General features: G+C 38.5%; 1 protein-coding gene across 1 annotated transcript; it reads left to right on the top strand.

Moving 5' to 3' along the window:
• The first annotated feature begins 38,629 nt into the window (after positions 1-38,629).
• Positions 38,630-40,013, top strand: LOC141650691 (protein FAR-RED IMPAIRED RESPONSE 1-like). Its single transcript, XM_074458685.1, has 4 exons — positions 38,630-38,747; positions 38,966-39,151; positions 39,274-39,453; positions 39,787-40,013. Exons 1-4 carry the CDS (start codon positions 38,630-38,632, stop codon positions 40,011-40,013), a joined length of 711 nt encoding a protein of 236 aa, XP_074314786.1.
• The last annotated feature ends 32,076 nt before the right edge of the window (positions 40,014-72,089 follow it).

Genomic DNA, 72,089 nt, shown 5'->3' with positions numbered 1-72,089 from the left:
CGAGACAATAGGCACTAATTTTGATATAAGGGCGCCTACTCATCCAAAACCAATCTCCTATTGTACTCATGTCGGGTTCATTTTATTAGACACGCCTATGTTTATTTTGGTTCATTGGTTTAGGTTCCAAAATCGTCACTCTGATACCACTTTGTAACACCCACTTCTTACCTGACCAAGGTAATTGGGAGATCTTACCACCTCGGTTTCCCGAGGCAGTGAAATCGGAATTACAATTAAGAAACTTCATTAAATAAATAACAAGTTTAGTGATTACATAAGTGTAAACAAATGAATAAGGTGAACATCTAAAAATAAATTTACAAAAAGAATTAAATTGTGTGAGCCGAAAACTCAACATTGATATTTCACGAATTGCAAAATCTTATGGGCACCCTAATATTCTTGATGAATTTATAGCTGGCCAATTAAAGAATAGGGTATCATTTAGAAAAGCCATGAAAAAGGCTATCTGATAATCCTCTTGCCTCCTTGCCTGAAGGTAGAACCCCACGCGGGGAGTAGCTTGCTTGAGAACCCTATTTAAGAAAGGTTTGAAAGGCCTTCGGGCTTGACTGCTAAGAAGGCGAGGGTGCGGGCTTCCAGACTGGTTCACCATCCGGCATAGGATATGTGCAGGATTTCTTAAAACCAAAATAGCACTTGAATACTCCTATTTCATCGTGATACGTCCTTTGGTGAGGAGATACCCAGCCGGAGTTCCTGGATCCCTTCCATCTATGTCATTTATGCTATGCTACTCGACTCCGGGTCCAACGCGCGGCCCAAATCCCGATCACATCAACAAGCAAAACCTATACTCAACCTGCTCCCCATATGAACGGAAATATCATAAGGATCGACACAAGCCACCCCGGAAAAAGGTGATAATTACACATACACACAAACGTCAGTTTCAATAAATGAATACAGTCTGACTCAACTCAAAGTGTGTGAATATGCAACATGACTAAAACATGAATGAGACGCTATCAAACAATAACCACTTTGGTACCAAGACAAACCCAGACGTACCCACAACCACCACGGTACCGGGACACGCCCATAAATACCGACAACCACACTGGTACCGGGACACGCCCAGACATACTAACAACCAGAAATATGTACCGGAACAAGCCCGGACGTACCGGGTCCGGAAGCCAACTGGATCCCCTACCAGACGTCGTGTCTTAACCACATGAGTCCCTCTGTAACTCAAACCATTAATGTGCACATCCCTCTTGGAGTGGAAAGCTCCAAGAGACGACACAAGCGTAAGACGGTCTCCCAACCGTTTTACGTCTCCTCAATAACCAAGTAACACCATCAATGATCTCCAACACAACCCAACAATGACCATACATGGAAAATGCAACACACCACCAATTATATGACTCATCATGAACTGAATTCCAACATATCATGCATACAACTTCCTCAAATACCAACATTTTATCCCAATCGACTCATACATAAAAATGATGATGCAGAACACATAAATATGCACACAAAAGTATTGAAAACGAGTAGGATAAACCTACCTTTTGGCATTCTTTACAAGCAACTCGAACCTTACATGATTCCGTCTCGCAAGACCGTCTTAATCCTATACAAATCATGTAATACTATCATAAATACATCCTACACTATTATAAACTACAAAACCCCTTATTACTACCCACTAATTACTCATATTACATATACTAATTACTAATTAATTACCCAACACAAAACCCCCAAAAGTTAGGGTTTAAACTAATTAAAGAAGGGTAGATCTTAACTTAAAAATGTTGAGGGACGAAGAAAAACGATGAACGATTCATGAAAGTAAGCTTGAATTCTATGTAAGAGTGTTTGTGAGGGTTTTAGAAAGAAGGGAGAGCATTGAGTGAGAAGGAAGAAGATAGAATGAATGGGGATAAGGGGATAAGATTTCCTTATCACATGTTCTGATTTAGCGCCACTCGATCAAGTGGCGAGTCCACTCGGTCGAGTGTCACTCGCTCGATCGAGTGCCGAGTCCACTCGGTCGAGTGACCTTCACTCGGTCGAGTGCTACGCTTTTCTCTGCAATGGCCAATTTTCGTAAAACAGTCGTATCTCACTCGATTCTTGGTCATTTTTGGCGTGTGACCTACCATTAGAATCGCAAGAGAACAAGTTATTACCTCCAATTAAAATCATATTAATACCATATCTAGATCTCAATTTATGACACTTTTAAGACAACCCTTCTATAGGCGGACATTATAACAACTCCACTAAGTCTAGTATAGGTTATACTTGGTCCACTCTATAGTTATACTTCACTCCCGAGTAGACTCATCAAACCCGAGGGTCCTCTCACGCATCCCAAGGTTCCTTTGCGGGTCCCAAAATATCTAGGTATTACAATCTTCCCTCCTTAAAATGAACTTCGTCCCCGAACTTTGCCTCACTCTCTCTTTTCACAATTATTCCTCAATCTTCTCTCAAGTCTCATTACCGGTTCTCATGTACTTTCTCGCCATTTTACTCTATCATAAAGTCCATGGCACATGCCGCCAACATATAGTAATGAGGATTCAGCCACTGATCACCTAATAAAACAACTACAGAAGACAAAGGCTGATCTTTCAGTCTGGCAGCTAGCGGCTAGTTTATTTCCACATCGCCACGCTTTACTGCAAGCATTGGCCAAACTCAACGTGGCACACAACTTTAGTCCTGATTATTTAGTCAATCAAGTCCTCCAGGACTCAATCAAGCTAAGTAACCCAGTTACTTTCTCAGATGAGGACTTGCCACCTTTTGGCGTCACTCACAATCTAGCCTTGTGCATCACTGTCATATGTCTTAAGAAGAATGTACCCATGACACTAGTAGATGATGGCTCCGCAGTCAATGTCATACCACTAAAAATGGCATAAAAGCTAGGCATGAAAGAGTTGGATTGGACCCCGACTAATCAGGGTGTTCGCGCATACGGTGGGACACGGCATAAAGTAGTAGGCCTTATCAATCTTACTGTAGCCACGGGGCCAGTTGAAAGAAAGGTAAATTTCCAGATAGTAGACATCGAGGCATCCTTTAACATACTTCTAGGAAGGCCATGGATTCACGCTTCTAAAGGTGTGACATCCACGCTTCACCAGAAGATCAAGATCCCTTTACATGGCCAAGTAGTGACGATCACTTCGTCACCCATTAAGGCAGTAATCGAGAAAATGTCCAATAATCAAGTTGTGTCGGATCCAGTTCACGAGATAGGAGGATTCCAGATCAGCAATCTCATAGAAAGTAAAATGACTCCTCTATACTTCAACCCATATTCTAATCTAGTGGTCAACCACATACTCAAATCCCAGGGATACTTCCTAGGAATACCACTAAACTCTATCAGGAATAGGACTTTCCCGTCGTTCAAGGAGGGTCATTCCCATAAGATACCATTATGATTGGGATACAAACCCACAAAAGTAGAGGCTTTCGAAATGCTAGCTCCAGTTTATAATCGCAAACATCAGGGAGTCCAAATGTGGCCGTATCTCCCTACACTGAATGGGTATTTCGTAAAGGAAGGAGACCATGGATCTTTTCACGGGTTTCCTGAACCTTGGATATTCGAAGGCAACAAGCTAGCCGAAATCGAAGTGTTCAATGATTGGTACTTCATTCCTCAAGAAACGGTTCCTACCGTCAAAACTTGTTCGACACCTAGTCTCGACGAACAGGCTGTTAGCCTTTTGTTTGGAGAGGATCGATTTGTCAAGGCAACCCAAGATGATATTATTACCATGATACTATGGGATGACCATTTAAACCATGCAGCGCTCATCACAGATGCAGATCCAGCTAATCAGCAGAAAGGATGGAGGAAGTCGATCAAATGGACCAAAAATCAAGGCAGTCTCTTCAAGCTCACAATTGGAGAAGGAGAGATGTTCAAAGAAGAACCAGAAGACGACGAGTTCGACTCTGAGTTGGAGTCCGAGTCGGAACCTGAGTCTAAGTCTAAAGAAGTCGCTAATGAGTCTCCTCCTATTGTCACTCCCTCATCCCATCATTTATAGCATAGCGTCGTCTAGTAACAGTAATTTGGGGAATGTCCACTACAAAGAAAAGGTTCCATAGCGACGGCGGAATCCGTCGCAAATATAGTATTGCGACAGACCTGCGACGGAATTAGACCGTCGCAGATAATCGTCGCAAAATAAAATTTTACGACGGAAATTCCGTAGCAAATGAAATCCTGCGACGGACAGAGGCGTCGCAAAAATCCGTCAAAAAAGCTTAACCTGCGACGGAATTTTCTCGCAAGGCACTGTGCATGGGGTCCACAATGCTGTCAGGGTAAAACCTATAGTCAAAATTTGCGACGGGATTTCCGTCGCAATATATTGTTCATACAGGCCACGTGGCTGCCAAAGTCAAAGCTATAGTCAACATTTGCGATGGAATTTCCATCGCAATATACTGTTCATACAGGCCACGTGGCTGCTAAAGTCGAAGCTATAGTCAACAGTTGCGACGGATTTTCCGTCGCAAAAAAAAAGTTCCAGGGGGTTTACAGCCTTCCCAGCTCCCCCAAATTGCTTAGAAATTAATTACATACGGTTTCCTGCAAACACACAGAAAATTCCAGCATTCGACAAATTCACAACTCGTTCAAGACGAGATTTCCAAACAACGTTTTCGCATAACCTTAAAATAAAAGGTTTACGTAAGTTTAGTACACAACAAACTTGAACTAAATACGTGTTCAACAAACTTAAACTAAATACGTGTTCAACAAACAAAGCTAAATAAGTCCATAAACCAACTAATAGCTACTAATCAATGCACGGGAGTGAATGAAGTGAAAGGAGTAGATTTAGGCCTAGCATTGTCGCCACCATCATCATCAAAGTCATTTCGACCTTGAAATACACCTCCGGGGTTACAAGTTTGAGTAGTAAACCTTGTTGGCTCAAGAACTCCTCTATTGCCGCAATCCTTTGAGGTTGTTCGGCCTCTTTCTGCTTAAGTCGGGCATTCTCTTTTGCGACTCTACCAACAAAACTCGGAGTATGAGGAGTAGAAGTGGCGTTACCAGTCGAGTGGCGGTGGTGCTGCCAAATGTGTGGTGCTGCTGGTCCCGTGCCATATACTCTACCTTTCTCATCAAATCCTCCATGTTCTTCAAGATAAATCTCATTATCATCGATGTTCTCGACCCCTTGACTCTGAAGCTGAGCTTTCTTTGAGATGATCTTACCCTACATCATTAAAAAGCGAAAGATTAGATACCGTCTACTAAACAATCATGATTGAAAAAATGAGTTAAATTAAATAATTATAGTAACTTACAAAGAGTTGACTGCCTTTTTTGGTTAACCATCCTTTTGTGCTATGCTTCTTTGTCTTCTCCAACAAGTGCAAAGCGGACGGAATTTCTCCAACCCCATCTTTATCAACCTACAATTTCGATACTTGTTAAATATAATTATTAACTTTAAATAAAGTTAAAAAAAAGGTAATAAATTAAAAAAGCAAGTAAAGAAATTACCATTTTGTCCATATATTGCAATGTGTTTTTTTGACCCATTAGGTGAGTACCCAACGCCTTCCCCTTCTCGTCACATCCCGACTTACGGTTAGCCGAATACTGCTCCGATCTTTCCGTAAAAGTAGGTTCTTCAACTGGTCTTTTCTTCAATTTACGGTGTAAATCAAGACTAATCCAATCCGTCTTTTCATGCTCTTCCTTATGATAAGCTCGATAAATCATTTGCCGTAAACGGGTCATCATGGCATCTTCCCAAGCCTTCTTAACCCTTTCCTTGTCGCGGGGATGGTAACTAACACGCCACTATTCAATAAACGATTTAGAAAATAAACTTCATTGTAAATAAATATAAAATAAATGAATAAAATACCTAATATTAAAATAATGACAATTGCTAATACCTCAAACCAATTCCACCAATGCTTCTTTATAGTAGATGTCGCCATTTTCCAATTAGGAGCATGTTCTGTGTAGTTGCATCCAATATTGTCCGATATCAAGTTCACAACGGATGCATCACTGAACCTGAAAAAAAAAATGACAATATAATAAATATATATATATATATATATATATATATATATATATATATATATATATATATATATATATATATATATATATATAAATCGTTATAAAAATAATTAATTACGAAAAAAATGACATACTCACCAGACGCCATCTTGCTCAAGAGGATCGGGATGAACTTTCTCAATTGGCGCATTTTGTTGTTGCTCTTGATGACCTGTTGGTATTTCTTCATTCTCGTTTTCATTTCCTCGGTTTCCTACATTACTATTACTACCTCTTCTTCGTCCCCTCGTCGCCATACAAACCAACTAAATTCTTCAAACATTATTAGAATCAAATAGTAGCAACAAAATAAAAAATCAAATAATAGCAACAAGTAAGAAATTAAATAGTAACAACTATGTACGAAATCAACAAAATAAGAAATCGAATAATCAAATAAAAGCAACAAAGTAAGAAATTAACAAAGTAAGAAATCAAGTAATCAAATAATAGCAACAAAGTAAGAAATTAAATAGTACTCCCTCCCTCTCGGTCAAGTAATCAAATAATAGCAACAAAGTAACAAATTAAATAGTACTCCCTCCGTCTGAGTCAAATAATCAAATCATAGCAACAAAGTAACAAAATAAGATTGAATGAAAAGTAAGATGGTATAAAAGATTCAAAGACAGTCCCAAAACGGGGACTATTCATGAATTACACCTAATGTGTAATCCCTGAACTGGTATTAGGTCAAAAATATATTAACAATCACAGATACAAAACATTATGATTTCACAGCAACACAACCATAGGATGAATTAATATTTGTAAAAAAAAATACATATGACACAATTTAATTCATAAGTAAATAAACACAACTTATCAAAACAAACTTAATGCTTCCTAATAAACCATATAAAACTAAGCAAAAGTAGAGTAAGCATACTAAAATTGGTTAAAACATCCTAAATTGGTTTTTAGCTAAACTAAACTACCCTAATAATCCTAAACATCCTAAATTGGATTTTAATTAAACTAAATTATTTTAACAATCCTAAACTTAATTAAACTAAGCATGCTAAAATTGGTTAAAACATCCTAAATTGGCTTTTAGCTAAACTAAACTACCCTAATAATCCTAAACATCCTAAATTGGATTTTAATTAAACTAAATTATTTTAACAATCCTTAACAATCCTAAACTTAATTAAACAAAGCATCCTAAAATTCATTTAAACATCCTAAATTGGCTTTTAACTAAACTAAACTACCCTAATAATATTAAACATCCTAAATTAGATTTTAATTAAACTAAATTATTCTAATAATCCTACACTTAATTAAACTAAGCATCCTAAATTATTCTAAGTATCCTAAACTAACCATAATTAATCCAAATAATAACCATAAAACAACCCTGATTAATCAAAATAATAAAATAAAGTAAACAGACCTTGAATTAATTAAGTGAGACAAGAAAGTAAGAGTAGGGTGAAGGGCGGCGGCAGTGGCTGGCGGTGGCGGCGTAGGGCGGCGGCGGTAGAGGGAGAAAAGGGAAAGGGCAAAGGGGAAGGGGAAGGGAAAGGGAAAGGGAAAGGGGAAAGAAGAAAGGAGAGGGGAGAGAGGAAAGAGGTGGTCGGAGTGGGGTGGTGGTCGAAGTGGTGTCGGCAATTTTTGGGGGATTTTGAAAATTATTGGGTAAAAAAAAATTGATGAGAGATAGGGAGAGACGGGTGAAAACCCGTGTATAAAAAAATCTGCGACGGAAATTCCGTCGCAAGGTTAAAAAAATATTTTATTTGATGAGCTGTAAAGTCTGGAATTAAAAAAAGCCTGCGACGGAATTTCCGTCGCAGAAAAAATAATATTTTATTGTAGCGACGGAATTTCCGTCGCAAACTTTAATATTATTTTATTATTGCGACAGAATTTCCGTCGCAGGCCTTCCCGCCATGTCAGAAAAATTGGCGGTCTGGGATATTTGGCTGCTACGAAATTTCCGTCGCAAGTCCGTCGCAGACTTAGTGAACCGTCGCAAGGTCCGTCGCAGAATTTCATTTGCTACGGGTTACGTGTCCGTCGCAATGTCTCCGTCGCATTGAAACCTTTTATTTGTTGTGGTCCCAGCAACTGTCCCTCTGCCGCCACTGACTACTGCGCAGATGGCCTCTTTGTTTCAGCTATTTTCAAACATTAATATGAATAAATCTGATTCTGCTTACTCCTCGTGTTATTTTGATTGCAATTCTGTTTATGATGATACTGAGGATGATCCTGACCCAGACTCAATCGAACTACCTCCCTACATAATTAAAGAAATACTAGAAGAGGGGGAAAGAGCACCGGTTATAGAGAACACTGGACCTATCAATGTAGGGACAGACTTAGAACCCCAAGAACTTAGGATAGGGATGACCCTGGACCTAATTGAAGGGGCACCGGTTCAAAGACGTTTTTGCTTGGTCTTACAAGGATATGCCAGGGATAGACAGGGATATTGTAGAATATCGAATCCCAATCAAACCAGGTTTCAAGCCTGTAAAGCAGAAGCTTCGCCGAATGAGAACAGAATGGGCTCTCAAAATTAAGGAAGAGATAGACAAGCAATTCAAAGCCGGATTCATCAAAGTTTCCGAGTACTCACACTGGGTGGCTAACATAGTCCTCGTACCCAAAAAGGATGGGCAAATCTGGGTTTGTGTTGATTTCAGAGATCTGAACAAGGCCAGTCCTAAAGACGACTTCCCACTACCACACATCGACATACTAACAGATAATACAACAGATCACGCGCTCCTTTCTTTCATGGATGGGTATGCGGGATACAATCAGATCAAAATAGCTGAAGAGGATATGCATAAAACGGCGTTCATCACTCAATGGGGTACCTATTGCTACACCATTATGCCATTCTGGTTAATCAATGCTGGAGCAACATATCAACCCACCGCAACTACCCTGTTGCATGACATGATGCACAAAGAGGTAGAGGTATATGTAAATGACATGATCGTTAAATTCAAGGATAGGCAAGGTCATACCGCCAACCTTCGCAAGTTCTTTCTCGGATTGGGCAAGAACAACATGAGACTTAATCCTCAGAAGCGCGCATTCAGGGTAACGTCCGGCAAGCTGTTGGGATATGTAGTTAGTCAAAGAGAGATAGAGATTGATCCATCCAAGATCAAGGTTCTAATCGAGATGCCACAGCCGCAGACAAAAAAGGAAGTTCGAGGTTTCCTAAGCAAGGTACAATATATAAGTCGCTTTATTTCAAAGCTCACTATGGTCTGCGAACCCATATTCAAGAAGCTCAAGAATACGGACCACACTATGTGGGACGATGATTGTCAAAAGGCATTTGACAGAATCAAGGAGATCTTGGCTAAGCCACCTGTTTTGATGCCACCGCAGAAAGACCAGCCTTTATCTTTATACCTCACAGTTACAGAAATAGCCATGGGGGTTATGTTCGCGCAGACTGTCACGAAAGAAGAAAGAGCTATCTACTACCTTAGAAACAAGTTCTTAGAATATGAGACTAAATATACACCTCTTGAAAAGACATGCCTCACTCTTTTGTGGGCAACCAAGAAGCTATGTCATTATATGCTTAGGTATTCCGTCAGGGTGTACTCGAAGATGGACCCTATCAAGTATATTTTCGAAAAACTCATCCCAAATGGGCGTTTAGCAAGATGGACTTTAATGCTCTCGGCGTTCGGTCTCAAATATGTACCTTTGAAGGTCATTAAAGGACGAGCGGTAGCCGAATTCTTCAAAGATAAACCAATCCATGATACCCAAGTAATAGATACATGGTCGTTTCCAGATGAAGACATTCCACATGCCAATGTGGAATCATGGGATCTCTATCTCGATGGGGCTTCCAATCTCAGAGGGTACGGTATAGGAGTGTTGCTCATTTCTCCTGAAGGCAAGCATACACCGATTTCTGTCAAACTCGACTTCGAGGTGACTAATAACGCGGCAGAATATGAGGTCTGCCTCATTGGTTTACAAACAGCGGTCTGTTTAGGAATCAAGGGACTCCGAGTTCTTGGCAACTCGTCCATAATCATTAATCAAGTTACCGGATCTTGGAAAATCCGGAGTGAAAGCCTTACACCATATCAAGCCAGGATAGATCAAGTCGCTCAATTCTTCGACCAAGTTGTCTATTTGCATCTACCTCGAGAAAAAAATCAGTTTGCAGACGCTCTTGCGAAACTTTCATCCTTGATCAACATACCTGACAGCATGATAGAAATACCAATGTGCATCGAGCGACGGTCCGAGCTGGCTTATGTCCACTTTATTACCAATGAAAATGAAAATCAAGAGGAGCCTTGGTACCAAGCCATTTTCAATTACAAGCTCAACGGCGAATACCCGCCAGATATGGACAAGAGGGGACAGCGAACAATACGTTTACTGGCATTTCAATATCTACTGAATCAAGGGGAGTTATACAAGAGAATGCCACAAGGCGTCATTTTGCTTTGCCTTGATCATTCAAAAGCAAAGAAAGTTATGGAAGAAGTCCATGATAGAGAATGCGGTCCTCGTATGAGTGGACCAATGATGGCAAAGAAAATCATGCGTCTAGGCTACTACTAGACGACGATGGAAACGGATTGCATCAAATACGTAAGACATTGCCACAACTGCTAGATCTTCGAGAATGTGCAACATGTCCCACCATCTCTATTATACACGCTGACATCTCCTTGGCAATTTTCTGCTTGGGGAATCGACATCACCAAGAAAATCACTCCAGCTGGAACGGAAGGTCATTATTTCATTTTGGTGGCCATCGATTACTTCACAAAATGGGTAGAAGCAGTGTCCTATACTGCTCTATCATCCAAGCATGTGGCTAAGTTCATACAAGCCAATATCATCTGTCGATATAGGTGCCCACATGAGATAATCACTGACAACGGGTCCCATTTCCAAGCTAAAAATGAATAGTTACTGGCCAAGTATAAAATTAAGCATCATCACTCTTTACCCTATCGACCCCGTGATTTAATAATAATTTATGAGAATAGTTTATGTAATTTAAATAATTAATTAATGAGATTTCTAATAATAGTTGCGAAAAAGACGGTAGTTAAATAATAAAATAAGTAAGCAAGTCGGGAATTGGGTTTAGCTTGTGATAAGGCCTTGGGCTGTATGATATAGATATGGGCTGATTATATTAGGCCTAGTATGAGTAGTAGTCGGGATTTAAAGCGGGATTTAATAATAAAATAATAAATATAATTATAATTTGGTAATTCCTAATAATAATTAGAAATGGGCAATAGTTTCCTAATTGCCCTCATATACTCCCCAAACCTAGACTATAAATACCTGATAAATCTGAAAAACAAATCACAAAGAAAGAAAGAGAGGAGATTTAAGACGGAAGGAGCAATTAGCGATAAAAGGTAAGACCGTCTCACAATTTAATGTATTGATTTTATAACTTATATAACTCGTAATTTAGACCGCCTCTGGACTAGCCAGGACCGTGACCTTGGACGTGGACTAGAGCTGATCATATGGCCCAGGCCCGCTTGCCCGACCCGGCCCAGCCCGATTTTTTCCCGGGCTTGGGCCTCGATTTTAGGCCCGAAAAGCCCACGGCCCGAAGCCCATGGCCCGATTCAATATAATAGGGCCGGGTTTGGGCCACCTTTACGGCCCGAATTTTGGCCCGGCCCGGCCCGGCCCGAACATATGCAAAATTTATAAATATGTATAATTTAAGAATGTTAATAAGCATTAAGTAAAATAATTAACTAATCAATTGTTGTATTGTAAATAAGCCGTAATAACTTGTTTACATGTATTAGTTTGATAAGGCTTAGTATTTTCCTTCACCAGTATTTATATGATAAAAAATGAGCTAATGATTTTGTATCATATTAGTGCCGATAAATTATTTACCATTATCGGCGTGCTAAGTCAATGTTTTTGAGCCTAAAGAAAAACAAATATCAAATCAATTACAAAATTACAACAACATACAGTGAGCACCGCACTAAAATATATTATTACACTACTAAAAATTGTGCATTTAGTTTGTATAAGTCACCTCAAGCAATATCATAAAAGCTACATTAGGTTACTACTTCTTAATTGCAATACTCGAAAAAAATCAGACAATTCTATACGAAATTTTTGATAACAAATACACAAAGTATTATAACTTTAAAAGGGGATTTCTAAACTTATTTTAAGAGAAAAAATATTTAGCCCGAATTGGCCCGAATCGGCCCGAAAGCCCGCTTAAGCCCGCATGGGCCGGGTTTGGGCCGACAAAATAGGCCCGCACTTGTAGCCCGGCCCGGCCCGACCCGCACACTTGGGCTTAATTTAATGCTTGGGCCCGGCCCAAACCCGGCCCGGCCCGGCCCATGATCACCTCTAACGTGGACCACCAGGGATTTAACTGGACCTCCGTATGACCACCGTTGACCGGCAGGGGAGGGGTTGTTGCTGGGTTTTATGTGGTTGTTTGTGTTGTTTGCCTTGTTGATCCTACACGGGTTTTACCCCTTACCTCGCTGTTTTGAGACCAGGCCATGGGTTGGGTGGTTTACTCGTGGTGAGTCGACCATCAAGGGGTGGTCATGGGTGGTAGTGGGGTGGTTACGATGGTGGTTTGGCCGGAGTTCGTGTAGGTTGTCGTGGTGATTGGGTATTTGTGCCGAGTGATTGAACACGGGTTTCGAACTGTTTAATGGTCAAGTCTTGACCTGGGTTAAGGTGGGTTGGTTCCTGGAGGTTGGGTCGACCACGGTGGGAGTGTCGGTAGGGTGGCTGGTGGTGGTTGGTGTCGTTGGTGGCGAAAACAGGGGAAGAACAAGGGACAGGTTCGTGCGTGGTGGCTACCTTAAGACGAATTTCATAGCCGCATTACTGACTGTACCGGGGAAGGGGGACCACCCCTGGAGCCACCGTGGGACAGAGGTGTCAACGGTTGTAGCCAGAGGTGGTACAGGTGGTTGTGGTGGTGTTGGCGAGGTGTTTTATACGCAGTGTACATTGATGTCGGGTTTTCGGTAATTAGTAATGATCGTTGAGTGAGGTTGCTAGGGCGTGGGTTGTGAGTTGTAGGGGACGGTTGGGCTGCTGGGTGGAGGTCGTCGGGAGTCATGGTGGTGCAGGCTAGTGGTGGTAGACGGGGTAGTGCCACTAGGTGGCTGGTAGGACGGGTGTGGTGGCTGCAAAAGTAGGTGTGTGTGTTGTTCACGGTTTGCGTATGGGTATTTGAGTTGTGGTGTGTTGAGTTGTGACGTGGGCTTAATGTGACATGGTTAGTACGAATTTATTGGGTAATTTGTGACGGGTTTTATTTGGGAGTTTGGGTGACTCGGGTTTGTATCGGAATCGGGTTTTAATATCGTAAACCTCAATAATAATAAATAATTAAATTGATTAATGAAGATAATAATTTATAATTAGTAGATAATAATAGAAGTTAATAATTTATAATTAATGGTATTATTTGAATAAAGTAAATAATTAAGTAATTATAAATATATTATTTATCTATAGGTAACGGACTTGTGGAACGGGTTTGTTGAAGAATATTTTTAGTAGATTGCATTATTCGGAATTGCTTGCCGGGTAGGAATTTCCTACACAACTCGGGTTTTATTGCTCAGTGAATGAATGTTTAATTGTGATGATTTATGAGGTTAAGGTTAATATTGTGATTTATTAATAGAAATAGAGTAATTGTGTATGCTAAGATGTTGGTTGTGCAGTAAGACGGGATTATCATTGAGTATTTGATTGTTGGAGAGTTGATTATTCAGTTGAGTATAACACGGAGGGTGTTACTGCCAGTTGTGCATAGCGAGCAATCGTTACTGCCAGATGAGCATAGTAAGTAATTACTACTGCCAAAGATAGTTGTGCATAGTAAGTAATTACTACTGCCAGGTGAGCATGGTACGCAAGTACTACTGCCAGTTGAGCATAGCACGGTGTTAAGGGAGTTGTGCTACTGCCAGTGATGTAAGTAAGTTGTACGGATGAAGTGATGAGAATACGAAGGATGTCTATTTTGGTTGGATTATTATTGTTGTTTAGTTTATTCCTACTAAACCTCGCGGTTGACTGTGTATTCGTGAACACCTGCGGTGAACCGTTTTATGGGGAGCAGATTTGACAGGTACTAAAGATTAGCTGACTTGGGAGCTTATGGGAATGCGTGAGGACTCGGCCAATCTACCTAGAAGTCTAGATCACATAGATTATGGGATCACTTTATATATTTTTCGCTGCGAGTTGTATTTATTTTATATTAAGTTTAGTTGATTAATTTGTAATAAACATGTAATCATTAAGTTTTAATTTAAAGTACTTTGGTGAGTTGGACTTTGTTATTCACTACCTCGGGAAACCGAGATGGTAACAGTTCTATTTATTTGGGAATGTCTAGCTAAAGGCTGCTGAATAAATGGGGGTGTTATAAAGTGGTATTAGAGCAAAACGATCCTCAGGCCTAACCAATGAACAATAATGAACATAGGATGTGTCTAATAAAATGAACCCGAGTAAAAACTGTTAGGAGCCCACTTAAGGCTTGGGATGAGTTAGGGGCCCCCTCACACCAAACTTCTGGCCCTTTCAGTTTTGAACCGGTTCCCTTGAGAGATATTACATAGTGGGGTAATTTAAAATGAATATTGTTTATTTTGTCGTAGGAGTTTTGGTTGCCTTGTTTGAATATTATTTTGATTGATGACTGAGGTTACGGGACGTAACCCTGATTTTAAGGGGAGTGGAATGGATGAAATGAGGAGTTGATGTTGAATTGTTTTGATCATGAGCTTGAAAATAATTACAAATTGATATTGATTATGTGGTTGGACGTTGTGTGATAGTAGAATCATGTCTAGTGATATGCGGTTGTGTGAATCCCAAAGCCATGTTACTTAAAATATATTATGAAATGATTAAACTTATGATATGAATGCTTTAGAGTAGATACTAGTCATGTGTGAAAGTTTATTGACCAAGTTGTGTTGATATAGGAGTAGGTGGGTGTTAATAAGGGCTTGTGAGAGTTGTGACCTAGTAAAAAAGGAACCTAGAGCTGAACATTATTCCGTCAGATTTTACCCCTATTTGATTTAGTTGCCATTTGACCTCCGTTTATCATACAAGGTTGACCTTTTTATGAGTGATAACCCAGTTAGTTAGCTTACCAATGCCGTTGGTCTCATGTTTAAAAGTGATATAGTTTGGGAGAAATAAATATTTTAGTGGACAGTGGTCGGAATATTCTTATGCAGTTAAGTTTTCGACAAGGGATTTTGTAAAATTTCTCATTTAATTTGTACTTAATATTTTTGTTTAATTCCAACTCCACTGGTTAAAATATTCAAATATGTTTTCAAATTGATAAGTCACGTTGCAAGGTGAATTTTTGACAATTGCTAGTGATTTTTACAAGTTGACCCAAGTTTTGACAAATTGCTGATCAGTTTTTGTTTCGACCCACTGAATTGTAAAAATCTTTATAAAATGATTATTCGAGATTTGGGCTTAATTCTTTTTCTCATAATTTTAAAACTCTTTATATTTTCTAGAAAGTATAAAAACTCAATATAGAATGTAACGGTTATTTAATGGTGATTTTTGAAAGTTACAGCTTGACTTTGATTTTCGAAACCGCGAGTTTTACCAAAAGTTTAATATAAATGATTTGTCAATTCTTAATCTGTGATAATTGGGAGGTGGGGATGATGATAGGAGGACCTAAAGGGGGGGTGAGAAAGTATAGAATTGACGACACCTTATTTTGTCGGTATAGAATATTTAAAAATGTTAAGCCTTCTTTCCTCGGGTAGAAAACTTATGTTGTCTTGTTTTACTTTTATAGAACCATGCCTCCAAAGAGATCTACACCTACACCCTCTACCATGTCCCAAGAGGAGATTGACCGTTTGATATCTATGAATGAGGCTTTGACTGCAGCACTGAAGGCTAAGGGGTCAGTTCAGGATCCAGCAAAGATGAGTGCTAGTATCGCAAGGCACAACCCGACGAAATATGACGGATTAGGTGAACCATCTTTACTTGGGGATTGGCATAGGCAGTTTGACAACCTTTTTGAGTTGTTGGGTTGTTCTGCGGAGTTGCAAGTAGATCAAGCTGCTTATTATTTGAGGGGAAAAGCGGGTTTATGGTGGAATCGTAGTAAGGAAGTCATAAGGGAAGCTTGGAGGGAGAGTGATGAACCTTTTATCACTTGGAAGGGTTTCAAGGAGAATATGAGAGCTGTATTTGTACCAGAACATATTAGGAGTAAGATGAGAGCTGAATTTGATTCTTTCAAGATGACTGAGGAGATGACAGTAGAGACTTATTATAACAGGTTTATGGAATTGTCAGAATATGTAGCTGATTTGAATTTTAGTGATGAAATGTTGGCACTCAGATTTGAAAAGGGATTAACAACCACTATTAAGAAGAGGCTTGCAGCTGGTCAGCCAAGTACCATGGATGATGTTTATCAGCGAGCTGGACACGCAGAGAGGATTGCAGATATGTTAAGAGAAGAGAGGAGGGAGAAGGAGGAGAAGAAGGAAAAAAGTGAGAAGAGAAAGGCTGAGGCACCAAGTGAGGGAGTTGGGGGTAGTAAGAAGCAGAACAATACTCATTCTAAACATTTTTCACCCGGAGGGTTTAGTTATAGTGGAAGTGCAACACGAAGTGGAGAAGGAGGCTCAGGCCAGATACCAGTTCGAGGATGGAGGTGTTTTAACTGTAATAAAATGGGACATAGAGCTTTTGAATGTAGAAGTGCACCTAGGGGAGTTAATGAAAATAGGAACCAAGAGGGTTATCGAACTCCAGCACCAAGTATTGGGAGCAATAGGTATCCGGGACAATGGAGTACCCAGAGGAGGTACAACAATAGGCAAGGCAATGGGGGCAATCAGAGTAATGGTGCAAAGACTTTTGGTACAGCTAGTACGGTACAAGGGAGTGGGGAAAAGGGTAACTAGTTTACTGAGTGGATTAGAGTCTTAAAATTTATATAAGTATTTAAGTTGTCAGTAGTTTAATTAAGTAATAGTAGTTCCGAAACTTCGGGACGAATTTTATTTTTAGGGGGATAGAATGTGACACCGCCTGTTTTAAGTTTATTTTATGATACATTTTCATGTTTTAAATTAGTTTTTTTGTGATACGATTTGATAAGTATGATATGGTTTGATTATGATTATGTAAGTTAATTATGTTGCAATGATCATAAGTTGGAATGAGACTCGGTTGTGCGGATGTTTATAAATGTTGTTGTAGTAGTTATGGGCGAACTTCGGGACGAAGTTCATTTTATGGGGGGAAGACTGTAATACCCCGTAATTTAATAATAATTTATGAGAATAGTTTATGTAATTTAAATAATTAATTAATGAGATTTCTAATAATAGTTGCGAAAAAGACGGTAGTTAAATAATAAAATAAGTAAGCAAGTCGGGAATTGGGTTTAGCTTGTGATAAGGCCTTGGGCCGTATGATATAGATATGGGCTGATTATATTAGGCCTAGTATGAGTAGTAGTCGGGATTTAAAGCGGGATTTAATAATAAGATAATAAATATAATTATAATTTGGTAATTCCTAATAATAATTAGAAATGGGCAATAGTTTCCTAATTGGCCTCATATACTCCCCAAACCTAGACTATAAATACCTGATAAATCTGAAAAACAAATCACAAAGAAAGAAAGAGAGGAGATTTAAGACGGAAGGAGCAATTAGCGATAAAAGGTAAGACCGTCTCACAATTTAATGTATTGATTTTATAACTTATATAACTCGTAATTTAGACCGCCTCTAGACTAGCTAGGACCGTGACCTTAGATGTGGACCACCAGGGATTTAACTGGACCTCCGTATGACCACCGTTGACCGGCAGAGGAGGGGTTGTTGCTGGGTTTTACGTGGTTGTTTGTGTTGTTTGCCTTGTTGATCTTACACGGGTTTTACCCCTTACCTCGCTGTTTTGAGACCAGACCATGGGTTGGGTGGTTTACTGGTGGTGAGTCGACCATCAGGGGGTGGTCATGGGTGGTAGTGGGGTGGTTACGATGGTGGTTTGGCCGGAGTTCGTGTAGGTTGTCGTGGTGATTGGGTATTTGTGCCGAGTGATTGAACACGGGTTTCGAACTGTTTAATGGTCTAGTCTTGACCTGGGTTAAAGTGGGTTGGTTCCTGGAGGTTGGGTCGACCACGGTGGGAGTGTCGGTAGGGTGGCTGGTGCTGGTTGGTGTCGTTGGTGGCGAAAACAGGGGAAGAACAGGGGACGGGTTCGTGCGTGGTGGCTACCTTAAGAAGAATTTCGTAGCCGCATTACTGACTGTACCGGGGAAGGGGGACCACCCCTGGAGCCACCATGGGACAGAGGTGTCAACGGTTGTAGCCAGAGGTGGTAAAGGTGGTTGTGGTGGTGTTGGCGAGGTGTTTTATACGCAGTGTACATTGATGTCGGGTTTTCAGTAATTAGTAATGATCGTTGAGTGAGGTTGCTAGGGCGTGGGGTTGTGAATTGTAGGGGACGGTTGGGCTTCTGGGTGGAGGTCGTCGGGAGTCATGGTGGTGCAGGCTAGTGGTGGTAGATGGGGTGGTGCCACTAGGTGGCTGGTAGGACGGGTGTGGTGGCTGCAAAAGGAGGTGTGTGTGTGTGTGTGTTGTTCACGGTTTGCTTATGGGTATTTGAGTTGTGGTGTGTTGAGTTGTGACGTGGGCTTAATGTGACGTGGTTAGTACGAATTTATTGGGTAATTTGTGACGGGTTTTATTTGGGAGTTTGGGTGACTCGGGTTTGTATCGGAATCGGGTTTTAATATCGTAAACCTTAATAATAATAAATAATTAAATTGATTAATGAAGATAATAATTTATAATTAGTAGATAATAATAGAAGTTAATAATTTATAATTAATGGTATTATTTGAATAAAGTAAATAATTAAATAATTATAAATATATTATTTATCTATAGGTAACGGACTTGTGGAACGGGTTTGTTGAAGAATATTTTTAGTAGATTGCATTATTCGGAATTGCTTGCCAGGTAGGACTTTCCTACTCATCTCGGGTTTTATTGCTCAGTGAATGAATGTTTAATTATGACGATTTATGAGGTTAAGGTTAATATTGTGATTTATTAATGGAAATAGAGTAATTGTGTATGCTAAGATCTTGGTTGTGCAGTAAGACGGGATTGTCATTGAGTATTTGATTGTTGGAGTGTTGATTATTCAGTTGAGTATAACACGGAGGGTGTTACTGCCAGTTGTGCATAGCGAGCAATCGTTACTGCCAGATGAGCATAGTAAGTAATTACTACTGGCAAAGATAGTTGTGCATAGTAAGTAATTACTACTGCCAGGTGAGCATGGTACGCAAGTACTACTGCCAGTTGAGCATAGCACGGTGTTAAGGGAGTTGTGCTACTGCCAGTGATGTAAGTAAGTTGTACGGATGAAGTGATGAGAATACGAAGGATGTCTATTTTGGTTGGATTATTATTGTTGTTTAGTTTATTCCTACTCAACCTCGCGGTTGACTGTGTATTCGTGAACACCTGCGGTGAACCGTTTTATGGGGAGCAGATTTGACAGGTACTAAAGATTAGCTGACTTGGGAGCTTATGGGAATGCGTGAGGACTCGGCCAATCTACCTAGAAGTCTAGATCACATAGATTATGGGATCACTTTATATATTTTCCGCTGCGAGTTGTATTTATTTTATATTAAATTTAGTTGGTTAATTTGTAATAAACATGTAATCATTTAGTTTTAATTTAAAGTACTTTGGTGAGTTGGACTTTGTTATTCACTACCTCGGGAAACCGAGATAGTAACAGTTCTATTTATTTGGGAATGTCTAGCTAAAGGCTCCTGAATAAATGAGGGTGTTACATTACGTGCCTTCCATAGTGTCCAGACATATCAACCACGAATTAGAAGAGCCTTCAACAAGAAAGTCAAACCCCAAAACATCAAAGAGGGAGACCTAGTGCTTAAATCTGTCCTAGCTCTTCTGCCAGTCAACCCACAGGGAAAATTCAAGCCTAATTGGGCCGGGCCTTACCTAGTTAAATTTATACTCTCACGGGGTGCGGTTAGAATTACAGACCTAGACGGGAATGACTTTTCAAATCCGACTAATCTAGACCAACTTAAGAGATATTACCCTTAGAATAGGCTTTAATAACGCGCCACGCGTGATCCACGTGCCGCTCCTACGACACGTTATACACTACCCCGGCTGGCCTCAAAATTCGTGTCACCTCGCTCTTGCGTTTTGACATTTTTGCTTTGTCCTCAGTATCATCGAATAACTTAATTTCTTTTTTAGGAGTAAGTAAAGCACCATGCTTATTCTCTACGTTCATTTCAAGCTCTTGCTTCGAACATTTATTCCTTTACATTTTCTATTTCGAACTACGTTCTGAGTTTGATTTCATTTTCAATGAATACGTAAGAAATCCTTCACATAATACAACTTGATTTATTTTTAGTCCACGAAATGTAAATAGAAGGACATTTGCATTGGCACTTGAAATTCGAAAGAATAAATAAAGGGAATCGAATTAAAGTTTCTAACTAAAATAATCAGTTTATTCATTTATTATAATATTACGCTAAATAATACATCAAATAATAAATACTGAAATAAATGCTAGGCTAGAATTCTAAAACCCCGCCGTTTATTACAAACAACGATAATAATAAATACTAATAAAGACTTAGGTTAGTTCTACTCTTCCATTTTCCCTTGCCTTTGTCATTTTTGTCATATTTCTTGTCTCGACCTCGAGGGGGGCGCTCTTGCGTTATCTCTGACCTAATCACCAACGGTCTTTCTCAAGGACTAGTCTTTTCATTCCGATCCACGACCATCCTCTCAACGGGAGTATTCTTTGACTTTTTCTTTGGGCGGACAACTCGGAATCCAGCCTCTTCTTCCTCTTCGGTCAAGTATTTCTGGCTCTCTTTCGCCACCTCGCGGATCTTGTAGTCAATCGGCTCATTCTTACTTAGCTTCTCATGCTCTTCCGAGGTGCCAACCTTCGTCCACTGCAAGTAAGAATCCGACACCCACAACGAACGAACTGGAACGGTTATAAACCACATGTTTCATTGGGCCCAACGAAGCGCCCATTCGCGAAAACACTCGGAGGAATGCACCAGTTCTGTCTGCGGTACGTTGTCAAGCTTCAGAATCTTCTGCTTCAACCCACTTGCCTCATCAACCTCTCCGGAAATATGTTGACCATGAACTCCAAGCCAGGAACGCGAATAGATCGATTAGGGTCGAGGGATGATACTCCTGTCAATGCTCTAAGATGCCACCAAGGGACGATCCATCTAATCAAGGGACCGCCTTCGCTCTTTAGCTTGTTCTCCCAATAGTTGCACACTCGAGTAAAATTCACCATGTATAGCCTCGTCCTCATCATGATTGATCGTGATCGATATCCAAGTACGTCAACTGGGGGCTCGATCAATCGCAGTCTCTCAATCAGCCAAATCTACAAAAGGGACAAGCATTAGTATCCATCCGTCTTATGTGACCCATGGCCAACAACAAAAAACAACAAAAAAACAGAAAATAAAAGGGTGCACGGCCGAACGTAGAAAAAGAGCAAAAAAAAGAAAGAAGCGAGATCGTTTTTACCTGTAAAATGATAGGAATCCCTAGATAGGGGAGCTCACAGTTCGCCTTTCGGTTATCCAACCCTAAGATGGTCTCTCGTAATACCAAGCAAACTGGGCTCTTGCGCAATTACATTTGCTCGATAATACCCAAGAATCACGGGTCACCTCTCATTTCCGTATCAACGTGGCCGTTTAAGACAAAGCAGTGAAGAAGGCAAAATCCAAAGGCTCTATGCCTCGCCGCATAGGAAATAGTAGGGTCTTCCTTATCTATGAAACGGTCTACAAGGTCGAACATTCTTACACCCTTAGAGGTCACAAGTCGATCCACCTCAGCCTTGGTCAGTCCTAAAAGGTCCCTAAATGTATTCTTATATCCTTGGGAGCTAGATGTTAAGGCTGGAAGATTTTCTACATCCCACCCTACAACCACTGCAAATTCCTCGGGAAAAGGACATATTTCGCCTCCAGGAAAGGCAAATACATAAAAATCGGAGTACCAATATTCAAGAAAAGCATCAAGGAACGGGTGATAAGTAATAAATTAGGGCCATTTTACCCATGCTTATATCTAATATTTGACTCGATTTTGTGCGATTTAATTGTCTAATAGCTCATTTTAGTATCTAATTAGGTTAATTAGAATAATTAATAATAATTGTTATATTTCGAGAATTCGGTACTCTTCTTATTTAATTTTGTAGGTGTCAAGTTGAATAAAACGAGTTGAATAAGAAGAATCAAGCAAGCGGTTCAGCACAAGTGAAACCGTAAACAAATGAGCAAAACAAGATAATTAGAAGCCATGTGTCACGGTCCGGTACTTTTGCCGGATCGTGGCGCGCACCCTTGCCCGTCTCAAGGCAAGATGCAAGCGACAAGGATCTTCGAGCTAGTGAAAGATCGCTCACTAGTACGATACTCGGGTCTCGGCAACACTCGACAGGATGCAACGAGAGCGTTAGGCTCTAGTGTTTGTCAGGCACTAGGCACTCGTAATCGGTCTCGGGGGTGTGAGTCGGGATCCTAGTGTCGATCCCACAAACACGGCTTGTTAGTAAAGTGAAGGCTAAGAGTCGTTCACAACAAAGCAACAACAAGCAATACGAAGGCACAAGGTAGGAAGTAGATTTTCATTCACTAGTACTCCCTAAAGAGGGAAATATGATATTTACATCCTGGTAGCAGGAAACATTGAAATTACAAGTTTAGTGTAGAATAGCGATATACCTATTTATGGAAAGAAAGCTATTCTAAAACTATGCTAGACTAAGAAATTACTTACTACAAATGTACAAGGGAAATGAAATTACATAAGCATAAATAAATCTAAGGGTTCGAGTGTGCGGATCGTCACACTCTCCCCCACCTAATCTGTTGCCGCCCTCGGCAACACAAAAATCTTGAATGGTGCTTCAGTGAGACATCCTCGGTGAGCTCTGACTGTCCATGCAGTGTTGGGGATTGGCTTGTACAACTCGGCTTGAATCTGCGCTTCATTCCAAACAATGACTGGCATCTTCGTCCCTTCAAGGATAGGCTGGAGGTCCTTGACATAGAATCTGCCGAACATCATGTTATCCAAGTCCACCACGTGCTCCTTGTGTTTCGGGAAAGTCCACTTTGCCGCTGCTTGAAAAGATCTCTCTCGGGCTTTCTCCAAGTACTGGATCCAGCGGACCTTCACCTTGTCTCTCGTCACTTCAAAGACTCGCATTCAAGGGAATGTGAGATCTCCGGACGCCGAATCGGCATTTCGGCGCGGCCCCCTAATGGTACGAGGCATTTTCTCTTGGGTCAATCGACCCATGAAACCGGACGTCGATTCAAAGACATCGACGCGGCCCTCGATGGTACGAGGCCTACTTCTTTGGGCATCTCGGCCCTCATTGTCTACTCCTCGGTGAGAGGGAAGACTCTTCTTTCGTCCCCCAGGCCACTTAGCATCGTAGTTAGCCTGGGTGTTGTTCGCCCTCGGCTCCACCGAACCTTTAGGCATTCTCCAAGGTCGCATCCCTTGTTTCGGCGTCGGTATCACCCTCATAGCCGAAATTCGATGTTGCCCCTTGTCTTCGTCATTGTCTCTACCGTCTTCACTACGATAGACCCCATTAGTAGCATCGATCCGTCACTCGGTTTCAATACCACCAATGCTTTCTGAAAGAACTGCATCCCGAGTACTAACTTGAAGTCATCCAGCGGAACGGTGGTGAAGTCGAGCTCCCTTGCCCACTCACCCACTTGGACCGCGACCTTCTTAGCCACTCCTTGGACGCGTCTCACTTTCCCATTGACCGGCTTTAGGCAGCTGTTAGCATCCCGCAGAACTAGCCCCAACCGATCAGCTTTCTCTTTCGTAACAAAGTTGTGGGAGGCGCCCGAGTCGATCAAGGCTCGTGCTTGCTTCCCATTCACCATCAAGTCCACGTACATGAGCCCGTCGGATTTCTTGGCGCAGGAATCTTCGTACTTCCCCATCGCGCTAATCCTTTGAAGTGAGCCCATCCGTGGTTGGTCTTCACCATCACTCGAGTCTTCGTTACACTCTTGGTGATAGTCGGCCAACGCCCCATCAAGATGTTCTTGAGCCCCCTTCGGCATCTTCTTGAACATGGCATTGAACTCCGCTTTGTTCGGACAATCAGCCATCTTGTGAGGACCCTTGCACACAAAACACACGAACGGTCTCTTCGTAGTAGAAGCAGTAGAGTTTCCCGCCTTCGAAGACGAGCTTGAGGGCGAGTTTGTAGTGCTCGCCGATTGGGCTTGACTTCCTTGTGAGCGGAACCGACTGTTCCCAACTGAAATGGCGTTGTTTTGTGGCCTTTGTCCATTGTACCCACTTTGTGACATACCAGTATTCCCCGTTGGTGCCACAACTTTTGGTGCCTCTCGTTCCCCATGAAAGTCGAGCAGGCGCTCCGCGGCCGATATGGCCGAAGACAGAGTTTTGGGATTCTGCCTCATGACCTCCTGTTGTGCCCACCTCTTCAACCCGTCAATGAATTCGAATGTCCTATCCGTCTCGGACATTTCGGTAATCTCGAGCATGCATGCAGAGAATTCCCTCACATATTCTCGGATTGATTTGGTGTGCTTGATTTCCTTCAACTTCTTCCGAGCAACAAACTCCGTGTTCTCGGGGTAGAAGTGATCCTTCAAGATCCTCTTGAAGTCGGCCCACGATGTCACCGTAATCGTGCCCGCATCGATTTCCTTGTACCTAGCCCTCCACCACATCTTGGCATCGTCGACTAGATACATGCTTGCCGTGACAACTTCCGCGTCTTCGTCGAGCCCACTTACTCGGAAGTATTGCTCCATATCGAAGATAAAGTTATCGACCGCTTTCGAATCCCTCGCCCCATCGTAGGCACGAGGTGGAGGTGCCTTCACCTTATGGCTCCCCACAGATTTCCCGTCATTGGCCACCGCTTTCACGAGCGTGGCGCACGTGTTCTCTAACATCTCGACCTTTCGATGCAGATGATTGATCTCTTCCTCCCGATCATCGGGGATCGCACCACTGATCGTTTGGATGCGGGTGTTCATCCCGTCCACCTTCGTCTCAAGGTCACAAACCGTCTTTTGCAACTCCTCGAGGCTCGTGGCCATTCGCATAACGATGCCCTCGAGTTTGGGAAGCTTGACGTCGATTGAGTCCTCTAAGGCATCCACTCGGTCCTCGATTGTTTCGCCCATTTTCTCGATCTCGATGAACAAATGCGGCGTGCAGAAACCCGTCCGAACACCGGGCTCTGATACCAAATGTCACGGTCCGGTACTTTTGCCGGATCGTGGCGCGCACCCTTGCCCGTCTCAAGTAGACCTGGCAAACGGGTCAATCGGGTCGGGTTCGGGTCGGGCCAGTTTGGGTCGGGTCATTTCGGGTTTCTCAAATTTTCGGGTTAGTTCGGATCGGGTCAGTTCATTTCGGGTTACGGGTCTATTTCGGGTTTGTTGGTCGGGTGAGTTTCGGGTCAAGCGGGTCGGGTTAATTCGGGTCAGGCCATTTTCGGGTCAAAGATTAAGAGAAGAGAGACATTTCAAGTCTATTAGGGTCAACTAAAGTTATATTTTGTCGGGTCATTTTCGGGTTGAGTGGTTTCGGATTGGTCATTTCGGGTCGGGTCTGTTACGGGTCCATGAAAGCTCGGATCATTTTCGGGTCGGGTCGGGTCACTTCGGGCTTCGGGTGTCATTCGGGTTCAGCAATTCGGGTCGATTTCGGGTCTCGGGTCATCCTTTTCGGGTCGGGTCAATCGGGTCGGGTTGATTTTGCCAGGTCTAGTCTCAAGGCAAGATGCAAGCGACAAGGATCTTCGAGCTAGTGAAAGATCGCTCACTAGCACGATACTCGGGTCTCGGCAACACTCGACAGGATGCAACGAGAGCGTTAGGCTCTAGTGTTTGTCAGGCACTAGGCACTCGTAATCGGTCTCGGGGGTGTGAGTCGGGATCCTAGTGTCGATCCCACAAACACGGCTTGTTAGTAAAGTGAAGGCTAAGAGTCGTTCACAACAAAGCAACAACAAGCAATACGAAGGCACAAGGTAGGAAGTAGATTTTCATTCACTAGTACTCCCTAAAGAGGGAAATATGATATTTACATCCAGGTAGCAGGAAACATTGAAATTACAAGTTTAGTGTAGAATAGCGATATACCTATTTATGGAAAGAAAGTTATTCTAAAACTATGCTAGACTAAGAAATTACTTACTACAAATGTACAAGGGAAATGAAATTACATACGTATAAATAAATCTAAGGGTTCGAGTGTGTGGATCGTCACACCATGGTAAACAACCCATTATACAAGTCTACGCACCCATCTCCTCCATCTCCCTGCCAAATGATTGAAATTTGAAACCCAATCATCAATCACCATATTCTCACTGACCAGATTCAGGCTCGATTCCGACGGAGCCCAATTCACACCACACCTGCTCCTCACGCATCACAAGCAGTAGCATCGGTTCCAAACCCGACAACGAAGAACACCAGATGCGACCACCGGCCAGCTGCTCCTTCAATCACAACGGGTTCCCATCGACAGCTACAGTTCGTGGACCATTTCGATCACCAATCCAGCACCACGATACATTCTTCAACCATCACCATTTCACATCATATTCAATCACCGAACCCAGACGAACAGTAGCAGCTGTATACCACCTCCACGACCGTTCTCTCCTCCACTCATAATCAACCACCACCATATGAACAACAAAAATAAACCCATAAATCTGCCTGACATCGATTTCGACAACCAGCAGCAACCGTGGTAGCCAACACTTACCAGTCGTTCACCGTCATCTCCAGCTTCAATCACCACGATAACCCAATTCGACCACCAACAGAATCTGGGTCATGCTCGAACCCCGTTGCAGCGAACCAAGCCAAACACGGAACCGATTCCGAGTCCAGAGCTTAACATCTCTGCCTCAACCACGCACCACCATTGAATCACCTCGGGTCGACTCTCTACCACTGAGCACCACCTCCATCAACCAGCAACCACCGAACTTCCCAAATTCGTCTCCTCCATAATTCACTTCAGTCCATAATCGATCCGTCACCAACCGAGCCTAACAACAGCGGCGTCGGATCACAACTGGAATCCCCACCGCGAACCACCATCAGCCGCCGCGTTTAGTTGCAGTTTGTATTTAATAGACTCGAATAAATCGAGTCATTTGCCTGAGTCAATGAAGGGGTTGTTTGATTTCTGATATTAGAAAAGAGGACGAAATGATGAGGCTTGCCCTTGTTTTCATTGTTTTTGTTTAGTTTAAGTAAGGGGCAGTTTAGTCTTTTCATACTTGTTATTGAGGGGTTATAAGAGCATCCGCAAAGGTGGAATTTTAGCTCCCCATATACCTTCTCTCAACTTATATGAGGCACCTCATTGTTGTACACACTTTCCCATAATATGGGGTTCCACTACTTTTAGGGGAGGTCCTCAACAAAATATAAGGGAAAATTTGTGTTCTTTTGGGGAGGTTCCCAAAATATTACATGTATATTAGAATTGTTGGGGAAACTCATTGTTGCGGAGATGTAACTATAAAATGAGGAGGGTAAATAGAAAAGTTAGTGGAAAATGAGGTGGACGAATAAGAAAAGGAAAGATAAAATATGGGGCACCTCACCTTTGCGGATGCTCTAAAACCCAACTTTTGCAGGCAGCCTTCATTAGACAATACTTCAGACGGCGGTTTTTGGATAGAAAGACGCAGTATGTAGTAGATAGTTTGAGAACACATACTCTCATTTTTCCTCTCATATTTCCTCATCTATAATTATTTTAGAGTAGAATTTAGTAATTAATTTAGGACAAGATTTCATTTTTTGTAATCATCCTCTTAGATCTATGCAATTTCATTCCTCTTCTTTCTTATGGTATAATTTCTTCCTCCTTTATCTTTTATAACATTTATTTCCCTTTCATGTTTATTCCAATTTTAGTTGGTAATTAGTTTAAAGTTTGTATCTTTATTGTGTTAGTCATGTTTATTTTGTGTTTAATGTTAGTGGGTAGCATTATTAGTTTAGTTTTAATTATGTTTAGTGAGTAAATTATACTAGGGTAAGGGAAAGCTCTTGTGGGATTAATGGTTTGATTTGAATTGTGTTTGAATGCTTAAATGTTTGTTTGTCTCTTATCTTGTGTTTTGAACATGTTTGTGGGATTGCTTGGACGAGAGTTTGGCTCTCCTTGTTTGGTTTGAACGGCGAGAGTCGAGGCTAGTTAAACCGCACTAAATAGGTGGGTTGGGACTAGTTAGGACGAGTGTTCAACTAAACTTGGCCCAAGGACCGTCTCATATCGAGAGATAGAGATACACCTAGACTTCATTCTCCGTTTTATCTTTTATATCAACTTAGACTAGACCCCTCCTACTTGGGTGACCCCGACACCCTAGTCTCTCTTCTCATTGTGCTTACCTTATTTTTTTACTTGCTTGTTCATTTATTTCATGTTCTTAGCTTAGACGTTTAGCATAGAAACCACTTCAATCTTATTGACCGACTAGACTAAAATAAAGACTGAGACTTATAAACCATTTCTAACACACCATCTCTGTGAATCGACCTCCTTACCCTACTACATTCATTAGTTTGGTATTGAGATTATAAATATTGTTTGCATATCGAGGAGTACGACAAATTCGGTATCAACGGTCTTACCATTTTTACTTGCTTAAAACTGATGATCGATCCAAAGCTAAAAGCACTCATGTCATGCTTCTCCACGTTCAAAAACTCGTTCGTCCATTCTTTGAGTCGGGATTTAAAGGCATCCATTTTTTTTACAAATATATTTTTTGAGAGAGATTTTATGTATTTGATGAGCTACGGTCTAATAGAAGAGAGAATTGTGAGAATAGAAGCTAACCCGAGGTCTCTATTTAAACTATTCGGCCTTTCCTAATTCTGCTCAGGAAGAGACAAGCTCAAGAGACGATGCAGCAACTGCTGCGCCCTTTGGAAGTGTCGCAGCTCCTGCTGTGCCTCTTCCCGAGTTCTGTTTTCTGCTAATTTCCGCGAAGGATCTTTCATATTCCCGGTTTAGTTAATATTTCCTATTCCTATAGGAATTTATTTGGTGAATTCGGAAATTTTGTTTCCTTACCAAATTTCTACTCTTGTTTCGCTGCGGGATCCTATTCCAACGCGGGTTCGCTTTTCGAGACGACGTCGTCATTTCACATTTCGTCACACTAACTCATTTCATTTTATTTATTTATTTTTGGAAAATCATTTCGCTCCCTCCTCTCGCCACATTTTTATTTTACTTTTTACACTTACACATTTCATTTATTTTCTTTTTTTAAGGGGAAGCACTCCCGTCGTCCGTCGCGCGTCGAGTCATTTTTGCTCACTATGGAGCACATTTTTTCAGTTTTTTTTTTACTTTTGCATTTTCGACTTGGTCAAGTTGCATTTTATGCCTTTTAGGCAAATTTTAATTTGCTACATGTGTTTTGCTTGCGATTTCTACGTGAATTTCGGCAGCATGACGACGTAAACCGTCGATATGCCAAACCTATTTCCAATCTAACCTGCAGGTACGATAGAGTTTACAGCCAGAAGCAACAAAAGGCTTGCAGGCCATCATATATACACATCAAAATGTAAATATATACACTAAAATGCGAGCTCTTGCCCGAAAGCAAAGTATGAATGTACAAATATACAAGTCTAGCTATGACGACCAGCCAAACGACCCCTCAAGTCTGCCACTATCGGCTCAAAAATGGCAATGTTATCATCCCGAACCTCGAGCTCCCACGACATGCGGGCCGTCTCCTCTCACGAGTGCTCCAGCTCGCGTGCCAGCTCACGCTCCCTCTGAAAAGAAAGAGAGTTGGTAATTGGCAGAATATAGAAAGGCAAGTGCCCCAAAAGTACCTCAAAACGCTCATGTTTATCAAAAAAGGAAGGTTCATATATGCCGTCCCGAGCCACCTGAAAGTGCCTCAGCAGCCGTCGCTCACAGCCGATTGGCCATCCTCCACAGATCCGCTTGCCTTGATGGTGCCACCTGCATTTTCATTTTCAAAAACAAGGTTTGTTATCGTGTTCTTACATGATCATCAAAAGAGGTAAGACGACCTAAACTGGGGGCTTACCCTCCTCACGACATGCTGCCACTCGTCCAGTCCAGCCTCTGGCACCGCTTCGAGGAAGGACGGGATCTCCGTAGACACCATTGTACCATCTGGACCCGCGTACTCCAGCGTCTCAGGGAAAGCTAGGGGCTCGACTCCCGCCACATCGATCTCCTGCCAGTTCAAAGTTGTCATTTCTAAGCTACTTTCAAAGGAAGCTATAATTTCAAGCGGCTAAGTAGAAAGTGTACTCACCAAGATCGGCCAGTACGCCAGTTTCCTCTACACGAACTCCGAGTAATCGAGGTCGGGAAGAAATAGAGCGTCACCCTTCACTCCTGCCAAGTCAACCGCCCTCTCAGCCTCCGAAGTCTACCTAAACATCATCCGTGGAGGATCGATGGGAACCGTGAAGACGTCACGGAGACACTGCTGAGCCAAACGCTCGCCCAAGTACGACACAGGTCCCATGGGCGTCGTAAGAAGCAGCCTACTCGTGCTCCAAGGCCGTAGAACTTCGGCCATGAAGGCTGGAGCACCAGAGTAATCCTCCCAGGGTCTCGGCACCCACTAAGTTGGTTATCAGGGGTCATTTATATGATCGCTATCAATCGAGAAAAAGTAAATAAAAAGTGAATACAAGGCATTGACACCCCTCTTGCAGGTGTCGTAAGAAGACCGCTGGCTCTTCTGCCGGTACACGATCTAGTCCCTCACCACAGAGTACTCTCTCGTCACATCTGCAGCCCTCGTAGAAGCAAAGCCAGGAAGTACGAGTATACCCACGCCTAGAAAATAAGGGGTTATTTCAATCAAAAATGGTCTTTCATTTCATATTTTATTTTCAAATGATCTTTCATATTTTATTTCAAAATGATCTTTCATTTTATTCAATTCATATTTATTTCAAAATTATCCTTCATTTATAAATAATCTGTCATTTTATCCATTTATAATTTTATAACTCTAAACTAAGAAATATAAAGGAAGGTTCATAGCTCCAAAATGAGATCTAGACCGACAGTAGCAGGACAAGTCCCCTTCTCCATCAGCTCGGGATGAACCATGGCCCTCATGTACCGAGTGAGGACCGTAAAGCTAGGAGTAACCCAGTCCAGGTTGCCTAGGCTACTCAAGTCAGCAAGAAAGGGAAGAAGCTTCGTCGACAGCCTCTCCCCCTTGTCTCCGAAGTAAATCGAAGACAGAAACCACCAGAGCCATAAACGGGCCTGCTACTCAGCTGTGCACGGTGGAGGAGGCACCATGCCATCACCCTCGGTCATCTGCACTCTCGCCGGAACCTTACCATCAAAATAATCTTTGATGTAAGAACTCAAAACTAGGCCGGGTACCCTAGCCGCGGTCCTAAAAAGGTTCCAGCCGATCAAATCCCTGGCCTCAGCTGAGTCCACTCTCATGGTCGTCGCAGGCCACACCATCGGCTCCTCTCCGTAAGGCAAGCCGGAGATCATGCCGTAGTCCTCCAAGATGACCCTGATCTCTCCAAAAGGCATATGGAAAGTCGAGGTCATATCCCAGAAGCGATCCAAGAAGGCTCATATTAGGCACATGTTATCCCGAATCTTCTTCCTCTTGATCTCGCGTCAGCCCCTCACTAAAGCTCTGAAGGCCCCAAGCTCAATGATTGTCTTCCCCTCCTCCTCACGTTGGTACCCCTAAGCACCTCTACCTCTTACTCCACCTCCTCTAAAACTCCCGTGTGAACCACGAGAGCCGAGCGAGGTTCGAAGTCCACATCCATAGGGTCTCGCCCCGAAGTAGAAGGTATATCCTCTGCAAAAGGAGCAAACAAAGGCATTTAGAGGCCGTTTTAGGGCGGTTTTTCCAAGCTACTCTTTCACTATTCTCAATTAGCAAGTTAACAAGTATGATAAATCACGTTCCTACGTGTCTAATTTAAGCTTAGTCATGGCTATGAGTCAAAATTTCGGCAGCATTTTGTTACTATAGCTAAATCCCATGCAAAAGTGTCCCGAAGTACCAGTAACAAACTGAAAATCCGACATGATAGCAAGTTTTCCCATCATCCAAGGGTTCCAAAACATTAAGTTTTATTGTAAACCGACTAGTAAAAGGTCACGTTCGAGCCTTTTGAAGCGGTTTAGCAAAGATCGTCTTATTTCCCTCTCAATTCATCAATACTCAACGAAAATTTGAAATGGATACTTGGTTATGCTCCTAGCATGTTCAATTACGCATTTCTAATGTCAATTTCAAGGGGCGAATCCATTTGAGGCAAAATCCCCAATTTTTTTTGAGATTTTAGGCATCAAAAACCCTAATTTTCTACCCCAAATTCAAGCACAAATGCAAATTAAAAGTGGTGTGGATTAAAACTCGTCGTCAAAAGATACCAACCAAAACAATATTTATAACTTTACAAACTACTCTTAGTAAAGAGGCAAGTAAAGGTCGGATCCCAAGGGACGGGTATTGATGTAGGATTTTCAATTGCAAATGGTTGTGTCTTAGGGTGTCACAATTTGGGTTAAGACAGGAGATCAACTAAACTAATCAATGATATAAAAGTAAGGTGATGAAAACAAACAAGATGATTAAAAGGAGATGTGAACAATTGATTAAAAGCACTAGGGTGTCATGGGTTCATATGGGATTCATGGGAGTTGATCATACAAACATGTTCTCTACTAGATTCAAGCACTTATTGTTGTGATGGGTTCGAGTTGGTGTATAAGCTTACAATCCCTATGAAGGTTTGGGTGCCGGAGCCAAATCGATTAGATTGTACAACACCTACAAGTCGACTTAGTCCTTCCTATTCAACTATATGCATGGTCTAATGAGACTCAAGTTGGTGTATAAGCTTACAAGTCTCATTGAAAAGATAGGTGATGGGTAAAAAATGCAAGGATTCATAGGCTTGCATTTCATCAAACATAACATGTGCATAAGTTGAAATCACAATAAGCAAGCAAATTAATTATGAAAACATATTAGATTAAGTATGAATCAATCCCCATGTTGGTTTCCCCTAATTCCCCATTAACCCTAGTTAGGGAAACTACTCACTCATTATCAAATTCAACATGCTAACAAGGTTGTCAATCATACTAGCAAGGCAAAACATGATGAATAAATGAAAGTGATTAACAATAATTAAACAAGGTTAAGAGAGAATTATACCTATGAAGATGATTCCAAATAATAAAGCAAAGGATAATAGAAGTACTTGATGATTGATGGAAGGTTGTCAATCCTCCAAATAAACCCAAATAATCTTCTAATTACCCAAAATAAATGAAGAACAATATAGAAATTAAGGAAAGATTAATATTGTATTATAACTTGATTAAGAGTTGATTACAAGATTACTACTAGATTAAGGGATGATTACCACTTGATTAAGAGAGCATAAAGAGATGATGCTAATCTAGGTAGTACAAAGGGGTATTTATACTAAATATTAGGCACAAGGATTAGGGTTACTAAGGGCTTAAATGACTATTAAGACCCTAAGAAAAGTTGAGGAAATGCTCCTCTCGAAGGAAATGAGCAAATCCTTATTGCTGGTCCCGTGTCAATCTGCTCGTCCCATGCTGAGGCACGGTCGGTACTGCCTTGTGATCCGCTCGGATCACAGATGAGACGCTCGGATCGAGCTGCTGTGGGACGCTCGTCTTGGGCACAAGACGCTCGGATCTTGCTGCTCAGAGACGCCCGGATCGTGCACAATCTGCCGGATCCTGGGACAATATGCTTTTCTTCTTTTCCTCCTTCACAATCCGCAAGGATCATTTAGGGGATGCAAGGATCCTTTCATCATTGCCCATTTCACTTTATTATCTACATAGTCCTTCTAGTAATGTCTTCTCCTTGATGCTTGGTCATTAGATGCGATCAATTTAGCTCCATTCCGCCTCATAGATGCAAGGTTAGCACTCCTTTCCTACCAAAGAGGACAAAACCTCAAAGAATATGCAAAATGGGAAACTAAAGATAGTAAATGACCCAATTATGTGCTATAAAGCATAGGAACAAGGTTAATTCGGGGACTAAATGTGCTCAAATATGAGTCACATCAAACATCCCCAAACCGAACCTTTGCTCGTCCCGAGTAAAGAGGTGACTAAAACTAGGACCTTTATTTAAACTAACCTACTAATGTAGCCAATATGAGACAATTAGCGGGTCTCACTCCGCCCCTTCAACTCACAACAATACAACCATGAGGTAGGATGCCTTCTTGCAAAGCAAGGTGGGGCTTGCCAAAATGGCGATACATCCAAGCATTAAAGCACACAAAACAAGTAATGGATGCATCTACAAAAATTAATAGCCGCTTTCCTCATCTAAGTGGCGGAAATTATCTACAAGGGAAGCAATCTAAGGGTACATACTCCATCATAGATATGGTTTCTTCAAACTACTAAGCCTAGAAGGATACCAATAAACCACCTCCAAGTTGTGTCAAGCTAGGGTACCTTTGTCCTCAATTGTTAAATGCTTTCGTCAAGAGTAGACTCTCTATGGTGTTAGAAACACTGGAGGATCGCGGAATTCCCCTTTTTGCCTAGACAAGAAGAAGGGTCGTCCCCTCTCTACCATGCACAAAAGTGGATTCGATGGAAAAGGGATCAATAGATTTTGAGTTTCATGTGGGAGTTTGCTTTTGTTGTTGTTATTCCCCCCAATTTCTTGTGACATTTGACATTTGAGAACACTTTCTTTTTGTCATTTCTTTTGATGTTTGGCATTTCAATACTTGACAACTTTCAACTTTTTGCATTTTCTTTTGAACATTTTCAAAGCCACCCAATTTGTAGTGAGGGTGCTTATATTTGAAGCATAGGAGTTTTTATTTTTGTTACTCCTCTTTTCTTTTGATGCAATTGCAAACTTTTTTACTTTCATTTCAATTCTTGAACTCAAATTTGAACAATTTTTGTGCCCATTCCCTTTTGTTGACAAAATGTGGTGGAATGTGGAAGATGGTTGCATGGCTTCAAGGGTCACTTTGGAATAAATGGTAGCCAAGGAGTTATCACACCACTTGACTAGACCTTAATCCATGGGTCAAAGGATACTAGTATGACACATCCTAAGGTGTTTTACAAATATTCTAATGAGCAAAGTCTTAAGAAGAAAAAGTATCTACAAGGGCCTTATATACACTTGTCAAGCTTCCCAAATAGATGCTTTCACAAAATTTTTCCTAAAATGCAACTACATGCCATGATGCAACTAACATATATACATCCTAATGCATATGCTTCTACCAACTAGTATGCCATATAATCTAAATGCAATTCCTAAGATCACATTGGTGTATACCGCATCAACCAAAATAAAGCCACATAGTCATTAACATAGAGAGGAAAAAGGAGATTGTAAAGATCATACCATGCGGTCTTCATGATCCTCATATCTCGGATGTGGCGTAGTCAATCAATGTGATAGAAGGACAAACAAACACAATATATACAAGTCTACACTATAAAGGAATGAACATCTTATATATATATATATATATATATATATATATATATATATATATATATATATATATATATATATATATATATATATATATATATATATAGTGATAAGTTCTTCTAAGTCCTTAATATCTTTTGAGTCCCTAAGTCTTTTTTAGGGCCCTTGGATTAGAAGAATGGAGAGTGGAGATTTGCCTACTTTAAGCCCATTATAGGCGTGAAAAAAAAAAGGAAATAGGGTGAGCAGGAGAGAGAAGGACTGTGTCAGTACAATTTGCTATTACCCACTGTGCACACACAAACACATGCATAATCACTCATCAGCCTTCCTCAACACATTTCTTAGACATACTCCACCAAAACACAATTTGAAAAAAAAAAAACTCATCAGACTTTCTTCATTTCCCATCTTCCTTTATCAGCTTCGTTGTTCATCTTCCATTATTATCCTTGAGCATCTTCCATTATTATCCTCGTAGCTGAGAAACTAACAACAAGACCAACGTCCAACGTAAAAAATGACGGATTTGCAGATGGTTCAATTTGGCCATGGTAATTATTGGATTGTTTTTTTTTTATTTTCTTCATGTTAGTTTATGTAACATATTGTTATGAAAACATTAGGTTAGATATTAACAGTTCTTTAAATATGTTGAGGAAGTGTATTTTAGGTTATTTTTGAAGCTTGTTTTTTATTATGTAAAATCTGTAAATCCACTGTTTTATCATGAACTCCATCATTATGGAGTTCAATATCAACTCTGTGAATAATAAGTACAACATCATAGTAGTTCAATATCAACACTGTTTTCTTCATCTTCCATTATTATCCTTGAGCATCTTCCATTTATAATGTGAATTTGATGAAATTGTAATTTTAAGCGCAAAAGGTGTGAATGTAAGCCACCAAAGTATTATTGTAATTATTATGGTAGAATTGAATTTCAAAAGTGTAATATTTGTATCTTAAATTGAAATTGTCAATATCGTAAGTATAACTTTAACAGGTAAAAGTGTTATTGTAAGAGACAAAATATGTCGGTTTTCAAATCGTAATTGTAATAATTACAAGTATAATTGTAACATACAAAAGTGTAATTATAACAACCAAATGGTTTATTGTAACAGAAAAGCAAGTTTTGAAAGCGTAATTGTAATAATAAAAAGCATAATTCTAACAGATTGAACTGTAATTTTAACAGGCAAAAGTGTGATTGCAAAAGACAATTTCTGTAAGTTTTCAAACTGTAATTCTAATAGAAACAAGTATAATTGTAACACAGAAAAGTGTAATTTTAACAACCAAAGGGTTGATTGTAACAGAAAAGCTGCAAGTTTATAAACTATAATTGTAATAGTAGAAAGTATAATTCTAACAGGCAAAAGTGTAATTATAACTACGAAAAGTGTAATTTAAAGAAATATATAATTTGAACAAATATATGGGTTACTTTAAGTTGTTATGAAAACAATTGATAATTCTTATGCTATTGTCAGATAATATTGAGCACAATGGAAAACAAAAGCCGAACGAAGAAGAATTTTGCAAAGATGTTGAAGCTAAGTTCACCCCCTATGTTGGGCAGGAATTCCTGGAAATAGAGGAAGCAGTGACATTTTATAGAATTTATCTTTGTTGCTTGTGGTTTTGATGCGCGTAAGTACACGACTAAGAGATGCGTGGAGGGAGATCAAATCTAAACTGTTGGTTTGCAACCGGGAGGGGTTCAAACAGAAGGGACAATTGGAGTGTAGTGGCGGGCGGGAATCGGGTAGGAGACACAAAGTCGGGCGTGTTGGTTGCAAAGCGAGGATTAGGTCTGTTCTTGATGAAGGGGAATTACGAATTGTGATTCCACAGTGGGCACAACCATAAACTCGTATCGACGAGGAGATAGAGAGTTCCAAAAGTTGGCATGCAACATAATGAGACTATCACAAAATGATAATCCTTTATAATTCAAGGGTGAGTTAATTAAAATTACACTTGTCTTGATTGAAATTACACTTGTTTATGTTATAATTTCACTTTAATTTGTTAGAATTACACTTTTGTCAACTAAAATGACACTTCTTGCGTCTACAATTACATTTTTTCTTGTTAAAAGAACACTTTTGTTTTTTTGAACTTATACATTTGTATCTGTTTTTCTCTATCGGCAAGAGATAGAGAGTTTCAAAAGTTGTCATGCAACATAATGAGACTATCACAAAATGATAATCCTTTATAATTCAAATTTGAGTTGATTGGAATTACACTTTTCTTGATTAAAATTACACTTGTTTATGTTATAATTTCACTTTATTTTGTTAGAATTACACTTTTGTCATCTAAAATGACACTTTTTGAGTCTACAATTACATTTTCTATTGTTAAAACAACACTTTTATTTTTTGAACCGATATATTCGTATCTGTTTTAATAATGTTTTTGATGATTAAAATCTGTACATCTAAAAGATTGTCATTAATCAACAGCTGAAGATAGGAGCTACGAAGACGTACAAAATTCTGAAGGAACATGTTAATGGGTTTGAAAACATCGGTGCTAGTTTGAATTCTTTTAAGAACTTTCACAGGGATGTGAAATGCTACATTCATGAACGGGACGGTCAGATGTTCGTGGACCACTTTAAGGAATTGGTCACATTTACTAGACCAGGGTTCTTCTTTGACTATGATGTTGATTCTGACGGTAGCCTTAGTAAAGCTATTTGGGCCGACGGGATCGCGAGAAGGAACTACTCAGTTTTTGGGGATGCAGTGTCATTCGATCCGACGTATTCTACCAATAAGTATGACATGTCATTCACCCCTTTCACGGGGGTTGATAATCATAAACGGCCAGTCACTTTCTGTGGAGCGCTTGTTGCTCATGAAGATGCAGACTCGTTTAAATGGGTGTTCACCCGTTTCTTGGGTGCGATGGGTGGCAAAGAGCCTAAGTACATTATCACCGATCGGGATCTTTGGTATTCTTAAAGCGGTGCCGTTGGTGTTCAAGAGCGCGCCACCGCTATTGTATGTGGCATATCATGAACAAGGTTCCAAGCAAGTATGGAATGGCGAGAGATGATTATTCAGTGTTTCTAAAGAAATTGAATGCCATAATATGGGATGAAGACATTGAACCGGCAGAGTTCGATGCAAAATGGGAAGAAATTGGCAGGGAACACAATGTTAATAACATTGACTGGTTCCAAGAAATGTACGCTAAAAGGAGGCACTGGGTTATGGCTCATTGTAGGGACCTAGATATGGGAGGTGTTATGAGGACAACCCAAAGATCAGAGAGCGAAAATAGTTTTTTTAAGAGATTTGAGAGTAAGTCAGGCACATTAGTTGAGTTTACAATGCGTTTTGACAGCGCAATGGACCAGCAAAGACACACACGTAAACAGTTGACAATCGTAATGACACGGTTTCCGAAATATCAACGCATCTAGCTATTGAAGTGCACGGGGCGGAAGTGTACAGTCATAAAGTATTCGAGGAATTTAAAGAAGAGGCGAAGTTGTCAATTGGTACTTGTAAAAGTAGAGGATTCACTGAGTGTGGCTCTTTAGAAGTGACCACTGTAAGAGATGCAAGCAGGGAGAGAAATTATGAGGTCATATACTGCCCAGGTATCATTCTGTAGCATTTGTTTACTAAAATTATACTTTTATCCGTTAAAATTAAACTTTTGTTGATTAGATTTACACCTAGGGGGGTTAGAATTATACGTTGGGTTGTTAAAATAATACGTTGGGTTGCTAAAGTTATACTTTAATCCGTTAAAATTACACTTTTATTGATTAGTATTACACTTTGGGTAGTTAAAATTACAAATTGATTAAAGTTATACTTTTATCCGTTACAATCACACTTTTATTGATTAAAATGCTACTTTTGTGTATTACCGTAACACTTTCATCTGACTGATTTAACTAACATATTACTTTATAATGTTGAACTAGATAAACTGAAAGCCACTTGTAGCTGCAGAATGCTTGAGAGGAAAGGCATTATTTGCCGGCACGTCATATGGATTTACTCATCAAACGGAGTGAAGATTATTCCAGAACAATGTATTGTTAAAAGATGGTGTAAAGATGCAAGGTTGTCTAAAATGTTCGATTGTAATGGTGAAGCAACTGAGGACGTTGATATAATAGATGGAAAACAGATTGCGATGTCGATGTAATGTGGTCGGAGATTCATCGCAGTTGGGTTGCTCATGGGCAAATTGAAGAATGATGTCGATAACTTCTCTTGTCTAATTAGACAGTTTAAGGAGAAACTCTCACCATTAGGATCATCATTGAATAAACGACAACAGTTGGAGAAGATTCTTGGATGTTCTCCTAGTGAGGAGATAACCATTTTGCCGCCCAAGAAATCCAAGAACAAAGGGAGCGGAAAGAGAATGTTGTCGAAGAAGGAAAAAGCAGTTGCTTTGGCAAGGAAGCCAAAACGCATGTGTAAAAATTGCAAGCGATTAGCTAACCATGACAAAAGGAACTGCCCTAACCCATTCGCAGAGCACCCGCCAGTCTCGCAATCGTCGGAAACCTCGTCGGAAGAAGAAGAAGATGGAGAAGACGAAGAAGAAGGAGAAGAAGACGAAGAAGAAGAAGAAGAAGAAGGCATCTTACAATAATCAATTTAAGACGTAATAAGTAGTACAATTTTTTGGGATGTCTACACAAAATACGAGGTACAACATGATGTTTCGTATTGTGTTTAGACATCAAACTGCCAGGAAGACAAGTGGTCGCCGTTGGTATTAGAATGTATTTTGATGAAGTATTCTTTATTAGACGACACAGTTATAATGTGCAAATTCAGAACGTTGAAATTTTCACGATTGACTATTATGACAAATTATGTTCTTCAAAGTACACATAGTTATTATTGCAACATCTTTCAGATAGGTAAAACAACATTACTATCTTTTCATAAATCAAACTACTAAAATGACACTGATATGGCCTGTTAGAATTACACTTCTGACGGTTAGAATTACACTTTTGTGTATTACAGTCACACTTTTGTGTATTACAGTCACACTTTCTTCTGATTGATTTAACTAACTACTAAAATGACACTTTTGCCTTTTAAAATTACATTTATATTTTATGTAATGTAAGGAGAATCTGTCACAGATATGGCCTGTTAGAATTACACTTCTGACGGTTAGAATTACACTTTTGTGTATTACAGTCACACTTTCTTCTGATTGATTTAACTAACATATTACTCTATATTGTTGAAGTAGATACATTGAAAGACAGTTGAGGCTGCATCTTGCTTGAGAGGAAAAGGCATTCTTTTATAGAATGTCGTAAGATTATTTACACAAAAACTAACTGTCTACATTAAGTTTGCTAACATCTGCAAATAATGCAAAGTATGAAATAAGTGTTTACATAGCCAAGGGAATATTCCCACAAAAACAGAACTACTAAATTAAGGTTGTTATTTTTTCACATTGGCACGGGGTCGTCTACGCCTCGTTGTAATACCTTCCACGATTTGTCCTTCGTGCTAACAAAAGCTTTGACCTTCTCGAGCACACCTTCGCGCAAAATGTTCATGTCCGCTTAACGAGGGTAGCTACCATTTGGATCACCAAATAGCGCCGTGATTTCTTCTTCTCGAGATCTTCATCTTTGAAAAGGAAGACCCTCGTATAAGAGCATCGCCATCATGGTGAACAGACCCGATTCTGGTTGGTTGAGAGTTGGTGACATCCCGCTGAAAGGTATCTGGCGCAACACATAATTAGGAATTTCCCGTGCCCTAGTGTTCTTCTTTTCCTTATCCCGTGATTCTAAATAATCACTCACCGCGCTAGACCGCAAATGTACGTAATTACCTTAAAAAAACTGATTGAACAAAGAATATCGCATTCGTAAGAAAGCGATCGACAATAACTTACAATTAAACGCTGCTTTGCCAAATCGACTTCTTCAAGTCGAATGCCTTTGTCCGTCCAAAGCAAGTCGATGTATTTGATTTGTGATTGATACATACGCATGCAAAATGGTCGTCAATGCAGAACGGGACAAATAGCAAGTCTGTTTTCAAGTTAACGGTGCGTGCATCGTCGACGATGAAGGTGTCCCGGATCTGGTGCAGTCGTCATAGTTCTTTGTCTCGATTGTGTGCCTGGTTGCTCAAACGTTCCGAGCATACGCAACAGTAAATCCTTGAAAAGGCAATAGTGAACATGATTAATGTGTTTAAATTGTCACCCGAAATTACACTATTGTCCCTTAAAATTACACTTCACACGGTTAGAATGACACTTTTGTGGATTAAAAGAACTAAAGTGACACATTCACATGCAACCACTGTAATTAACAAAAGTGTCATTCTAAGTAACAAAGGTGTAATAGAAGTGGACATAAATATTATGCAATGATGAATGGAATTACCATGTGACGTATACCAAAGAATGACATCCTCATTTGGTCGCCATATTCCTCCTTCTCCAAATGGTTCATCAAAATCGACCAGCACTCGATCACATTTAACGACATAAGGTTTTCAGGCATCAAGGACATAATGTCTTTTCTCAGAAGAGTTGCGTGACGGGTGTACCAAACCAAATTACATTCACCGCACTCCGTAATATTAAAGAAGTCGTTAATTAAAGTAAAATAAATGTCAAAAATAATCTGAGTATCCTTGAATAAAGAAGTAGTTAATTAAGCCACTTGACGGACCGTTCATCGTAAGTGTGGTCATCTTACAAGCAATAGTCGGCAACATGCTTCCTCCTGTTTTTAATATCCTTGATTAACGCTTGATTGCCCCGGAGCGACTTCGACACCACATTTGTATTGAGACCACCTCTACCACGGTCGAGAGAGCAGCCCAACCCGTCCCCCTTTCCACGGGGATGGCTCTTATGAGAGGATAGCGCTTTACGGATGGAATGCGCATGGCAACAAAGCGTCACCTCCATAACGGGCTCTTCAAATTCGATTCGCGAGCACGTTTTGTGGACTCCGCCCTATGTCACCATCTGTTTTCCTCTTAACAAACATTCAACTTTCTTGTCAACGGATGTCCGCAATCGTTTTGAAAAAACCAACCCTCGTCAGGATATCTTCTCCGAGCATCGTTAATGTCACAGAGGACGAGTGTTGCGGCAATCTCAAAGACGATACAAACTCATAGCATCCTCTTTCCGAGGTCGCATTGAAAAGGGCTTCCGCGGTAGAACATCATATGTAGCATCATGAAAACACCACAGTCATTTCTCGAATACCCTTGACCTTGCCAATTTGAACTCAATGTTGACAATCTTGAACCCGCCGACCTTTGCCCCCTTAGATGACCCTTTAGACACCAAATACTTCCCATTATATTTGCCTGGACATGAAAAAATGTCAGTGAGTTAGCGTACAATGACCCACTATAATTCGTTGACTTTTGGATATCGGACACTTACGGAAATACGCGCTATCCCTCCGTAAGGGAGCGTTTCTATTGGGTCATCGTACTTATGGTTGTCGAGGTAGTCAATCTGCTCGGTGAGAAAGTTGATGCACACGCAGTTGTAGTGATCACCGTCGCCGGATAAAACGGGAGAAAGATCATGCAGACCGTGTGTCGCTAAGATCGAACAAGGAAAACTTAAAAACCATGAGACAAGATTACATGTTTTGTTACCTACCATGTCCGTATCAAGCTGGAATGGTGCACGACGGAGTTTCAGCCCAAGCATCCCACCACCATAAATGTCTTCGTCTTTGTTCAACACTTTCCCGAGCTTTTGAGCGTCCCAAATATACCTTGCGGGGGCTTTGTAATTTGAAAAGTGTTAAATGCGTGAACAGATAATTAAAAGAGCTATTTTATAAAAATAAAGTGAACCTTTAACCCAAAAAAGTGTTAGAATAAACTCAGAAGGGAGATGGTAAAAGTATAATTTAAACAATAAAAAGTGTAATTCTAACGGCAAAAAGTATCATTTTAACGGACAAATGTGCAATTTTAACATACAAAACCAACTTTTTAACTTTAAAAAGTATAATTCTAACGGACAAATGTGTAATTTTAACACACAAAGGTAACATTTTAACTTACAGTGTGACTTAGTCCAAAGAAAGAACGGGATATGTCCGAAGGTTTCATGATGTGGTTGAGTAGCAAGCACCAACCATCAATAACACTGGTCATGATTTGCTCCCGAGGGTTCAAAGTTGCAATATCTTCCCGGGTAATGAAATAAAACTCGCTGAATTGGACCAATCGTTCCCTAAAAAAAAATGTAATTAGCCAACAAATATGTATATAATTAGCAATGTTAAGAGCCTCTTGTAAAGAATAATACACTTACAACTCGTTAAACACGTCCGACTGATTGAACGCATAGTCAATCACATATTTCCTGTCACTGAACATTGGCACTAGGAGCTCTTGACTGAATGCTAGGTTTCTCGTCGCAAAGCACAAATCAGGATTAGGTGCCCCACAATCAAGTGAACACCCAAGGTTCTCAATGACGTGATCCATGCATGGTAAGGGCTCACTCGAGTGAAGTAAAAAAGGATGGTAGCTCAGATCACTGTGAGGGACGACGGGACCAGGATAGGAATGTCGGCGTTCTCGCCTCGGTACTACGTACGTCACCGTTACCTCTCTTCTCTCGATAGTCCCTTCCGAAGACTTCAAGGCAACATCCTCAACTGCCGCATCTGTAATAACAATAGTGTTATTTCATCATCAGTAAGTAAGTGTAACTGTGGCGGAGAAGAAATTATAATTTTGTAGACAAAATTATAATTCAAACAAAATAGAGTGTTATTTTGTCACAAATAAGTGTAATTTTAACTAAAAATAGTCTAATTCTAGAGGACAAAAGTGTAATTGTAAGCTACAAAAGTATAATTTTAACTTAAAAAAGTGTAGTTTTAGTAGGTTAAATTGTAATTCTAGTGTGATTTTAACTAACAATTGTCTAATTGCAGCAGAGAAAAGTGTCATTCTAAGCCAAAAAAGTGTTACTGTTAATAACAAAAGTGTAACTTTAAAAGAGTAAAATGTAATTCTAACTAAATAACTTCATCCACGACATTACCTCCGTGATCCTTCAGTGCAGCCCCATCCACCACCTTCTCAACCACTGTCTGAGAACTTATATCCAAATTTGGCTCATCATTATTCGAACCCTCCTCATTTACAGTCGGCACAGATATTGGGTGCTCTGTGAATAGCGCGTTTACGTCCGCAGAAGAATATACAGTACTTGTCCATTCTACGTCCATAAATTCCTTTGCCTGCAACGCATATACATATTCCGGCTGCTCGTTTTCCTTTAACAACCGCTCGTCAGTGGTTGCGCCTCCGCCGTTTCCTGCACCCTCTTGATAATGTTGTTCGGCTGCGCGCTCTTGCATCACAAATCTCAGCAGTGGAGAACAGGGACTGAGTGGCAGGGGGGGACTTCTGTGTTCTGAACTTCCGCCAAAGCATTATCCGCCTTCTCAGTCTCCCCGGCATCAGGCCCACTAAATTCCAAAGATTTAGAGTCCACTTGTACAGCATCGTCTAGTGTTGCAGAAACCACTATTGAACTTGAACATTGGAGACCAGGTTCAACATTACCCTTCCCAATCTTGTCATCATCCTTGTCCGCCTCGGCATTCAGAACTTCACTCACATGCACAACCCCTCCCGTAGCGTCGGAGGCCACATTCACCAATTCTCTTACCTCTCCGATTCCATGGTCTTCTCTGGCCGGCATTTCTGCTCGGCGGTCTGCTTCAATAATCTCCGCAGTCGAAATCAGCAGTTGAGTGACGGGTGGATCAGCGTCGGTGGGCCCGTCGTCCTCATTTTTAGTAAGATCAGCTATCTCACTATCCCCGGCCACATGCACGTCCGGATCCATCGTCCGCTCTTCTTGGCCTCATTCTTATTGTCGGCTATCTCACTATCCCCGCCACATGCACGTCCGATCCATTGTCTGCTCTTCTTCCTTTGCGTACTGCAGATTCGCATAGAACTTCTTCTCGGCCTCATCAAGCTCCTCTTTTGAATATATATCTTCCGAATTTCAGGTCAAATTTTGGTGGTTCTTCTACAACCACCGCTTTCTATCTACCTTCCTCCTTCTCAAATAACGGAAATCTCACGAGTACTACCAACATCCACGTCGGTGTCCTTATCGTACTCGTCTCTCGTGAACAGAGTCCGTAAATTCACCGAGCCGTAAAATTGCACGGCCTCCATTATCTGTTGTGTAGACACCTCCAGTGCTTTCTCACTAGCTGCTTCATCCGAAACAATTGAGGCGGCCACCGTGCCTTCACGGTCTGTACCAATATCTACAGTCACCTCTTTCTCGTTATCGGATCCATCATCCTCCATATCATCACCATCCTCCTCATCGTCGACATTATCTACATCCTCGTCATCTCCCTCGTCCTCATCACCATTGTCCTCCTCTTCATCATCGTCACCAACATTCCGCTTCGCACCGCGTCGTCATCTACCTCATCATTTCGACATCGATCGCCTGGACTTTGTTGCGAACAGGTCTTGATTTCACGGAACGATTTATTCGTTCGGCTATCTCTCGCATTTCCACAAAGATAATCCTTCACCCTTTGGCTTTGAAAGAATGATTGCGTGCATTGTGTAGCGACAGGGTCACTAGGATGGTTCATCCCTCCTGTTAACCTTTTGAGCGTCATGGCTGCATCTGCATACCATGAATAGAAGACAGTAGCATTCCTTTGCATCTTCAAGTAAAGCTCATGCACATCCTACATTAAAATACAGATAATTGGACAATTGTCAGTCAAAAGTGTTCATTCAAAAGTATAATTGTAACCTTAGCAACTGTAATTCTAAGGTCAAAAAGTATAATTCTAAGGGACGAAAGTGTAATTGTAAGCTACAACAGTAAAATATTAACTTTAAAAAGTATTATTTTAACGGACAAAAGTGTAATTGTAACATACAAAAGTATAATTATAACTTTAAAAAGTATAATTTTAACTGACAACCTTGTAATTTAAGCAATTACTGATTAATATCGCAATTATAATTGTAGTGTAATTGTAGTGATTCAAAAAGTAACTTTAAAACATTAAAATAGCACTTACATCTACAGCCCGAGCTTTCAACTCCTCGTCATCATCAACACCAGAAGGGAGTTCAATCTCGATGAACTTCTTCCTGTCTGAAGTTGAAGTCACTTGGAATGCCGCATCACTGACCACATTTCCAATGGCCAACACTTGGCTGTCATTAGGCACCCCACCAATGCTTAACAGTTCTTTTTGAAGGCACCGAGGATACTTGACCACGGACCAAGTTAGCCGACCCAAACGGCTCTTGTCAAGCTCACCATGTAGTCTGTCGAAAGCGTCGCGGTCCCAGTGCTTAATGAGGGGGGGGTGTGGCGACAACTCTCACCACGGAAATCGAAACGTTGAAAGTACGTAATCATTAAGAAGGGGATACACCCCAAAGCGGCGTCTCTGTTTATTTTCACCGATCTCGCGCACCTTCACCAAATTTTCCAAAGACATAAGTACACCAATAAATTTGCGTAATCGAGTCCACATCTTCAACAGCTCTCAAAAGCTTGAAGTCAACCCCATTGTATGACGTTGGAGTTAGGAATGATGACATTGCGAGCGGAACAAACGACTGCAGAATTGCGGACCTCCTTTTTGTATTTTTTTTTAAAATATCTTGGAAGACAATTCCTAAATTAATGCCTTCATTAACCCCTTTTATGTTGTACGCTTTTCGCCATTTATCTTTCAATTGCTTGTTCTCTGGCGCTTGAGAATCCTTTTGGCGGCCCGTAGGTACTAGATCAAGAGTTTTAGGACCAAGTGGTAACATAAAACAGTCATACACGTCATGCTTGGTGACCATGAACTCCTTATCCTTGGCCCGAAAAATATACGATTCATCACCTTGAATGCTTTAGAAAATCTTTAACATAACCCATCGGATATGTTTTGAGCTTAAGCTCCAGAATACCACCGAAACCAATCCTCCGTACCGCATCTCATTGTGCATCATTAAGCTTTTCAACAAGCTCAACCAGCTGCTTGCCAGTAGGCACTTGATGACCACCTTTGCTATTTTCTTCGTGTCTGGTTTTATTTGGTTTGGTTGCTTTTTATTTGGTTTGGCAACAACAAGCTCCTTACTCAACTTAACAGGCACCTTTGCTTTTTTGGACTTGCCTAATTTACCCTCATTTCCACCTGACATATGTTAACATTACTCAAAATTAATTGTTACATACAAAAAAAAATAAGACAAAAAGAAAATTTAAAATTGTAGCAGCATAAAGTGTAATTATAGCAGCCACAAGTGTAATTCTAATAAAATAAATGGTTATTTTAACAGCAAAAGAAAACTATCAAGAAAAGAAAAGTGTGATTGTAGCAAAGACAAAGTGTTATTTTAATAAACAAAAGTGTAATTGTAGCAGAGGAAAGTGTAATTCTAACAAAATAAAGTGTTATTTTAACGGGCAAAGTAACATTTTAACAGAAAAAAGTGTGATTTTAGCTGACAAAAGTCTAATTGTAGCAGCATAAAGTGTTATTTTAGCAACAAAAGTGTGATTCTAACAAAAGGGTCAAAAGTGGGATTTGTACCAGAATAAAGTGTTATTTTAACTTACAAAAGTGTAATTCTACCAAAATACAGTGTTATTTTAACAGGCAACAGTGACTTACAGAAAAGAGTGTGATTTTAGCTGAGAAAAGTGTAATTCTAACAAGATAAAGTGTTATTTTAACAGACTACATTGTAATTTTAGCAAAGAAAAGTGTGATTATAGCAGCCACAAGTGTAATTCTAATAAAATAAGTGGTTATTTTAACAGGCAACAAAAAACTATCAGCAAAAGAAAAGTGTGATTGTAGCAGCACAAAGTGTTATTTTAATAAACAAAAGTGTAATTGTAGCAGAGGAAAGTGTAATTCTAACAAAATACAGTGTTATTTTAACAGCAAATGATGACATTTTTACGAGTAAAAGAGTGTGATTTTAGTGAGAAAAGTGTAATTCTAACAAGATAAAGTGTTATTTTAACAGACTACATTGTAATTTTAGCAAAGAAAAGTGTGATTGCAAAGAAAGATAAAGTGTTATTTTAGCATCAAAAGTGTAATTCTAACAAAAGGGTAATCAAAAGTGGGATTTCTCCAACAAAACATGGATAAACTGTAATTTTAACAAAGAAAGAGTAATTGTAAGCAACAAAAGTAGGATTTTTCCAAAAAATATGACTAATCTTAATGAATATGGACATATATGCTCAAAACGTTAGTTGACAAAATACGATGATAAAAATAACTGTCCTACATGTCCTAAATGTGCTAAAAATAACTGGCTAATCAAAATGAAGAAACCAAAAACAGTGATCAAATAGAACAATACATCAACAATGGTGACAAAGTATCGTGATCAAATACTGATCCAATAGCATAACAATGTCCAATAAATTAAAAAAACGTCTAAATAAATGAAGAGAACAAATAATAAAACTCTAAAAACCCAGGAAAAAATCATAAAACTATAAAAACCCCAAAAAAAATTACCTTCTGAAGTGATTGAAAGGATGACAATGGCGGTTTGCAAGTGAGCAAAGAAAATGGAGAAAAAAACGATAATAAGGTAGCAAAAAAGCGATAAATTTGGGGGATTTTTAGAGCAGTTTCGTCTTGAAATGAATGTGGTTTAATTTGGGGCAAATGTTTTGGGGGAAAATTAATTTTGAATAATTGAGAGATGGAAAGTGGGGGGAAGTTTTTAGGACGTGTGTGTGTGTGATGTTTTGATTGACAACTGCTTTGCATGCATGCTAATACCCACCCTATAAGTGGTAGGAGGAGAGAGGTAATTATTTTAGCCATTAGAATAATATTATTAGTTGCTTTTTACTTTTAATCTAAGCCATTCAATAACATGATCTAAGGGTAGACAATGGAACTCATGGACTCAAGTGTAAGACATGGACTTAGATGATCTTATTACTATATATATATATATATATATATATATATATATATATATATATATATATATATATATATATATATATATAATCTGGGTTGAAACGCTATGGATGCGCCACGTGTCAACCCAGCCTTAAATACACTTATTAATTACAGCTGAATTTAATACAAATATAATAAATGCTGCATAAATCTCAGCAAAATATTAATTATAGTTTAATAAATTTTATTATAAAATTATATTAAATGATTACGGTGATTTGATTCTAAATTTACTAAAAATTTATTTTGATACAAATTCTAAAATGTAAATAATTACGTTCATTGTGAAAAATGCTTTCAATTGAGTATAATTTTCATTATATTTATTGAAATATTTATTTTGATATGTAGATATGATTAAAGTAAGTGTCTCACAATGTTTTTGTAACACCCCCATACTCCAAGTGCCTTACCAGGACCACTCAGGTATAAGGATGCTACCATCTCGGTTACCCGAGGCATGATAATCATAAGACAATGAAGAAACATACTTTATTAAATAAGTTAAGTGAGTACATTACAAAACCAACTGTAAGCAAAATACAACTGTTCTCAAACTATAAACCAACTGAAAGGAACTGTTCTAATAAACACAGCAGAAGACTAAAGACTCTGATATGTGATGACTCCATCCCCAGCTAGATCCCACGCGTATCCAAGATATACCGCAAGCAATCGCTCACCACCCCCGAATGGATCACCACAGTTTTTAAAACATTTAAACGGGGTCAGTACTAATCACACAACTTATATATATATATCAACAGTAAGATACACAGACAGCTTAACCGTCACACATACACACAATTACTCCAATCCCATCAATCTCAATCACCGACTGTCCACTGGACCAGCCCTGCCAGTGGGGGACCGCAGCCGTTCCCACCTAAGCCCCGCTCATCATATCGAGCGATAACCCTGTCCATTAATGTGCACATCCCCTTCCGTGGCGGGTTCCACGAAGGGCGAAACTAGGGCGTGAAGCCACTCCCGCAAGTGACTCCACTCAGCCGAGAACGCATCTCGAGAACCAAAGGCAACCAATCACAATCACAATATCAACAACCGTCTGAATTTATCAACAGTGTACAATCACAATCACAGCCGTCACAATACAATTACTATATCAAACAATCAATCTCAACACATCAACAATCATCCCACTATGGGACTAATACTGAGTAGGAAATCCTACCTGGAAAGCAACACAATCATCAGACGATCTAGCAGCTGTCTCAAAACCTCTCCTTTACAAATCCTTCTCCTATCACATAATCACATAATCACAATCTAGCCTTAACAAATCATAAAAACCCCCAATCCCAAAATTAGGGTTTAAACAAAGTCAACCAAACGCTATAAAATTGGTATGTAGGACTTACCCTTGACGCAAGGAACACTATGATGCCAAGAACAATGAAATCCGACACCTCTAGCTCCGGGATTTGTCAACAATGCGATTAGGATTAAGAACAAACTTGCCTTCTCTCTTAAACAGTAAATTAGGTTTTGCAAAAGTGATTTAGAAACAATGACGGAAGGTTATATATCTTAATCGCATAATTAACAAAACCCGAGAAAAACTCCCCGTAAACCGGCTACTCGATCGAGTACCCAAGGCTACTCGATCGAGTACCCCCTTACTCGATCGAGTACCCTAGTTACTCGATCGAGTACCCAACAGTCGAAACTATTTTATTTCGCAAAACTCCTTACTCGACAGAGTAAGGCCTACTCGATAGAGTACCCCAAGACTCATAAATACGGAGTATTACAGTCTTCCCTCCTTAAAAAGAACTTCGTCCCCGAAGTTCAACCCATACATAAAAACAACCATACTAGCTCGACTAAGACACAACAACATAACTAAGAACTCAAGAACTCGACCAAACATAAAACATGAACTTTTAACACCCACTCCACCAACTATGTTTACTTCCCTAACATGACCCACGATATCGTATCCACCACATATATATCTCTCACGATACCCACTCCATACATAACCAACTACCATCCTCTAACGCTGCTAGCTCCATAATATCATCCACTATCAAATCCAAAATCAAGACACTCATAGACATCAAACGGAATGTTACATTCTACCACCCTTAAAAGGAACTTCGTCCTCGAAGTTTACTCACACTCATAACCTCATCATCCAACTGTCAACACTATCGAAGTATTCTCGCATTCCTAACATCAAACTACTACAAGCACGTCCGTGACCTTTTAACACTATCAACCACAACATATACAAATCCATATCTTATGCTACACCAACACTCTACTTCCAATATACTACCATATGAACAATCATCAAAATCTCTTTTATCGCATCCTACTCCGCTTAAGATAAATGTTACGTCCTCGTAACCTACTAATACTATATCCTTAGTTGTATCTTCTCATTATTCTTATCATCATCACATGTCATAGATAACCACCTATACTCTAAACACTCGTCATGCATGTATCCAAGGCTCTCTTACTTAAACAATTCTCATACTTCAATTCACTCGTCACACCACCTAACCTATACCTCAAATCTTTATCTTAACCCAAAACTTCAACTCTCCACATTACCGCAACATGACATACCTCTCTATATAAACTATATGAAACTCCCATCATCAAAAGCATAACTCACGATCCACACTTGTTACGTACACTCACACTAGATCCTCAAGTTCTTTCATTCATTACCGCAAGACTCATACATAACTTAACACGACACTTATTATTCAACACCCTACACTCACTGTCTCAACAAAGGATTATGAACCACCTGCATATATCAGATCATTACCACACATGTTCTACGAATCACTTGCCATTATCATGTCTACTAAAGCCTTATTTAGAACAAGATCAAAATTACTGTAACAACCTCTCACAACCGTGTCCCATCAATAGAACATCACTATAGCATGACAACAACGAAAACATATACGACTCTATTTCATATCATACTATGCCCTCATTCCCAACTTAACCTGGTAAAGAAAACATCAATAAACAAGACAACTGTCTATCTGCAGAAACTGAAACTTGCAGGGAGCAACATCAAACAAAACAACAAACTATGTATAACTGGTATGTAATTTCGAAACTCGAATCATAATCATCCCGCCTAATCCACCACAACCGGTGACGGCATCACAACACCGCCACCAACAGCCACACCGTAGTGCGAAAATACCCGCATCACAATACTAAATATCGTGCCCGGATCACCACCCGAGGCACCACAACCACATCGATAGACATCACAACTACATACAATTCCATAAATACTGACTCGGAAATAACCTTTCGGACAAGAAAACTTACTCAAATCCACTTTACTCAATCACAACGCAACATATTATATGAATAAACAGATAAGCATCTCATGAACATCATCTCTACCATTTCACGGAATACACATGTGTTATTAATACACATAAAATTATAACTAGCCATGCCAAATTAATCAAATTATTACCTTTTTGGATATCATTCAATTAAATTACCGTGTCCAACATATATATTACAGAACATTCATAAAACAACTTTATAATTATCACACCATACCACTTCTTGTGAGGTCAGAACCTCACACAAACATTTACACATATCATAGACCCGTAATCACAACCAACTAGTCAATCCTGACCACGTAAGTTACCACTCGATAAAGGTTACCTGACGCCCGAGTTTAACTCATATGCCCCTCATAACATATTCCCCCATTCGCACAATCATCACTTCCTGCCAAATATAACCATACCTTTACTATTCAACTATTAGCATCCGCCTCATCTAACCACATCTTATACCCTCTCACAATCATACACAACAATCAGGTCCCTACCAAATCAACCTCTTTAGAATTGCTACCTTTCTAATATACCATCACTCTTAACCACTAGTGACACACCACAATACCACCACTGCTCGTATATCAAACCTCTTACACTCATATCAAAATAACACGGTTTTTCTCCTATCTTTGGTTATCATTCCAAATAACGAACATCAAACCCATCCACAAAATTACCTCAACATTATTCCCAATACTATCTTATTTGTGTTGTCATCCAACTCTCCATCAAATACGTCGTATCGTGCCAATACTCCACCAACTTCTTGCTCCCTTAATTCCTCGAAACTCATTATCAATCATGTTGTCCTGAAACTCCTATATAACCTTTAGCTAACATCCTCGTGACGCTATCACACATTTCTATGATTCCTTACCTTTATATCACATAACTTCGGTGAATATTTTCCTCAGCTTACTTTTATCCTTCTTTTCTCTTTACACTCAATAATACCAATTAATAGTTCAACTCCTTGTTCCTTCTAGCTAACTCTTTAGAAATCCAGTTACCCCTTCGTTGCTCCAAAACTCAAATTCCATTATTTTCTACCGACATCATCTCACTCTTTCTTACCATAGATTTTCTCTTATTATGCTATCACTCACACTTGCCACTAATCTATCCATAGAATCAACGTTTAATGTTCAAACAATTGCATCTCCCTTTTTACATCTCTAGAAATCAGAATTCATTTAATACCGTTAATTACCCAAGGAAATCACACAGTAGTTTCGTCTCTCGATAACACAAATTTCCAAACTCAGTCACTACCTGCAAATCCACGTCGCGACATGTCCCATTAAGTTCGCTATATACCACTATTTCCAAACGACCTTTCATTACATATGTTCTTACTCAACACTATTTCTAGCCATCTCCCTCCATAATTTATTATACATCTCAGGTTGATACTATCCACATCCTTTCTTTCAATCTTTTCATTCTCACGTTCCTTAAACTTACATCATGTCTTGCCCACATTCACTTACCTTTTCATTACTCAACATACAATCATGTCACTCATCTCGTCTCACACAACACGCTCTATGCCTCAATTAAGTCTTACCAATCCCAACACATATAAATCATGTCCTCCCCACCGAACTCATACTCATCATAGGTGCCACTCTTTACACCACAAAATTGGGTAACTTACGCGTCAAGACCAACATACATGTAAAACAATGCATAAAGAAGCAAAATAACGCCTTTGAATTAAACATAATATGCAACGAAGTCAAAAGATAAGCATATGACCCAAAATAGGGGTCACTAGATCGAGTACAGGCCACTCGATCGAGTAAGGGACTTACTCGATCGAGTAGGTGAAGATCAGAAGCACGTAAAACAAATTACCAGGGACACTCGATCGAGTAACTGACGTACTCGATCGAGTACCCCCTACTCGATCGAGTACCAAGGCTACTCGATCGAGTACCTACGCATTTCTCAGCACTGTCCAGTTTTCGTAAAACAGCCATAACTCACTCATTTCTTGGTCGCTTTGGGCGTGTGACCTATCGTTAGAATCGTAAAAGAACAAGCTATCACCTCCAATTGGAATCACATTAAAATCATTTACGCATCTCAAGTTATAACAGTTTAAAGACAACTTTGCTGTAATCAGGCGACATAACTATTCGATTTTCTCTTTCAAACAACTTAAACATCAACAAAGCGAATAAAAGCGACTCAATACTTGTAAAACCACTATCCCTACCCACATGTTACGACCTACAAAAAGCCAAACAATAACATTTATCATGCACATAATTCATTTAACTTGCCAATCATGGCTTCCCACGTGTTTTTATTCTATCACGTTTCGTAAACAAAATCACAAATACATGACATCAAGTCCCCTATTCACATGTTACTAGCATAATAACATTATAAAATAACTTTCATTATATAACATGCTTAATCATAAATCATATTATCATACAACGATTATTCATCTTTTTCCACTAATTCATCCATCATGCCACATATTTATCCACCACATTCGTTCAACATATTCACCCAACACATGTTCAATTCACACTCCCAACTTTCTGTACTCTTACTCAAAACGACAACAACAACATGTATACTTACGCATCGCTTTATATATATATAAACAGAACACTTTTCCTTACATAATTATAACATGCCAAATTACATGTATCAAACATTATACTTTCATGCTTTACAATCAACCAACATACAATTCACGCCATCATCATCAATTCATGCAACATACTACTACATAGATACACACAGCACACAATATGCACATAACGATCCCGACACATATCCCATGGTGACCGGTTCAAAATTGTAGGGCGAGTTCGCGACTTTAGGACGTCTCCCAAGTCTTTGCATTAGCTCCTACAACCTTTACCCGGGTTCATTTTAATTGACTCCCTATATTCATTGGATTTATTGGTTACGAGGGTTTCGGGATCGTCGCTCGATACCATTTGTAACACCCCATACTCCAAGTGCCTTACCAGGACCACTCAGGTATAAGGATGCTACCATCTCGGTTACCCGAGGCATGATAATCATAAGACAATGAAGAAACATACTTTATTAAATAAGTTTAAGTGAGTACATTACAAAACCAACTGTAAGCAAAATCTGTTGTTCTCAAACTATAAACCAACCGAAAGGAACTGTTCTAATAAACACAGCGGAAGACTAAAGACTCAGATATGTGATGACTCCATCCCCTGACTAGATCCCACGCGTATCCAAGATATACCTTAAGCAATCGCTCACCACCCCGAATGGATCACCACAGTTTTTAAAACATTTAAACGGGGTCAAGACTAATCACACAACTATATATATATATATCAAGAAGATACACAGACGACTTAACCGTCACACATACACACAATTACTCCAATCCCATCAATCTCAATCACCGATCGTCCCTTTGGACGGACCACCGCGCGATGGGGGACGCAGCCGTTCCCACCTAAGCCCCGCTCATCATATCGAGCGATAACCCCGTCCATTAATGTGCACATCCCCTTCCGTGGCGGGTTCCACGAAGGGCGAAACTAGGGCGTGAAGCCACTCCCGCAAGTGACTCCACCACCGAGAACGCATCTCGAGAACCAAAGGCAACCAATCACAATCACAATATCAACAACCGTCTGAATTTATCAACAGTGTACAATCACAATCACAGCCGTCACAATACAATTACTATATCAAACAATCAATCTCAACACATCAACAATCATCCCACTATGGGACTAATACTGAGTAGGAAATCCTACCTGGAAAGCAACACAATCATCAGACGATCTAGCAGCTGTCTCAAAACCTCTCCTTTACAAATCCTTCTCCTATCACATAATCACAATCTAGCCTTCACAAATCATAAAAACCCCCAATCCCAAAATTAGGGTTTAAACAAAGTCAACCAAACGCTATAAAATTGGTATGTAGGACTTACCCTTGACGCAAGGAACACTATGATGCCAAGAACAATGAAATCCGACACCTCTAGCTCCGGGATTTGTCAACAATGCGATTAGGATTAAGAACAAACTTGCCTTCTCTCTTAAACAGTAAATTAGGTTTTGCAAAAGTGATTTAGAAACAATGACGGAAGGTTATATATCTTAATCGCATAATTAACAAAACCCGAGAAAAACTCCCCGTAAACCGGCTACTCGATCGAGTACCCAAGGCTACTCGATCGAGTACCCCCTTACTCGATCGAGTACCCTAGTTACTCGATCGAGTACCCAACAGGTCAGAAACTATTTTATTTCGCAAAACTCCCTTACTCGACAGAGTAAGGCCTACTCGATAGAGTACCCCAAGACTCATAAATACGGAGTATTACAGTTTTAAATTTACGTAAACAAACATTTTGAGAAAGTCATAAAACTTAGACTATTAAATCCATTAAGAAAAATATATTTGAAAGAGTCATTGTATATATTAAAAACACCTCTTTAAAAAACTACTAAGAGATAAGTTTTTATAGTTTGGGAATGAAAAAAATTATATTGGACGAATTAAATACATATGAGATTTTGATAGGTTTTAAAAAACGTTCATTGCAAAAAATGCTTTCAATCGAGTATACTTTTAATTATATTTATTAACATAATTTAATATGTAGAGATGATTAAAGTGAGCATCTTACAATGTTTCACATTTACGTAAAAAATCATTTTGAGAAAGTTATAAAACTTAGACCATTAATTTTATTAAGAAAAATATATTTTAAAGAGTCATTGTATATATTAAAAACAAAACTTTAAAAAGAAAACTACTAAGATATAAGTTTTTATAGTGTGGGAACGAAAAAATTATATTGCGACAAAATGAATACATATGAGATTTTGAGAGATTTAAATACTGTGATAACGAGTATGAATGTACACAGTGATCACGAATGAGTTTGAATAATTAAAAGAAAATTAATGATTATTAAGTAATATAATATTATATAGGGTTTTTCTACGCGATACCCCGTGTTTCTTCGCATTCTACGTGATACCCCTATATTTTTGAAAATATAAGTGGTATCCCTAAATGTAGTAAAATGTTCTAAAAATACCCAATCTACTAAAAATCACGTTTTAATATGTTATATTTTGTAAAGAAAATATGTTTACAATTGAGTAGACGATGTTTATGTTAATGACATGACATATTATTGCCAAAAAAAATCAATAAAAAATGTATAAATTAAACATTCTAAAGAGGCGGATTAGAGCATTTTGGGTATTTAAGATGTTTTTATCATGTTTAGGGGTACCACGGGTATTTTTGAAAAGCGAGGAGTATCACATAGAATTCGAATAAGTACAAGGGTATCATGTAGAAAAACCCTATTATATAAACAACATGAAAAAGTAAAATACACATTAGATTTTTCTTTAATATCTTTAGTTAAATATGTATACGTCAAGAACAAAACATTAGTTATGAATAACTAGATATTACTTTTATTTAAATATTTTATACGTTATCTTATAAAAATGATATTTGAGAAAATTTAACCTATTTTATTTACGATAAACTCTTAAACATCGTTATATATAGTTGTTAAAAAAAACAAAAGGTGCAAATTTCTGATAGATATGTTTGACACATAGTACATGTAAGACACAACCAAAACATTTCAATAAGTTTAGTTTGGGCCATATATGTTTGATACATAAATATCAAACGTTATACATACAAAATTAAAAATTGCATAAAATTATATTCACATCATTTTGAATAAATCTTTTAACTGATTTGGAACATAACGTATCGTGAAATGATATAATTTGATACCTTAATGTTGATTGTTGCATTATTCGAATAAATTTTATTTTAATTAATGTGATAATTTGATCAGTTACAATTTTTTTTTTGTAAAACGTTGATCATGCATAATTAACTATAACTTAGTATTAGTTTTAATTAAAATTATATGTATTTTATTTTAAAACAATGAACTTAAACCTAAAAAAATAAAATTCGAGAAAAAAAATTAATTTATTTTTATTTATAGGTAAAAATATTAAAGGTTATATACGAATTATATTATTTTTCTTCAATTATAATAATAAAATTTTTAAACAGGCCGCGCAAAGCGCGGGATACTACCTAGTGTTTTTGTATTTTTAAAAAAAAATTCAAATTTAATGGTTTTTTTTATTTAAGAGTCAAGTTAGAATTTCCCATCCCCACACTAATATGGGCATTGTCCTCAATGACCAAAACGATAGGAAATTATGCAAGCTAAATGTTAATGCATGATTTCTGAAAAATCATAGATCCATATTAGACTCTCTAATAAAAATTAAATTATCTCATAATTTATCATTTTAGTGATCTATGTAACATGCATGCAAATATAAAAGTATAAAAATAAAAATAAGGAAAAACAATTTCCTTACATTGATTATGATGGTAAAAAGGGCGCAATCAAGATCTCCTATCTTGATTGTTCTTGAGCTTAAAACAAAAGGATGATCCTCCTCACAAATCTTCAAAGAGAAGATCTCCTAACAATGTGCACCCAAGAACAAAAACCCAAAAATAATCTAACAAATACTAACTAGATATTTGTTTAATCTACCCTTGATAACACGTAAATAATACTAACACTCTTAGTATTTATTTTGTTTTACTAACAACTTAGTAAATGTTATTATTAGTTTTAGAGAGATGTACCAATTTTGTTCACATGCAAAATGCACAAGTGAAGTAGTGTGCAAAAATGAACAACAATTTGGAGTATATAGGAGGGGAAAACCGGTGGAGTGAGGGAGTAGTGGAGTGTTTAATTAAATTGTCTTATATTTATCAATCTTACATCACATGTAAAATATAATTATAAGATAACTTGTGGAAGTATCACAAGTAAAGTGAAATGATTGTGTTTATAATCATCCACTATACTCTATTTACACGGCCCAATGTCCCATTTACGGGTCCATTTTGATTCTTATATTTGTCGCACAAATACGTGTAAATTTTATTTAAACATCGTTTCATGTTTAAATGCTTCCAATTAATTTCGTCCAAATCACTCCGTAAATATACGTGTACCGCTACACATATTATTTACGTACTAATATTAATCACATTAATCAATTAGTATAATTTTAGCGAATTGACAATTAATTAACTAAAACCCGTCTCCCATAATTTATTATTCAATTATCGCATAATTAAATAATAACTGCCGTGCCTCGAGTTCGCAACTCGAAATCTCTCTAAAATAATCGACTAACCTTTTAGTCTATAAATCAAGGGACTAAATAAATTGTATCTCATACAATTAATTAGTTGTCAATTGGGGTTCGTTCCTTTAGGTGTGACCGAAAGGGGTCAGTTGATCACCGCCGTCTCACGACAATAACGTCAAACTCTAGTTAGCCAACCGTTATCGATTTACGTTAATCAACTGACGAGGATCAAATAATTAAATATCTGATGATATTCCTTTAATGAGATTTATTATGTAAACCACTATTGTGGAGGACACTAACTCCAACAATCTCCCACTTGTCCGACACAAGGTGTGCGCTACCAATTCTCTTGTCCGTTTTAATCTCCCACTCAATGCAAGGTGTCTTTCAGGTCGCACTTGCACATGAACATATTGCGAGTGGTTTTCTCGATCGGGAGTGTGACTACCTGACCGGAAAAATCTTTCACAGATTACTTCCGAGCGTGGCCACGCATTTGTAGTCATTAACTCCTCGAGTGGCCTTGACATATAGTTACCCAACGTGGGTGGACAATTTCTGTATGCCCTATCTATCTTTGGCCAATACAGCTCATCATGACTCAGAAGATGTTCTTTTGGCCTCCTTTCACGGCACGACCTAGGAAAAAAACCAAAGTCACTCAGAAACTGCATTGACTTTGATAATAGTCTCCAGTCAAAAGAATCGACTCATAGGAACATCTTAGAGATCCCTGCCACAACCAGGCGTCTATAATAGAACTTAGGGACTCTCTAAATGGTCACTGTCCGGCAAAGTGTCACACACTCTGCCTATGTAATCGACTAGTCATCACGTATGACCTCATGGTGTTGAACAACCATCAATCGACTTACAATCTAGTCACTCTGAGACGTCACCTCATTAAGTGACTAGGGACAAAATACAATGTTCATCTTATTCACTTGAATAGTGTTCAACATTGTCTCCACAACTTATTCAGATAAACAAGGTATTAAAAATTTAGTCACACTAAATAAAAGATTCAAACATGAAAACAAAAACAATGAATGCGATTATCATATTTATAATAAGAGATACACAATCCAATTATTACATATCCATAATCTAAAGAAAATATGGTACTCGTCTCAATCCCATTGCGACGACATGACCATCATGCTTAGCCTTCGATAAAGGCTTGGTTAAAGGATCAGCAATATTATCGTCTGTCCCAACCTTATAAATGTCAATTTCCTTCCTTTCCACATAATCTTTAATTACATGGTATTTTCTTTCAATGTGTCTAGATTTGTTACTAGACTTCGGCTCTTTGGGTTGAAAAATAGCTCCACTGTTATCACAATATAGAGTGATAGGATCTTCGGCGGTATGGACTACTCCTAGTCCCTCCATGAATTGCCTAATCCAAACAGCTTCCTTTGCAGCCTCAGACACTGCAAGGTACTCAGCCTCTGTTGTATAATCCGCAGTAACGCTTTACTTAAAGCTCTTCCAGCAAACAGCTCCTCCATTTAGCATAAACACATGGCCGGATTGGGATTTCATATCATCTCGATCGGTTTGGAAACTTGCGTCCGTGTAACCTCTTACACGCAACTCAGTTTCTCCTCCAAACACTAAGAACGAATCCTTAGTCCTTCTCAAGTACTTAAGGATGTTCTTTACGGCTATCCAGTGACTCTCACCAGGCTTGGCTTGATAACGACTTGTCATGCTCAAGGCATACGCAACGTCGGAACGAGTGCAAATCATAGCATACATGATAGACCCAACAGCGGAAGCATAAGGGACGGTCTTCATGTGTTAAATCTCATTCGGGGTGGAGGGAGACTGTGACTTGTTCAAAGTAATCCCATGGCCCATAGGTAGAAATCCTCTCTTGGAGTCTTTCATATTGAACCGGTCAAGAACTTTGTCAATATAAGCTTCTTGACTCAATGCTAGTATCCTTTTGGACCTATCCCTATAGATCCGGAAACCCAAGATTCGTTGTGCCTCTCCCAAGTCCTTCATCTGGAAGTGTTTCCCTAGCCACTCCTTAACAAAAGTGAGCGATGGAATATCATTCCCGATGAGCAATATGTCATCCACATATAGGACAAGGAATGCAACCTTACTCCCACTAAACTTCATGTATAAACACGGTTCTTCCACACTTCTAGTGAAACCGTATTGTTTAATAACATGATCAAAGCGATGATTCCAACTCCTAGATGCTTGCTTAAGACCATAGATGGACTTCTTAAGCTTACACACCTTCTTAGGGTTAGATGTATCCACAAAACCTTCAGGTTGTATCATGTACACCTCTTCTTCTAGAATCTCATTCAAGAAGGCGGTTTTGACATCCATTTGCCAAATCTCATAATCATGAAATGCGGCAACCGCTAAGATTATCCTAATGGACCGAAGCATAGCGACTGGAGCGAAGGTTTCGTCATAGTGTAAACCATGAACTTGGGTAAAACCTTTTGCCACCAATCTAGATTTGTAAACATCTACATGTTTATCCACGCCGAGCTTAATTTTATATATTCATTTACACTGAAGGGGTCGCACTCCCTCAGGTAAATCCACCAAGTCACATACTTGGTTCTCGTACATGGAATCCATTTCAGACCGCATGGCTTCTAGCCAAAGCGAGGAGTCGGGACTAGACATGGCCGATTTGTAGGTAGTGGGTTCATCACTTTCCAAAAGTAACAAAACACCATCCTCTTCGATGTTACCAAGGTAGCGGTCAGGTGGATTAGAAATCCTACTTGACTTTCTAGGGACAATTACCGTTTCAGAGGAAGAGGGAATGCTATCCTCCACGTTCTCCTCTACCTTATTCTCGGTTTGTGGCTCTCGAACTTCGTCAAGTTCAAATTCTCCCACTCTGTCTCCTAGAAATAAACTCCTTTTCTAGGAAGACAGCATTACGAGCCACAAACACTTTGTTCTCGTGTTTATTGTAGAAGTAATAGCCACGTGTTTCCCTTGGATATCCTACAAAAAGACATTTGTCAGACCTGTGTGCAAGCTTATTGTCAGACTTGATCTTGACGTACGCTTCGCAACCCCAAATACGCATGAATGACAAATAAGGGACTTTCCTTGTTCATATTTCATATGGAGTCTTATCGGCTACTTTAGTCGGGCTTCGATTTAATGAAAATATTGCAGACAAGAGGGCAAAATCCCAAAACAAATCAGGAAGCTCAGTTAGACTCATCATAGACCGAACCATGTCTAATAAAGTTCGGTTTCTCCTTTTGGCCACACCATTTAGTTGTGGTGTGCCAGGAGGAGTCCATTGTGATACTATACCACAATCTTTTAGGTGTGAATCAAATTCAGAATTTAGATATTCACCACCACGATCGGATCGTAGGGTCTTAATCTTTTTATCCAATTGGTTCTCTACTTCATTTTGAAACTCTTTGTACTTGTCAAAAGCTTCACTCTTGTTCTTCATTAAGTAGACATACCCATATCTACTTAAGTCATCAGTAAAAATAATGAAGTAGTGAAAACCTCCTCTAGCGGTGATGGTTAATGGTCTACACACATCCGTATGTATGAGAGCCAAAACATCACTAGCTCGTGTCCCTTTTCCCGCAAAAGGTGCACGAGTCATCTTGCCTAAAAGGCAAGACTCGCATATACCATAAGATTCGAAACCAAATGGTTTGAGCACTTTTGATGAAGCAAGTCTCTTAATGCGTTTTTCATTTATGTGGCCTAAACGACAATGCCAAAGGTAGGATTCGTTTGGATCACCCGTTTTGAGCTTTTTAGTTTCCACATGATAAACGTCATTAACATCATTTAAAATATAAATGCCTCCAATTGAAATGGCCTTGCCATAAACCACATCATTTAATGAAAAAGTACAACTATTGTCCTTAATCATAAAACAAAAGCCTTCCGCGTCTAACGCGGAAATGGAGATGATGTTCTTGGTTAAAGTTGGTACAAAATAACAATTATTTAAATACAACTCTAGACCACTAGCTAAAGTGAGCACATAGGTCCCCACGGAAACGGCCGCTACTCTAGCTCCATTGCCCATGAGGAGATCCACATCACCTTTTGCTAGTGCTCGCACGTCCCTTAAACCCTGCAAATGATTACAAAGGTAAGAGCCACATCCGGTATCAAGTACCCAAGTGGAAGTGCAAGCATAATTAACGTCTATCACATAGAGAGAGGAAATCATACCAATAGGCGTCACACGCCCTTCCTTGAGATCCTCCAAGTATTTGGGACAACTCCTCCTATAATGCCCCTTCCCATTATAATGGAAACATTCGGCCTCGGAGAGTTTGACACCTTTTGCCTTGGGATTGCCATTCTCAACGGCCTTCCCCTTTCCCTTGTCATGTTTCTTTGACGATTTCTTGAATTGGGACTTTTCCTTCCCTTTTCCTTTCTTAACTCCAAGGGACATGTTATTTAACTTCATGGTTAGAACATCCCCTTTTTCACTCCCACTAGCTTCCATATCCCTCTCCGCTTGGGTGAGGAGTGCATGAATTTCATGATAACTCTTATCCATGTCATTCATGTTGTAGTTTACCCTAAAGTGGGCAAACTTGGTGGGAAGTGAGTGGATGATTCGATCCACCACAAGAGTCTTAGGAATCTTACACCTTAGAAGCTCTAGGATGTCAACATATTCGACCATTTTGAGTACATGGGGACCAACCTTTTGGCCCCTCTCAAGCTTAGCTTCAAAGAAGCGTGCCACCGCATCGTATTGACGGACTTTAGGTGTTTGTGAAAACATGGTAATCATACGAGTGAATATCTCGTACGCATTTAAAGAAATGCATGAAAGCTTGAGCTTTGGGGACATCGACCATATCAACACATTCTTGATATCATTCGACATCCTCACATGGTCATCATAGGCGGTCCGCACCGCCGATGAAGCCCTTGGACCGGGCTCGATGGGAGGAGCATCGGTCAAGTAAGTGAGCACGTTGTCGGACAACACAGCGCTTTTGATGTTGGATTCCCATTCAAGAAAGTTACTACCGTCATCTTTTAAGTTACATTTGTCCATTACGGACCTTAGCCATGAATCTTTGCCTAGTGAAGTAGTCGATGGAGTTGAAGAAGTTGCCATTGCGAATTAAAATGCTACAACAAATAAGGAAAAATTAACATCCATTGTTTTAAAAATTACTTGTAAAAACATGTTTAACAAGTTTTAGCATTTATATAATGATCTCCCACTAAATTATATAAATGATTCCAAGACCCAAAAATTAAACAAAAATGAGCATCGCTTGGGCGAAACATCCCATAATCGTGTAAATTCGGTAAGTCAACGGTTGAGTAATCCTACCTCTAGAACTCTTGGTTGACGAATTTCCTTAAATTCATCTACTAGCCCCGGAATACAAGACTGTCTTATACTCCATTGAGTCCAACCAATTTTGGCACGTGATAACCGTTTACTACCCTACTTACCCAAGGCAAAAAGAAAACACGCCGCTTGGGTGAGCGTGACTCTAATGAATAAGGGATTCATAGGTGTTACTAATTGGTAAGGCTAATCTCAATTTTAGTTCTGTGAGAGATCTTGTCAATTTAGTCATAAATTCCCTATAAGTGAACTAAGTCGGTGAATGTAAATGACGTGAATTGACAAACGCGAAAATAATTCATGTGAATGGCGATTTTGGCATGCGCAAAAATAAAACAAGCAAGCAACTAAGCATATGAAAAATCCTAGTATAGCCACCTAGTTAATAAAAACTAGTCTATTACATTTCGGAAACAAACTCCTTGGTCCCTTGCCTCTTCATTCCAAAAGTGGCTTCTTCTTGTGGGATTTGGAACACCTTCCAAAAATAGACTCCGTCTCAATGTAATCCGTCTTTTGGAAACGTCGGTAAGAATAACTATTACAATTGAATTACATAGCTATTCCTATTATACATTAATTAATAAAATAAATAAAACTATTAATTAATTACAAACCGACGATACGAGATCGTATTTAATTACAAACAAATCGCTATTCCCATTCATTTCGGGTAATAACGATTAAAATAAACTGGGTCATACTAGGTACAATAAAATAAATACTTTAAATAAATGACAATCATTCATTGAACTTAAATAAATATACTTTAAATGCTGTAAAATGATGCCAAAATCGCCCTATCTTAACAATCGTTGGTATCCATCTCGGTTTTCTGGATTTAATCAATTTTTAACTTGTAAAAATCAATAATCAACTCTTAAATCTCATTTAAGTCCAAACTAATTGTCCAAACTGTTTTGGACCTCAAAATTACTCCTCACTAATTTAATGATGAACTAGTTTGAATGCCCGTGCGTTGCAACGGGGTAATTAACTTATTTATAATGCAAAAAAAACATTATAAGCGTTTAATGTTTACATATTATTAAAATATCTCTTTCAAAAAAAATAAAAGATTAATATATACGTGGGTTAACTCTTATTTATAATCATATAATCACCTCACCTTATACTAATCTTTCGATATGCGACAATTCTACTATTTATAAGTAATATATTCACAAAAATTGGATTTTTTTTTCTGATGTGGAACAATTCTAATAATTATACGTAATATATATTTATCAAACATGCATTATTTTTCAATGTGGGACAAATAACATACTCATAATTACACCATCTTTTTTGCACTTAGTTCGACATCCAATCAGATCTCGAATATCGAATACAGACAATTACTACTCATTATATCTAATAGTTATATTTAAATTTAATAATATGATCAAGTACTCTCCATTAATATTTGTACGTTGTTTTTTCAAAAAAAATTTAACATAATTGAGATACGAAAATTTCCCGTGGTACCCCTTAATTTTGTTAGATTTTCCATGTTACCCCTACTTTTAAAAATCTGCCTATGGTACCCTTGAGGTTCCATTTTTTTGCCCATGGTACCCCCTAAGGCCCTAATGTAAAGGTTGTTAAATGGACGTTAAGTTTGATGACGTGGCAATAAAATACAAATTAAAAAATAATACCCCCTTTATTGTTTTAATGGTACGGATATCTCTCTTTTAAATGCAAATTTAATTAACTATATCATTATAATATTGGAAATTTCTCATGGTAACCTTGAACTTTGATAGATTACATATGCTACCATGGATGTTTGTTTTCTATTTTTTTTATCATAATTAAAATATGTGCAAATGATAAGAACCTATACTCTAATGATAGAATATTTTTTAACACAATTCTAATTATATTATTTAAACATAGTATATTTACCACACCTACATTATTTTTCAATATGGAACATATAAAATCTATAGGTAGAAAATATAATGATATAAACTTTTAAGAGCTCTCCAAGACAATACTTAAGCGACTCAAAAGATTTTGGGTTGATGCCTAAGTTCCAAGGATGCTCATAGAATCACCCACCTTATGCTATATTTCGATGTGGGAAAATTCTATTTTTTATATGTAGTATATTTATCACACCTATATTATTTTTCAATGCGGGAAATATAACATACTATGAAATACACCATCTTTAATATGTGCAAATTATATGAAATCTATATATACTCTAATGATAGCATTTCTTACCATGAATCTAATAATATTATTTTCATAAGTTTTTTACCGATATTATTTTGTCAAATGAAATTAAAAGTTTTTATATAAAAATTAAGAAACATCACTTGAATATAAAATAAGAAATACATAGTATATATTATAATAACTAAAAAAATTTTCAAACATTAACTTAGGTTAGAAATCATTATTGTAGAGACAGTAATACAAACTCTTTTAAGAGTTATCTCTGACAATACTTAAGGGAATCAAAAGATTTTGGGTTATGACTTCTATTTATAATCATAAGATCACCATGCCTTATGGTAATCTTCCGATGTGGGACAATTCTAATATTTATACATAGTATATTCACCACACTTACGTTACTTTTCAATGTAGGACAAATAACATATATACGAAGTACACCATTTTTTTTTTGCACCTACTTTAACATCAACCCGATTTAATAATAAGAAAATACAATACAATACAATATACACTCTAATGATAGTATTTTTTTTTTGTCACAATCTAATTATATAATTTTCATACGATACTTTTTTTTTCAAATGAAATATAAAGTTTTTATATCAAAATTATAAACATCACTTTAATATAATATAGAAAATGTATATATATGGGACATTTCTATTATTTATACATAATATATTCACAACACCTACATTATTTTTCAATGTGGGATATATAAATATTAAAAAGTCTATATCTTTTATATCAAAATTTTTTGGATTAATACCAAGTTTCAAGGATGTCTCCTATTTATATTTATAAAATCACCCTACCGTATACTATTATTTCCACGTGAGATACATAATTTAATTATTTAGACGTAGTATGTTCATAATGCCTATATTATTTTTCAGTGTGAAAGATATACCATACCAAGAAATACATGTCTCTTCTTAAAAAACCACTATTGTAACATATTATTTTTCTTTGAAGGTAAAACCACTTAGTCTCGATCATTAGATATGGATCTCTACATCGTATATATAGAGACTCATTAACGCTCTATTACTGCATTCAGAACAACCATTAGTAAAATCTTTAGTTTTGTATTGTGTCAGGAGACTACCATTAGTAAAACCTTTAGTTATTTTTTGATTTTCTTGTTCATGTTCTTAACTCTTTCCCGGGTAGTTCTCAACGATTTCCACTTTATTTTTTATATCATATCGTAGATAATGACAGAAAATCTTAAGAGCTCTTTAAAACAATATTTATGAGACTCAAAAATTTTTTGGGAGAATACATAAGTTCTAAATGTGCGTCCTATTTATAATCATAGGATCACATCACCTTATACTAATCTTTCGATGTGGGACAATTCTACTATTTATATGTAGTATATTCACCACACCTACTTATTTTCTAATGTGGGACAAAACATACTAAAAAGTACCCAATTTTACGTATTAAGAAGTACACCATCTTTAATATGTGCAAATAATATGAAATTTATACTCTAATGATAGCATTTTTCAACACAAAGCTAATTATATTATTTTCATAATTTTTTTAACGATATTTTTTTGCCAAATGAAATGTAAAAGTTTGATATAAAAATTGGAAATATCACTTGAATATAATTTAGGAAATATACATATTATAATAACTAAAAGATATTCCACTTTATTTTTTACATCAAAAATTATACTTTCCTAAATTGATTTTTGATGATGTGGACGCTCTCAGATCGCTCGAAAAAACTCTCTTTTATATATATATATATATAGATTAGCTTGATTTGGTGATATTTTGCTAATTTAATCGGTAAAATCATAACTTTTAAGTAATAAATCCAAAATAATTGAAAAATTACCCAAACAATTGAAACAAAAATTTTGAGTATTATGGAACACTCCCAAGAACACCAAAATATCATAAAAATTGCCCAAAAATTCCGGATAAATTTTATGAAGAAAAAGATCGATATTTATCGGTTTTTAACCACTAAAACCAATAAACATCAAAACAAGGTGAAATCACATTTTAAATTTCACTTTTAACTTTTAAAAAATATTTTTAAATGTACATAAATTTATGATGGGCAGGAACAAATTTTTCGAGTATATGATTAATATATTTCACTTTTATCGACTTTTATCTCATAAAATCAATAAACATGCAAAACTTCAAACCAACCTTCGAAATTTTATATACAATCTGTAGAAAATATGCATGAAACACCATAAATATTTCATGACCCGAATCAACTTTTAACTATTTTTAGTCAACTCTTAACTAAAATACGGCATTTTGACTCGGTTTTCTACCAAAAAACATTAAAAATAGCAAAATAACTTCATAAATCACCAAACTTTACCATAAATCTTTTGGGATCAGTAGGTATGCATGCCCAAAAAGTTTCGTGCTAAAACCTCTTCTAACACAATTTTTGAGTTTTTATAAACTATCTCATAATTTATTAATATGCTTAAAATCAACATGCAAATTACAAGCCTAAGCTCTGATACCACTTGAAAGATTATAGATCCATATTAGATTTTCTAATAAAAAATAAATTATCTCATAATTTATCATTTTAGTGATCTATGTAACATGCATGCAAATATAAAAGCATAAAAACAAAAATAAGGAAAAACAATTTCCTTACATTGATTATGATGGTAAAAAGGGCACAATCAAGATCTTCTATCTTGATTATTCTTGAGCTTAAAACAAAAGGATGATTCTCCTCACAAATCTTCAAAGAGAAGATCTCCTAACAATGTGCACCCAAGAACAAAAACCCAAAAATAATCTAACAAATACTAACTAGATATTTGTTAAATCTACCCTTGATAATATGTAAATAATACTAACAATCTTAGTATTTATTTTGTTTTACTAACAACTTAGTAAATGTTATTATTAGTTTTAGAGAGATGTACCAATTTTGTTCACATGCAAAATGCACAAGTGAAGTAGTGTGCAAAAATGAACAATAATTTGGAGTATATAGGAGGGGAAAACCGGTGGAGTGAGGGAGTAGTGGAGTGTTTAATTAAATTGTCTTATATTTGTCAATCTTACATCACATGTAAAATATAATTATAAGATAACTTGTGGAAGTATCACAAGTAAAGTGAAATGATTGTGTTTATAATCATCCACTATACTCTATTTACACGGTCCAATGTCCCATTTACGGGTCCATTTTGGTTCTTATATTTGTCGCACAAATACGTGTAAATTTTTATTTAAATATCGTTTCATGTTTAAATGCTTCTAATTAATTTCGTCCAAATCACTCCGTAAATATACGTGTACTGCTACACATATTATTTACGTACTAATATTAATCACATTAATCAATTAGTACAATTTTAGCGAATTAACAATTAATTAACTAAAACCCGTCTCCCATAATTTATTATTCAATTATCGCATAATTAAATAATAATTGTCGTGCCTCGAGTTCGCAACTCGAAATCTCTCTAAAATAATCGACTAACCTTTTTTAGTCTATAAATCAAGGGACTAAATAAATTGTATCTCATACAATTAATTAGTTGTCAATTGGGGTTCGTTCCTTTAGGTGTGACCGAAAGGGGTCTGTTGATCACCGCCGTCTCACGACAATAACGTCAAACTCTAGTTAGCCAACCGTTATCGAATTTACGTTAATCAACTGACGAGGATCAAATAATTAAATATCTGATGATATTCCTTTAATGAGATTTATTATGTAAACGCACTATTGTGGAGGACACTAACTCCAACAATTTCTACACTAAAATGCAAGCAACATGTCATATATACAAGTGATGCAAACTACACTACTCTATATGATGCATGAATTTATTTGTTGGAGAGCTAATTTAGATTAACTTTCAATGCTTGTGCTTGAACTTCACCAAACCAAATGAGACACTATTTCTAATGTGAAAGTGGGGGAGTTCATGCACAAGTATGCAATACATGAAACTAGTTTGTCATTTTGGATTTTTCAAGGTGGGAACAATAAAAGACACCTCAATGGGACCGAGGTGGGAGTCTTTTGAGTGTTACTAGGACTCAAACACAATTGATCAAGATAAAAAGTTTGAAAACAAGAGAAATGAAGAA

Source organism: Silene latifolia, chromosome 1 (genome assembly GCF_048544455.1).
Source record: "Silene latifolia isolate original U9 population chromosome 1, ASM4854445v1, whole genome shotgun sequence".
In the NCBI taxonomy this organism is placed as follows: Eukaryota; Viridiplantae; Streptophyta; class Magnoliopsida; order Caryophyllales; family Caryophyllaceae; genus Silene; species Silene latifolia.
The sequence above is the reverse complement of the archived record's forward strand: the minus strand, read 5'-3'. Positions and strand labels throughout refer to the sequence as shown.

Coding starts and splice junctions, on each gene's coding strand:
- LOC141650691 (XM_074458685.1), top strand. CDS start 38,630: ATGTCATTCACCCCTTTCACGGGGGTTGATAATCATAAACGGCCAGTC. Junction 38,748..38,965: donor GGTGTTCACCCGTTTCTTGG/GTGCGATGGGTG, acceptor TTGAACCGGCAG/AGTTCGATGCAAAATGGGAA. Junction 39,454..39,786: donor TGAGGTCATATACTGCCCAG/GTATCATTCTGT, acceptor ATGTTGAACTAG/ATAAACTGAAAGCCACTTGT.